At 33.3% G+C, this 72,089-nt stretch overlaps 5 protein-coding genes and 1 long non-coding RNA gene across 8 annotated transcripts in view; 5 read left to right on the top strand and 1 right to left on the bottom strand.

Annotated features, from left to right (window-relative positions):
- The first annotated feature begins 17,829 nt into the window (after positions 1-17,829).
- On the top strand, positions 17,830-21,789 carry LOC140184764 (uncharacterized). The gene is made up of 2 exons (XR_011882415.1): positions 17,830-21,061; positions 21,143-21,789. It is a non-coding gene; the product is annotated as an uncharacterized lncRNA (long non-coding RNA).
- Positions 21,790-27,461: 5,672 nt separating this feature from the next.
- On the top strand, positions 27,462-29,437 carry LOC112802683 (AP2/ERF and B3 domain-containing transcription factor RAV1). Its single transcript, XM_025846003.3, has one exon. The coding sequence runs from the start codon at positions 27,929-27,931 to the stop codon at positions 29,174-29,176; it is 1,248 nt and encodes a 415-aa protein (XP_025701788.1). The 5' UTR covers positions 27,462-27,928; the 3' UTR covers positions 29,177-29,437.
- A 2,282-nt stretch (positions 29,438-31,719) lies between these two features.
- Positions 31,720-33,309, top strand: LOC112803978 (protein FAR1-RELATED SEQUENCE 5-like). The gene is made up of 3 exons (XM_025847422.1): positions 31,720-32,318; positions 32,447-32,929; positions 33,135-33,309. The coding sequence occupies exons 1-3, from the start codon at positions 31,720-31,722 to the stop codon at positions 33,307-33,309; spliced, it is 1,257 nt and encodes a 418-aa protein (XP_025703207.1).
- Positions 33,310-36,880: 3,571 nt separating this feature from the next.
- On the top strand, positions 36,881-50,752 carry LOC112802682 (methionine aminopeptidase 1B, chloroplastic). 2 transcript variants are annotated; one of them, XM_025846001.3, is made up of 11 exons: positions 36,881-37,122; positions 37,227-37,308; positions 38,123-38,360; positions 39,000-39,161; positions 39,266-39,307; positions 39,950-40,021; positions 40,214-40,293; positions 41,812-41,909; positions 48,823-48,870; positions 49,624-49,772; positions 50,582-50,752. In XM_025846001.3, exons 1-10 carry the CDS (start codon positions 36,981-36,983, stop codon positions 49,767-49,769), a joined length of 1,110 nt encoding a protein of 369 aa, XP_025701786.1. In that variant the 5' UTR covers positions 36,881-36,980; the 3' UTR covers positions 49,770-49,772; positions 50,582-50,752. The 2 variants fall into 2 exon arrangements, 1 of the variants encoding a protein (XP_025701786.1); XR_011882414.1 differs by having other exon boundaries at positions 36,884-37,122; positions 41,812-43,487.
- A 2,827-nt stretch (positions 50,753-53,579) lies between these two features.
- LOC112802681 (allene oxide cyclase, chloroplastic) lies at positions 53,580-56,130 on the top strand. 2 transcript variants are annotated; one of them, XM_025845999.3, is made up of 2 exons: positions 53,580-54,118; positions 55,377-56,130. In XM_025845999.3, exons 1-2 carry the CDS (start codon positions 53,890-53,892, stop codon positions 55,901-55,903), a joined length of 756 nt encoding a protein of 251 aa, XP_025701784.1. In that variant the 5' UTR covers positions 53,580-53,889; the 3' UTR covers positions 55,904-56,130. The 2 variants fall into 2 exon arrangements, with proteins under 2 accessions (XP_025701784.1, XP_025701785.1); XM_025846000.2 differs by having other exon boundaries at positions 53,782-54,118; positions 55,380-56,130.
- Positions 56,131-71,135: 15,005 nt separating this feature from the next.
- The window catches only part of LOC112799849 (zinc finger protein WIP6), a 1,667-nt gene continuing 713 nt past the window's right edge, over positions 71,136-72,089 (bottom strand). Inside the window, exon 2 of the mRNA XM_025841852.3 lies at positions 71,136-71,747. Within this exon, the coding sequence (XP_025697637.1) occupies positions 71,244-71,747 (504 nt within the window). The 3' untranslated portion in view covers positions 71,136-71,243. The remainder of the gene's footprint in view (positions 71,748-72,089) is intronic.

The following is a 72,089-nucleotide window of genomic DNA, read 5'->3' as shown; positions in this document are numbered from 1 at the left end:
AGTGCTTTCTCTGTCTCTGAATCAGACTTCTACTCCACCTCCTCAATTTCAGTCATCAGAAATTACCTGAAATTATACAAAAACACAAAAACTCATAGTAGAATCCAAAAATGTGAATTTAACACTAAAACCTATAAAAACTTAATAAAAACTAAATAAAAACTACTAAAAACTATATCAAAATGATGTCAAAAAGCATATAAAATATCCGCTCATTATGATTCTGCTTCAAGTTTTGCATAATATTTTTGTATTGGATTTATGCATGTCACATCTCATTTTTTTGGATTTGAATCATGAAAGCTCCTTGTTTAGTTGAGTTTAACTCTTTTGAATTTATTGTGTGTTGACTGATGCTGTGGGTTGAGATTGGATGGATTTGTTGGAACCATAAAGGTGGTTATATGTCCAATTTTAGGGGAGGTTATGTCCAATTTTTTCAAGGAGTTTTGCGTAGTTAATATGTGCTGATTAGTGTTAATAATACATTCTTTTTGCACACATGACGACAAGTAGCAGAGGTAGACCGAGTAGCTCTCGTGGTCGTGGTGTAGAAAGCGTTTTCACCGAATCCCCTGCAACTGTTTAGTTCTCATGGTTGGGTTGGGGTCGTTCTTCGCCAGTGACCTCTGCTCTTCCGCGTTGGCAGCTTCCTCTATCTCTGCCTCTGCCACCAGCCCTACCGATCCCCAGAAAGTTGTTGACTTAAGGAAAGAAGTGTAGAAGCTGACACAGGAGTTTTACCAACAAGCGGAGCAGTCTGAGCAGATGTACAACAACCTTCTTGCACGCATGGGAGGAGTCGTTGCCATCAGCCCAGACCTAACGGAGAAGTTAGAGTAACTAGATCGATTGCGAGAGCAAATGGAGGCGTACAACTAGTAGATGCGCATTGGAGCCAGTAGCACTAGAGGCAGCGGCACTGTTGGTTCCAACGGCAATGCTACTGGTGGGGCACCAACGTCAGCACCTACTCTGCCGCCTCAGCAAGGAGACCACGATGACGATGACGACGAAACGATTACTGTGATTTATAAGGGTTAGGGTTTTATTTTTTTGTTTGTCAACTTCAATGCATTCTACTTCTATGATATTTAATTGTATTCAGATAATTTATTTTTAATAAAATAACTTGTTAATTTCTGCTAATTTTATGTTAATGCTAACAATTTTGTTAACAAGAGTTTTAATTTGACTACTAATTGTGGCTTAACTGTGCCAAAAAAAATATTAACGTAGGATTTACCATCGGATAAAAATTTGACGGTAACTTAGCACTTAAACACGTGAAATGGCACCAAAGTTACCATCAGATTAATCCGATGGTAATTATTAACTCAGTCTCAGCAAATCTATTGAAAATACCGATGAAAAATCTGAGAATAATTAGCGTTGAACAAAAAAATTTGTTGATAAACAATTTCTGGCAATGTTTATACTGTCAACTTCAAAACGATGATAAATTCGACAGTATTCAATATTTTTATTACAGTGAATAAAGTGCAAGTGCGTGAGTGTTTGAAAACCATTTCTTTTATTTCTATTCATTCCATTTCATTTTCAGCTTTTATTTCTTTCCAGTCCTTTAAGTTTTGTTCTTCATTTATTTATTTATTTTTCCAGCAGTTAAGCATTTTTCTTCTTTTTGGTTCTTAGTTTTATTTTAGGTTTATGTTTAACTCCCGATTTATTCAAACACGAATTGTGTTTGTAAGATGGTGTCATTTTTTTTTGTAAGATGGTGTCATTTAATAATATAGGTTTTCATTCATTTTCAATTTTTTGCAAGGTCTTTATTTTCAACACTTATAGTCAATAAATTTTTAAGACGATCTCTTCGAGATGAATTATATTTGTTTTTTGAATTGAAATTATGATAAAAATTTAGTCAACACCTCTAGCCGAATCAAAGAACTAAAATCCAAGCAAAACAATTATAAAATTAAAATTAAATAATATTACATGATATTAAGAGTGATATTATCTTCTGAGAATCAAAATCAACTCCTTATTTTTTGAAAAATGATTTTGGTTTAATTGTTGTTAGAGAATGATATATGATATATTTTTGTTATTTAATTAAAAATAAGTGATAGTTATTGGTACGAACAGGATAAAAAGTCGGTTACGAGTTATAGCTCGGTAACGCATATTCCTGTAGATCGGTAACGTATATTCATAATCACAGCTAACCGTTCTAATTAAGTCGGCATTTACTTCACCCTCATAATGTCGGATATACGAATTAATGATCAGACGTTATCTGAAGAACGGTCATTTGCGGCCGACCATATAAGAGGCGGAAAACAGAAACTTAAAGGGTAAGTCGTTTCAATCCGAGAATAAGGAGATACTTAAAAGACTCCCTTACTGACTTGAGCGTCGGAGTGCCTTTGCAGGTACCCACCTCCTCGGTTCCAACCACCGTGTTTTGTGCTCGACTACAAGAAGTTCATCCGACCTATTCCGGAGGACAAGGTTAAGCCCGGCATTAACAGGTCAGAACATTTGGCGCTAGAAGGAGGGCCGTCTAGTCTCCATATGGCTGATGTTCCTCCTCCTACCCCATCCGAACTTCTGAGGATGGTGACTGAGCTTCAACAAGCAAACCAGCGAATGGCCGAGGAAAACCAGCGTATGCAGAATCAAATCGCACAATTGGAACAAGCTCGTTTGGAGCATAATAATGATAACCGCGAACACGGGAATGACGAACGACGATCATTACCCACCCACGTTTCTGACACACCACAACATGGAGATGGCGAAGAGCAACATAATGAAGACCCCGAGGATGAGGGGGAAAAGCCCGACAACTCTGTTGGACCATTCACAGCCGAGATAATGAATTTTCAGTTACCGAGACAGTTCACCCTGCCGACCACACTAACCCCATACGACGGAATGGGAGACCCTAAACAGCATGTCAAAAAATTCCGATCAATCATGATCGTCAACGGTGCTTCTGATCCTATTTTATGCAGATGTTTTCCTTCCTTTTTAGATGGTCCTGCACTTGACTGGTTCTGTTCTTTGCCTGCAGATTCCATCTCACGATTTCAGGAGCTGGCCAAACAATTTGAGGACCATTTTGCAGCTTCGGCCATATACCTCCATGATTCAGATTATTTGACAACCATCAAGCAAGGCCCGCAGGAGAGCCTGAAAGATTACATAACTCGGTTCACCAAGGTCGCCATGAGTATCCCAGATCTCCATCCAGAAGTGCACCTTCACGCCATTAAAAGCGGCCTCAGACCAGGAAAATTCCAAGAAACTATTGCGGTGGCTAAACCCAAAACGTTAGCTGAGTTCCGCGAAAAGGCCAAGGGGCAGATAGATATCGAAGAACTTCGCCAGGCACGCAAGTCAGAGAAGCCTACCTTTAAAGACGACGAAAAAGCTCGGGATACCAAGAAGGGTTTCAAACCGGTCCCCCGTTACGAATCATACACTCAGTTTAACACCAAGAGGGACGACATCATTAAAGAAATTCTGAACTCTAAACTGATCAAACCGCCCCGCAAGGTAGGACATTACCCCGAGCCCAAAAACATTGACAAGTCGAAGTACTGCACATTTCACCAGAAGCATGGGCACACAACCGATGAGTGTGTCATTGCCAAAGATCTCCTCGAGAGATTAGCTCGCCAAGGTCATCTCGACAAGTTTATCACAGGTCATATGGAAAAAAGAGCAGCGACGCGTTCCGACCAACCCTTGGCGGGCCAATCATCAAAAGAAAAAGATAAAACCCCCGCTCAACCACGAGGGGTCATAAACTGTATTTCCGGAGGTTATGCCAGTGGTGGAAATTCAAGTTCGGCCAGAAAGCGAACATACCGAGCTATGCTAATGGTAGAAAGCGCTGATCAAAGCTCCGAGCTAGTTCCGGACGTTCCAGATCTGACATTTCGCCCTGCAGACTTCAACTCCAGACACGCCAACTACGACGACCCTGTAGTCGTCTCTATCCAATTAGGCGACCTCATTGTTCGGAAAACATTGCTCGACCCAGGGAGTAGTGCCGATGTACTTTTTTTTGCAACATTTCAAAAAATGAAACTGAGCACTAACATTTTGCAGCCATATTCAGGAGATCTCGTCGGATTCTCAGGAGAGCGGGTCCCCGTCCTGGGCTCAGTATGGTTACAAACTACATTGGGTGAAGAGCCATTATCCAAAACACAGGATATCCAATACCTAGTCGTAGACTGTTTCAGCCCTTATAACGTTATTTTAGGGAGACCATTTCTAAATAAGTTTGCTGCTATTGTTTCAACATATCACCTCTGTGTTAAATTTCCTGTGCAGGATAATAGAATCGCAACCATACACGGTGACCTCCAGGAAGCTCGGCAATGCTATAATATGAGCCTGAAGCCTATCAAAAGAAACACCGAAGCTCGGATCAACTCAATTCAGTCTGAGAAACCAATCCTGACAGAATTGGACCCAAGGGCCGATTTCCTCGAACGTCCTACGCCAAATGAAGAGCTCCAAAAGGTCACCTTGACCGATGATCCATCAAAATTCACATTCATCGGAACATCAATAAGCGAGGAAGCTACAATGAAAATAACAAATTTTCTACGTGCAAATGCCGATCTTTTCGCATGGACTTCAGGGGACATGCCCGGGATCAGCCCATCAGTCATAACGCATAAATTGGGGAAAATTCCTCGGTTTCATCCTAACAAGTCGGGGAATCGAAGCAAACCCAGAAAAATGTCAAGCAATACTTGACATGTGCAGTCCACGGACGGCGAAAGATGTCCAAAGGTTGACAGGAAGATTAGCAGCATTGTCAAGATTTCTACCATGCTTGGCTCAAAAATCCTTCAACTTCTTCCAATGTCTAAAGAAAACCACAAAGAGCTTTTCCTGGGACGAAAAATGCGAAGAAGCATTCCTGCAACTGAAAAACTTCCTATCCAAGCCACCAATCTTGCAGAAACCAAAGCTCGGCGAACCTTTATACCTCTACTTATCCGTCACTGAATTGACCATAAGTTCGGCTCTTATTAAAGAAGACAGAAAAGACCAGCAACCAGTATATTTTGTAAGCAAGACACTACAGAATGCAGAACTCAGATATCCAAAGCTTGAAAAGCTCCTTCTAGCACTTGTATTCTCGGCAAGACGCCTCCGACCATATTTTCAAAGTCATACCATCATCGTCCGCACCGAGTATCCGCTGAGGCAAATCCTCTCCAAGCCCGAGCTGGCGGGCCGACTAACCAAATGGTCAATCGAACTCTCTGAGTTCGACATACAATTCCAACCAAGGGGATCCATCAAGTCTCAATCCCTAGCCGATTTCGTGGCCGAGTTTACAAATACTCCACCAGAAGGAACAGGTCAGATATGGACGTTATACGTCGATGGAGCCTCAAATCCTAAAGGGGCAGGAGCAGGAATACTACTAGAAAGCTCGGATGGTGTAATCTTCGAACACTCTCTCAGGTTCACATTTAAAGCCAGCAACAATCAAGCCGAATACGAAGCCCTCATAGCTGGGCTCAGGTTAGCTGATGATTTAAACATTTCTGATCTAAAGGTTTACTGTGATTCTTTGTTAATTGTGCAGCAGACAAATCAAACTTTTCAAACAAAAGATCCAGTTCTCTCACAATATTTAAAGATCGTCCACAGTTTATTAAGCAAATTCTCTCACATAGAAATAGCTCACATACCCCGAGAACAGAACCATAGGGCAGACGTTCTATCTAAACTAGCAACAACACAAGCACACACGGCCACACTGTTACAGTCAACCTTAGATAAGCCGAGCATTGAGTCAGAACAGATTCTTAACACCCTCACTAAAGACGGTTGGCAACAACCTTATATTCAATACCTCCTTAACGGAGCTATTCCAGAGGGCATTGAGAATAAGGCTAAATTCAGAAGGCAAGCTTCTTTCTTCACATTAATTAATAACACTTTGTATAGGCGAGGATATTCTCGACCATTGTTGAAATGTTTAAACAGAGCAGAAGCCGACCTTCTCTTAGCAGAAGCACATGAAGGAATTTGCGGTATACATTCAGGGGCTCGAAGCCTGGCACAGAAAGCTCTACGAGCAGGCTTCTACTGGCCAACAATATGGGAAGACAGTAAACATAAGGTCAGATCCTGCGACAACTGTCAGAAGCATGCACCGATCATTAACATGCCTGCCGAACATCTTCACCATTCAGAGGTAAGTTGGCCATTCAACAGATGGGGAATAGATATACTCGGCCCCTTCCCCACTGCTCCAAGGCAGGTAAAATTTCTGGTAGTCGCAATAGATTATTTCTCTAAATGGATCGAGGCTCAGCCACTTGCAAAAATCACCTCATCACAAATGATAAGTTTCGTATGGAAATATATCATTTGTAGGTTTGGTATACCCGGCCATATCGTCACAGATAATGGTCGGCAATTTACTGACAGTACTTTCAAAGAATTTTTACAGAACTTAAAAATAAAGCACCACTTCTCTTCTGTGGAGCACCCGCAAACCAACGGTCTAGCAGAAGCAGCAAACAAAATCATCCTGCAGGCACTAAAGAAAAAACTAGACAACGCAAAAGGCTTATGGGCCGAATTTATTCCTGAAGTTCTATGGGCATACAACACAACAGTCCACTCAACGACCAAGGAAACTCCATTCAGGTTGGTCTATGGATCAGAAGCAATGATTCCCATTGAAATATCGCAAGGCTCTATACGGACATCAGCCGAAGACCATGACAAATCAAGACAAACAGAGCTAGACCTAATTGAAGAAATTAGGGAAACAGCAGCAGTTCGGCACAGAGCCCTGCAACAACAGGTGGGCCGACGATATGATCGGCGTGTGGTTCCAAGAACATTCAACAACGGAGACTTAGTACTTCGGAAAACTGAACAAGCTCGACGACCCCCTTCTCACGGAAAACTCGCCGCCAATTGGGATGGCCCGTACCGAATTTCCGAAGTTCTAGGCCAAGGAGCTTATAAGCTCGAGCAAATGGACGGCAAAGAGATTCCAAGCACATGGAACGTAAACTCTTTGAAACAATATTTCAGTTAAGTAAGAAAAGTATCTCGCCAGTACTCTTTTTCCCACCTTGAGAATTTTTTCCCCAGTAAGGGGTTTTTTGCTCATAGGGGGTTTTAACGAGGCTGGTTAAAACTGAAACAAACCTGTACAGGTATCATTCACTTTAAATGCAAATCTTTTTTCATACATGCTTTTATTTACCATTTATCAAATATAAGATTCCTATCTGACAAGCAGTAACTGACGGAAACAATAAGTCGCATCATCAAACGAATGCGCAAAAATAACAGTCGCTCGAGCCTTAAAATCGGCCGCATCAAAAAAGCTAATTAGGCAATAAAAGGCCTAACCGACCAATTTCAAACGAAATTCTTTCAAGTTCACAAATTCAAAAAACCAGTCCAAATCCAGAAAATACAAAAACCTGTAACAAAAGACAAAACACTAAAGTCAGTCCGCAAGGTCGTCATTCTCAGACACTTCCTCGTCATCCACGAGTTTACCATCTCGAATCACTTTAGCAGGGTCCATGGCACCAAAATCATTCTCCGGAAACAGAAACTTCGCTTGATTAACAGCTCGCATGAAGCCTTCAGCAAAGGCATCTAAAATATCGCCTTGCTTGTTCTCTTCAAACTTTTTTATCTTTGAAGATAAGTCGGTAAGCCGCTCTTTCGCAGTTGACAGATCGTTTTCCTTTTCTTTTAAAAGCTCGGAAATTCTTTCATGGCATTCTTTTTCAACTTTAAATTCAGATTCCATGTCACTCAACTTCTTCTTCAGGTCCTTAGCACTAGCCTCACTCGAGGCCAATTCCTCCTTCAGCTTGGCAATACTTGAAACCTCGGACGAACTTTTCCTATGTTTCTTCTCCTGGCTACGGCCAATACACGCCAATCGAAACCCTAAAACCTGAATACATCAAAATATCATCATTACACAAAAAAAAAAAAACACACACAACAAACAAAAACGAAAATCACCTGCAAATACTGATCAACACCCAGATCCCCCACCGCTTCAATACGATTCTTATCCACTTCAGACTGAACAACTTCATCGGCAACAGCAGTAAAAGGAAATTTCTTACACCAAACAGAGGAGCTTTCCTCATCCTCATCAAAAGAATGCAACTTCTCCTGCCTTAAAACTAAGTTCGGCAAGTCGTCAAGTTGCAATCTTTCCTCCTCCGGTCCCTCATTTTCTGTAACAGCATCCGACTTCCTCTTCTTAAAAACAATGCTTTTCTTCTTGGGGGGCTGATCCACCTCCCCCCACCATCCGCTTTTTCAACGTTTGAAGAGGATCCTTCAAAATTCTTACTTTTGAACCGAGACCTCAAACTAGAAGCAGTCACTCCAGGAAAACTACCACCTGAGCACATGCATGAAAAAACTAGTTAGCAAAATTAAAACAAGTTTTTTCCATAACAGATAACCACTAAAATCCTCACCAAAATACTCTACCACTACAGCTTTATTTTCTTCCCACGAGAGAAGGTCCGAAACAGAAATTAATCCCCCTTTGTCGACCATTTCAATCAAAAATGAGATTATGCACTCATTGCGACTGTTGATAAATTCAGGACCCAGAATATGCTGCGGGTGGCAACACCAATAGAGCGGGAATTTTTCTCCCAAATTTTCGTCTAGGTAAAAAGGAAACTGCTCATTTACAGATTTAACTTTCAAAAACATTTCTTTGAAATCCTTGAAGGATGATTTGTACAGTTTAAAAATAGAAAACCCAGGGGTACTGTTTAAATTTATCCATAAACCTTTCCAAACACCTTTAGCTTGGAACAGAGTAAAAAACAATTCTAAATCAGGCTTTATTTCCAGAAAGTCCATCAAACCCTCAAAGCAACGGATAAAGGCCCACCCATTTGGGTGGATTTGAGATGGAGCACAGTTCAGCTGTTTCATCACGCTACACTCAAAATCAGAAAACGGTAATTTCACTCTCAGCTCTTCAATCAGACAGCTATAAACATAGAAATATTCAAAATCATCCAATCTATGAAAAACGCGGTCTGAGCGACTGCATGGCAGCAACTCTATCCGAAACCCATTCCTCACAACCCTACCCAGATTAATCCTACCCACACTCTCAGAATCAGAAAATAGAGACGCACGTATTTGAACATCCTTATCAACCCAGTCATATTTCCCAGAACTCTCGTTCGACGGTAACACACTTTTCTTTTTCTCACTCATTCTCCTTTTTACAGATATGAAAAAGCAAATCACAAGAAATAAAGGAAGAAGAAAGAACAGCGCTAACCTCTTTTACTCATTTCCTGCTTAAAAACTGCTGCCTTCAAACTTAAAGCAAAATGTTTATGAATGCTTCAACTTCAACAAGTTTAATTTACTTTTCAGTTCCAACTTTTAATCCAAACCACACGTTCCTAAAATCCCCAACGGTCCAAGATGTGCGTTGGAAGTTGAACCAAATGAAACATTAAATCAACTCACTTACCCATAAAGCAAACCGTTACTCATTTATAAAAAATATATATCAGTAATAAAACTTTTCATGTGCCAAGCGGCAAATCTGATACGACACGTTGACCTGGGGGCTGACGTCACCGAGCTATTACTCGCCAAACAAAGCTCAACCTGTTCTTCTCAGATCAGGCCAAGCTTGGGGGCTGTGGTACGAACAGGATAAAAAGTCGGTTACGAGTTATAGCTCGGTAACGCATATTCCTGTAGATCGGTAACGTATATTCATAATCACAGCTAACCGTTCTAATTAAGTCGGCATTTACTTCACCCTCATAATGTCGGATATACGAATTAATGATCAGACGTTATCTGAAGAACGGTCATTTGCGGCCGACCATATAAGAGGCGGAAAACAGAAACTTAAAGGGTAAGTCGTTTCAATCCGAGAATAAGGAGATACTTAAAAGACTCCCTTACTGACTTGAGCGTCGGAGTGCCTTTGCAGGTACCCACCTCCTCAGTTCCAACCACCGTGTTTTGTGCTCGACTACAAGAAGTTCATCCGACCTATTCCGGAGGACAAGGTTAAGCCCGGCATTAACAGGTCAGAACAGTTATATTTTTAAAATTTTTGACTGGCTATATACTAAAATCTAAAAGTATTTAAATCTAAAATAAGGAAAGAGTTAACCAAACTTGATTAATTAATAAGAGCTACAACATATATACTGAAAGACAAACTATGTTGTCTGGCAAAAATGGTAATTTTGTGTACGTATACTTGAAGTTTTTCTTTTCAAATCCCAATAATGCTATGTAACAATTTAGATAAACTGCTACCCACCGAAGAAAAATATGATTTTAGGGTAAATTATTAAACTGCACTCGAATAATTTTTTGTTAGACAAAAATATATTCAAATTTTGTTATAATAAAAATATTTTTAAATAATTAAAAAATATAATAAAAATATCCAACATTAAATTATGTATTTTTAAAAAATATTTTAGAAATTAAATTTTGATATGATTTTTTGTAAATATGATTAAAAAAAGATATTTTTATTTTTAAAATTTAGTAATTTTTTGCTAAAGATATATTTTTGTGATTTTTTGTCAATAACCAACAATACTTTTAAAAAATAAAAAATATAGAGATCAAATTTTTATTTATTTTTTGTGTGTATTTTTAAATAGTTATCTAAATATTACTATAAAATTTTGGATTAAATACATAACTAGTTTGTTAAATACAAAAATCATTTGCCACTTACAAAAAATAATATTCTTTTGAATATTTTTGTCACATCTTTAAATTATTTGAAGGTATTTTCGTCAATAATAAAATTCAAATGTATTTTTGTCAACAACAAAATTATCTAAACGCATTTTTAATAGTTTATCTTGTGTTTTTAGGTCTTGTTACATTTTACAATGAGAAAACATAGAACACATAAGTAAATTTTTATAGTTTTCCCCAAGAAGTTTTTTTAAATTGTTAAACATTATTATATAAATAAATCATCCAACAAAATAATTCTTAAATAATTGAGAGTAAAAATTAAACATAAATCATATACAAGATCATTACTTACCCACCATGCCATATATACGAGAATATCCTAAAAATGAGAAAACATTTAAATTTAAAAATTTAACATTTAACTGTGAATATTTAAAAAAAATATTTAGCTAATTTTAATATTTTATATATGACAAATATTTAATTACAAAATTTGAAAAAGTATAAAAATTTAATTAAAAATTTTAAATTATAAAAATTTAATTATAAATTTAATAAAATTATAAAAATTAACAAAATAATCTAACCTAAATAATATCATAATCATTTCAATAGTTCAAACACAATGGCCCCAACCCCTGAGTAAGTATATGTAAAGCATTCTTTCTCCAGTACAATGGATGGAACGGTCATAAGTCATAAGTCATAAGTCACAAGTCATCATAGTTTAAGCTAAGGGAAGAGTCTATAATGCATCACAAGGGTTGTCCCAGTCTGTACCTTAAACCAATTCCAAGTCATTCTTAGAAGTTTCGTTTTGTACAATGAATGCACAGAGAGAAAACAAAGAGATATCCACTTGGCTACTTGCGATATGAGACGTCCGTGTATATTATGACTAACCGCTAACCATTACCCACAGGAATCATGAAATTGATTTTTTTTTTTTTCCTTTTTGGAATGAAGTCCATAGTCATCATGAGTTGAAATATTCTTTTCTTATTTTGGTTTTAATAAATGTTTTTTTTTTGGATTTTTTTACGATTAGTTGTTTCCTTAAATACTATATGTGTGGAGAAGAGTGATACAAGGTTAATTATTGGAAATTTTGTTATAACAGAACCACAGAAACAGATTGGTTGCAACACAAATAGTCACTTAGAAAGTTATTATTAAGGTTAGAATGTGATAGAGTGTAGAATAGACAGTCAAAAAAGAACAAAAAAAAAAAGAGAAATTAGTTAGAATTTTCGTTACAAATATGTTGAGCTATTAAGTTAGTTATACAGCTTCTTCTAGTTCTTTTTAGATAGTTTTTCTTTTTATTATGTTTATATATACTTTAACTGTATATTAGTATAACCAATTCTGCAAGTTTTGTTGATAATGAAAATTCCAGTCTCTCTATTCTTCTTCATTTCTCTCTTTTGATCTTATCTTCCTCTCATTCACTAGTCTTTGGTACCTTTCATGGTATCAGAGCTAGAATCTCACCACAACAATGGCTGCAATAAGCAATTTTGCTAATGCTGCTTCAAATAATCAAAGCTCAGCACAAACAGCGAGCGCTCCTGATTTCACAGCAAATTCAATCTATATGAAGCTTGATAACGATAATTTAGGATCTAGTAGAAGCAATGATTGAAGGCAATGATCTATTAGATCACATCACTGGACAAAAAATTCTTCAACAGTTTCTTGAAAATGGAGAACTGAACCAAGAATTTTAAAAATGGAAGAAGCAAGACGCATTGTTGAAGTCCTAATTGCTAGCTTCAATGACAAAACCATACACAACTCGAATGGTTCGATGTACATTCACTTATCAGATCTGAAACAGGTTAAAGAGTCATTTTGCTTCACAAATTCGAGCTAGAGTAATGCAGTTGAGAAGCAAGTTGAGCAATACACGAATTGGTGCTTTTGTGAGTGACTATATGCTAACAATTAAGAGCACGATTGATGCACTAGTGTTAGTTGGAGAGATAGTGAGTGAGAGTGATCATGTGAATGCATTGTTGAACGGTTTAACAGAAGAATATGCAGCACTGCTCACTTCACTCTTAATAAGAGCTCAAGGAATCATTGTAGCTGAGCTGGAGGCAGTTCTATTTGCACATGAAAGCATGATAGAAAAGTTTTAGAAGTTAGAGCCAGCCTAACTCTTGCAAGCTAATGCTACTGAGTCTAGTTACATAAGTCAGTTTGATCAAGAAAGGTCTCAAGATAGGTTTCAAGCAAATTTTGCTCAAAGAGGAGTGTTTAAAGGAGGCTTCAGAAGCAGAGGACGATCTATCAGAGGAGGAAGGCAACAACAAGATTTTGGTAGAAGTCATCCACAATATGTTGATAAAATACAAGCTCAGGGCTATGACAGGCCTCAGAATTATGAAACACAAGGATATGGAGTACAAAGCTATGGACGAACACCGAATTATGAGAGAAAAGGGTATGAAAGATTGCAAGATCAACCTCAATGCCAATTATGCAGTAAGTATGGACATACAACAAAGTCATCATGTTGGTACAGATATAAGGATGCTCCATCATCATCACAAGGTATTCAGAAAGAGCTCAATCAAGTGAGTAGCCAAGAGCAAACTTTATCAGTGTTCTAGCAAATCCTGCAACAATTCATGATTCAATATGGTATCTTGACTCAGGAGCAACACACCATATTACCTCAAATCCAGAAACTGTTGTTGAAAAAGAAAATTATATAGGCACTAATCAAGTGATGGTTGGTAATGGAACAGGTTTGGCCATAAACTACATTGGGAAAGCTTACTTCAAAACTAATTTGAGCTCTAAAAATTTAATCATGCACAAACTATTATTAGTGCCTGATATTACTAAGAATTTGCTTAGTGTCTATCAATTTTGTTGCGACAATAATGTCTTCTTTGAGTTTTAATTTCATGAATGCTATGTTAAATCCCATGATACTAAAGAAATAGTCTTAGAAGGGAATGTTGCAAAAGAAAGGTATAGATCGCTCAATTTCTACCTAGCTCACTCACCATATGCATTACTAAGTTCAGTGAAGTCAGATTCAAACAATTACATGCTTTGGCATGCTAGGCTTGGTCATGCCTCAGCTGTTGTTATCTCAAATATTCTAAAGCATTGTAATATTTCCTTTTTTTTCAATAAATGTGTTTGTAGTTCTTGTTGTATTGGCAAGTCTCATTGCTTAGCCTTTTCTGAGTCAAAATCAGTTGATTCTGCTCCTTTAGAGCTTGTTTATTCTGACATCTAGGGTCATGCTCTAATTTTTTATTATAATGGAAATAACTATTTTGTCAATTTTGTTGATACTTACTCCATATTTACATGGTTATATTTGATTAGAAATAGAGCTCAATTGAAATTAATTTTTCACAGTTTCAACAAATAGTTAAATTATAGTTTAATACTAAGCTAAAAATATTTCAAAGTGGTAATGCTACAAAATATGTTAGCCTTTCAAAAATGTTGCAAGCACAAAGAGTAATTCACATATTTTCTTGTCCTCATGTTCACCAGCTGCATGACATAGTTGAGAGAAAGCACAGGTAGTTGAAATGGGGTTAACCATGATGGCAGTAGCCTCCATGCCTATCAAATTTTTAGGAGAGTCATTCACAGCAACAGTCAAATTAATCAATATTCTTCTAACTCCATTACTAAGTGGCATGTCACCAGTTGAAAAATTGTTCAATAGCATCATCCATATGCAAATTTGTAAGTGTTTGCCTGCATGTGCTTCCCTCATCTCAGACCATATAACTAGCACAAGCTTGATTTCAGATCAACCCCTAGTGTGTTCATTGGTTATGGAACCAGTCACAAAGGGTATAAATGCTTGACGCCATCAGAAAGAGTGATAATCATAAGAAATGTCATATTTGATAAAACCAACTTCCCATTCAAATATCTAACCTCAGAATTCAACGCTGAAAATCAAGACAAGCAGTCACCACCTAATTACACACCCCTACCACAATTTCCACTTATTCCTAAATCTTCAACCATCAATCTAAACTCGCCATCCTTAACATCAACCCAGGTCCCCATTGCCGCACCTGCTTCAATTTCTTCAACCTCATCCATTCCACCTCTTTTGCCATATAATTTTTCTATTCCACCCCCTGTCACCATTCCAATTCCTTCACCTTCAGTTCCTTCGCTCTCATCTATGTCTCTTCCTCAACCACAAACCATAACTAATCACTCTACTCTATCACACACAGCACCATCTGATACCCTAGTCACAGTGCCTATCTCAGACATGGAAATTGTATTTCCGTGGGCATCCAATGATATTGTATATTAAGAGGCAACAAATGTTCACCCCATGATCACTCGCATCAAGTCAAGCTCCCTTAGACCAAGAGCCTTCCAAGCTTGTGTTGAACCAAGAAGTGTTCAACAAGCTTTGGCTGACCTCGATGGAAGACAACAATGGATACTAAATTTGATGCACTCTTAAATAATCACACCTGAAAACTTGTCCCATTACGCGTTGGCAAAAAGGCCATAGACAACAAATGGGTTTTTAGACTCATGTACAATGCTAATGGTAGTTTACAGAAACTTAAAGCATGGTTAGTAACCCAGGAATTCTCTCAACGGCCAAGGTTTGACTTCACAAAAATGTATAGTTCTGTTGTTAAACTAACTTTCATTCGCATCATCTTATCTATAGCTTTAGCAAGGTCTTGGTCTATAAAACAGTTGGACATGAAGAATGCTTTCTTGCATGGAGAGCTCACTAAAGATGTATACATGAGATAGTCGCAAGGATACACAAGGTAAAGTTCCAAATTTGTGTGCAAACTCACCAAGACCCTATATAGACTAAAGTAGGCACTAAGAATCTGGTACCATAACCTCTCTACAGCACTTCAAAATTTAGGGTTCTCGGCCACCAAATTAGATGTGTTTGTCTTTGTGAAGCATGATCACCCTTCAATCACCTCTGTCCTGATCTATGTAGATAACATCATATTTACTAGAAGCTCTATTGAAGTCATTTTTAAAGTCACTCGAAGGCTGAACTTAACCTTTGCATTAAAGGACATGGGTAATTTGTAACTTTTTTAGGAATTCAGGTAACAATAATGGATGATGGAGGCTTAATGATGACTCAAAAAAAATATGTTCAAGATCTGCTGGCAAAAGCCAACATGAGTGGTTGCAAATCGTGTCACACACCACTCCCCTTCACTGTAAAGTTGAAGCCACAAGTAGTGTACCCTTTGACAATCCTTACTTGTATCGATATATTATTGGCAGTCTTCAGTACTTGATTGTCACCAGACTGGATTTAGCATATAGTGTCAACAAAGTAGCTCAGCTTATGCAAGATCCTCTGAAGAATCATTAGAAGCTGGTTAAGTAGATTTTGCGATATGTGAGTGAAACAGCATCACATGGTCTAAAGCTTCACAATGACCCTTCATTAAAAATTACATCTTATTATGACTCTGATTGGACAGGTGATCCAAGTGACAAAAAATTTATTGGAGGCTTTTGTGTTTTTCTAGGAAGGAATTTGGTCTTCTGACATTCAAAGAAATAAGATGTTGTAGCAAGATCGAGTATAGAGACAGAATATAGGGCCATGGCAGATTTGGCAGCTGAACTTATTTGGATTAAAGGCGTCATCGGGGAATTGAAATGGAGTGTTACAAAGGTACCATGGCTTATTGTGACAATCAAAGTATAGTGCTTCTGGCTACAAATCCTATTCTCCATTCGAAATTGAAGCATTTCAAGATCGACTTGCATTTTGTGAGGGATTATGTGTCAAAGAAAGTGATACAGGTGAGTCATGTACCAAGCTCGGTTCAAATCGCAAACACATTCACAAAGGCACTCCCTTTAGCTGCTTTCATTTCACTTAAAGACAAAATCAAGGTGTAGAATTTATTAAATTCTGCTCCCTTAAGTTTGCGGGGACATGATAGAGAGTATGCAAAACAGTTAGCCAAAGAAGAGTAGAGAGAAGGGAGAGAAGTTAGTTAGAGTTTCTATTACAAGTATACTGAGCTGTCAAGTAAGTTACACAGCTTCTTCTAGTTCCTTCTAGATAGTTTCCCTTTCCATTATGTCTAGATATACCTCAACTGTATATTGGTGTAACCAATTCTGCAAGTTTTGTTGAAAATGAAAATCTCAATCTCCCTATTTTTCTTCATTTCTCTCTTCTGGTCTTATCTTCCTCTGACTCACTAGTATCTGATACCTTTCAGAATTAACTAACATGCAACTAGCAGGAACTTAGAATAAATACTCTTGTGCTTTCTTATATAAAGAAATAGATTTTGTTGAAAAAATTCAGATAAAATCAAACACTCCCTTGTTCATATGTAACATAAACTCTAGAGAATTTATTCCTATGTTTCAAACTTTTTCATATTCAAGCAAAATAAAACAATAATTAGGAAAAATAGAACATCAGCCAACAGTGACTCTTTGCATTATGAAAATTAAGTGACCATTGTTTCCACACAAAAAATAATAAAGTAGTTTTTAAATTATAGTTAATTTAGATTTTATCGATATCATCATTGTATTTATATTTGTCTTTGTTTATACTTGACTATGTGCAAACGAAGAAGTTAGAGCGCAACCTGACTCACGCTGAGATCTTGATACATCTCCATACCAAAAAGGAGAACAAGATTTTGTGAATGGATGAGTAATCTGAGCATTTACATGTGAATCTCGATTTTCTTATACTACTTATTTTAAATAATATTCATTTCAACTATGACAACTAAATCTCTCTTTTTATTACGTAGAATAAGTATACAAAAACCTTCAAGACTCGGACTTAGAATTCCCAATAGGGTACACATGAAGGCAACGGATTGAACAGTGCTACTGTGGTGAATCCTAATACAATTTGGTTGGGGACATTCAGACAACCATACAAGAACTATACTTATGGGTCCTCTAGTGTAGTGGTGTCAATTGAGCCCAAAACTCTAGGGCTAGTCCTATACCCTTCAAAATAATTTCATCCCACAGGCCCAAAAATTACAAAAACACATTTTGTAAGCCCTGACCCTAATTAAGCTCCCCCTAAAATTAAAACAGGGCTAGCCCTAAAAGTCCGAATATCAAATTGGTGACCTCCTCTTCCTTTAGACCCTAACGAGTGACGATGAAACTTGCGCTGAAATCTGCTAAAGACGAATTCGGTGTACTCCTCCTCCTTAACACGGTGCTTCTCTTCCTCACTGACGTCGTGACATGGTGTTCCTCTTCCTCCCTGACATCATGACACAGTGCTCCTTCTCCTCCCACGGTGCTCTCTTCCCCCTGACGCCGTGACACAGTGCTCCTCTTGCTCCTCCTCTTCCCTGAAGCAGTGCTCTTCCTCCTCCCTAACCCCATGATGTGGTGCTTGTCCTGCTATCACCGATTCAGCTTGTTTCTGCTTTAGAGAGTGTGTGTTTCTGCTTTAGAGCCTCAAAGATGACTTTCTTCTTCTTCTTCTAGAGTTTCTGCCTTTATAATTTGCTTATTTCTACTTGATTTCAAAATGGGACTTCTCAAAATGGGATTTTCAAAATAAATCAAACCGATTTAATTAATTCATTGATTTTTATCTATTTTATCAATTATTTATAGTTCAATTATTTTATGTGAAAATAATCTGCTTGATTAATCTTAATGGTGTCTAACTATTTAAATTCAGTTTAATTATGTTCTTTTTAACTTGATTCTTGTTGAGTGCTTGATTAATCTTAATGGTGCTTGATTAATCATATTTTTCTTTCTCTTACGTGATTTGGGTCATTAAGTTTTGCATCCCTTTGTGATCTCTTGAATCTGCAACTTCTATTCCATACAATCTAAAATAGTGGGAAAAAGTTATGTATTTGTGTTAGTTATCAACAACTACATATGTGTCTCTATTTCTTTGTTTTTCATTTTTAATTTTGAAATCCATTTTTGGCTGTTTTCGAAATCACTTTTTTACCAACCAAAATCAAGAAACAACACTCCTTGTCTCATTTTAATAACCTAAACGAGGCAACTTGAGATCATTTTAAATTTTGAAATCTTTATGTTTTCTGCCAATCAACCTTTTAGCATCTACAAAATAGTAAAATGTCTTGTGATATTTTCATATTTTCTATAATGAATCAAACTAATGTACTATATTAAATGAATGTAGTTCCTAGATCGATTCCTAAACTCTTATATTTTTTGCCATTCTTCAATTCTCCTTCTCAAAAGCAGTGTATAAATAAAATATGAATATGAATATGCTAAATAAACTCTTTATTATGTAGTACTATACTTGCAATGTGTTCTTATCAAACTTATCCATTGATGTAAAAGTTTATTATTTTTTAAAGCTTAACAATTAATATGCTTTGGAACAAGTGTCAACTTTTGTGCTATAAAGGAATTGAAGGACCTAAATTTTTCTTTAGCAATCTAAACAAGTCTTTTGTCTATCATATGCAATAATTAATAATATTAGTTAGAAATGTATTTGTGTTAGTTATTACTCGATTTGTTGAATTTTCATTGATCAAGCTAAAATTCGAGCTAGAATGCTAGTTGTATGTAGGTCTAGTTAATCTCCACCAAGTTTGAAGACAGTCTAATTAGTATATGTATAGCTAAAAGGGCTAGTGTAGTAGAACCGTAGCAGTTGCATATGCATATTTAGATAAGATGAATAATGTTGTTGTTGTTGTTGTAGAATTTCAATACACATTATTTGGATATGAGTAGAAAATTTATAAACATGGATAATGAGATTATTTCTGAAACTTTTATTTAAGTTTCTGATAGTGTTGATTCTTGCGAAAAATTTAATATTTGGAGGTTTTTTAAGAATATTGAAAAAGACAGAGATGGTGTTGAAATGGGTGCATACAACTTTTGTAATCATAAATAACAAATTGAGAAGAATTCGGAAACTAAGAATAGTTATGGAACTTCTCATCTGAGTCATCATATAGTTTCTTGTAAATCCATACCCCTCAGTATTAGATTCGATGATGATATAGAAGGTCTTCTAACTAAAATTGACTAGAATGTTCATCAGAGAAAAATTCGCTTAGGCTATAGTAAAACATGATCTTGTATTTAGCTTTGTTGAGTATGTGAGTATTAGAGATTGGATTAATTACATTAGTCCAATTATTGTAATGCTTTCTAAAAATACTTTAGTATCAGATCTTAAAATGATTTACTCAACAAAGAAAGAGAAATTGAAGAAGAAAATGTCTAGGATATCTAATAGAATTTATTTGACATATGATGTATGGACAACATTTATCACTGAAAGATATATTTGTCTGATAACTCATTTTGTTGATGAGAATTGGTGACTAGTGAGTAAGATTTTGAATTTTTTGTCGAATGATCCCTCCCCATACTAGGACTGATCTGAAAGCAATCTTATTTAACTCTTTGAAGCAATGAAGAATTGATAAAAAAGTATTCTCTATTATTTTAGATAATGCTTCTACAAATGACAACATATAAAATATCTTAAAAATTCATCTACGTAAGCAGAATATAGTTTGCTTTGTAATGGAGAACATTTTCATATACGTTACTCTGCTTACATTTTAAATTTGACTGTGCAAGTAGGATTAAAGGTGGCTGTTAAAACTTTATTTAAAATCAGAGAGAGTGTGAAATATGTGAAAGCTTCATATGGGAGAATGGTGAAATTTAAAGATTGTGTGCAGCAAGCAGAAATTGAAGAAGGTGTTGGTCTAAAATCAGATGTTCCAACTTAATGGAACTCTACATATATGATGTTGGAAAGTGCACTTAGATTTGAAAAAGCGTTTGACATCCTTAGTATTGTAGATGGAGCTTATAAACATTGTTCGACAAATGAAGAATAGAGCTTAGCAAAAAAAAATTATGTGAATTTTTATAGCCATTTTATGGAACTACAAACCTCATTTCGGGTTCATCATATCCAACATCAAATTTGTATTTTATGCAAGTTTAGAAAATTGAATGCCTTTTGAAAAACAATCAAATTTGTGATAATGATGTTATTATGAACATGACTTTGAGAATGAAGGTGAAGTTTGATAAATATTGGAAGGATTATCACACCATCTTGGCTTTTGAGACAATTCTTGATCGTCGATTAAAGTTAAAGTTCTTGAGGTTTTGTTGCAAAAAACTAGATCTTTCAACCTTTGAATTGAAGGCAAATGAAGTATTGGAGAACTTTAAAAGATTGTATGAAAAGTATATGAATACTTTTAGTGGTTCAACAATTTCTCAAAGTAGTAACTAATCTCCTAAGTCACCTGAAGAAGGAAGGCTTACAAAGAAGAGCAAAATGGTGATAAAGGTATTTAATGCTAGTATAGTATTATTTTTCTCCTATTGTGTTTATTCGTTACTTAAATGATCTTTATACTACATCTTTTAGGAGTTTCGAGAATTTGACTATGAAACCCAAACTTTCACGGATAAAGATGAATTAGAGATTTATCTAAAAGAAGGTTTGATTCACACCAATGAAGATGATTTGAAGTATGATGTGTTGAATTTTTAGAAGACTAATGAGGATAGATTTTTCACTCTGTCAGTTATGGTCAGAGATGTTTTAAGTATTCTCATCACTACAGTAACATCTGAGTCTGCATTTAGTATTAGTGGACGTCTTTTAACAAAATATAAAAGTTCCACTCTTTATGAGCATGTCCAAATGTTTATTTGCACAAAGAATTGGTTACGTGGATTTGTTCCAAATTATGATGGTAAAGATTTGTATTTTTTTTAAATAACATTTTAAATTGAGTTTCTAATTAATTTTTAATTGGTTGATTTTAGATGATGATATTGGTGAAATTTGTGAAGAAAAAGTGTCAACAGAGTCGATGCATCTCCCTTAATATTCATGATTTTAGATGATAAATTTTTGTGTAAATTTTATTTTGATTTTCTACTAGAGACATTATTGATGGTGGATACTAAAGAGAAGGGTGATGAGATAGTGAATGTCATGTTTGATTTCTTGATGTATATAATTAAAAGTTGGATTTAATATGAACAATACACATTATTTGATATTTATTTTTTAACTTCTTTATTTTCTACACATAAAAAATGACAAAGGGATAGAAGAAGTCAATGACTTTTAATAAGTTTTATATGTGTTGTTGAGATTTAAAAAAAAAAGAGGATTAGGTGGCCCGCGTGTTAGCTCGTAAGGGTTTTTGGTCCGTGAAGGCTTTTTGGCCCTATGAGCTTTTGAAAATTTGACCCTATTAGCTATAGGGCCTTTTGTCCTTTTGACCCTATAAAGTAGGGCCAAGCATATTGACACCACTACTCTAGTGGCGTCCTTCGAAGCTACAAGTCATCTCTGTTTTTTCTGAAAATCATTGCCGAGTTGTGTGAGTGGATTACAGCCTCACACATAGTTTGGCCGATTGAGATCAGCCATACCACGAATCTGAAGATCGTATCTGAGACTTGCTCACTCACCTTGATGAGTGTGAATTGATGTTTGTGGAGGATAGATAAGTCATTGCAACAGCTCGTATAGAGATTCTAAGGGATTGAGAGGAGATTCACAATATGAGAGAGGATATGGTCGTGTACGACAAGTAGATGCGAGCCGGACTGAACTTTACAGTTGGCCATCATCCATACCAATACCACCGATGCTGCAAGGGATCAAGATAGGTAGGAGGATGATGTTGATGACAGTGTGGACCTATAAGATATCTTAGCTTATTTGTTGGTGCATCGTTTTTTTCATCGATCCCACTAGAAAACTAACTAGGAATGTAGCAAACTAGAACCAATTAGTTGAAAAACAAGTCTCTTACGAAAAAAGAATAACTCCTCACTAGCCTAATTTTTTGAATTTCAAATTAAAAATTAAAGAAAATTGACTGAATTAGCTTATATTATAGTTGGTTCCTTAAAAATTTCTTTTTTCCTTTGACATTTTTTTTTATTTTGTACATTTAACTTGGAATTTTGAGTTTTTTGCTTGTACTATTGACTTTTTATTTATTTGTTTAATAAAAATAATAAATACTAGACTTTTTTTAGATTTATGTAATTGTGATTTAGAAATAAATTTAGAAATATGTTTTGTTCTTGTACAGATTGATTAGGTATAGCTTGTCCTCGACAGTTAACTCCGAGCTTCTTATTTGGGAAGAAGAATGTCTTGGTGCGAAGAAATCAAAGGGAGAGAGTACCTGCAAAAGGCACTCCGATATTTCAGTCAGTCAAAAATGTATATTCAAGTGTCTATATTCGATAAAAATGTCTTACCTTCCTTATATGTAAGGCAAGGTCTTTACAGTTACATTTTCGAAGTAATTTGCAATAAAGAAGAATAATATCGTATTTGGATTATAATATTCATTTTGATATAGTTAAGGTCAAGTTATAACGTACGAAGCTGCATTATAATGTTTGACCGACTTATAACAGCTATATCATAGCCCCCAAGTTTGGTCTGGCAGAATTTCGATAAAGCAAGTTAAGCTTTTTAAAGGATGAGTTATAACTCGGTGGTTTTATGGGTATGGAGCTCCCAGTTTAACATACTTTATTAAATTTGGAATTAAAGGAAGTCAATAATTTAAAAGTAAATGAATAAAGAATGAGAGAGAAAACTGATTACATCATTAAATAGATTATTTTACCTTTTCCATTTACCAGTGTTACCTGGACCGTTTGTGTCATGGTGTGCAACGGCTGAGATTTCATGGTGAAACCCAACCGGCGCCTTTAACTTGCATGATATTTTAATTTTGGAATCCAAATAGTTTTCATGATTTTCACTCCCCTCTGTCAAAACGTGTTGGAAAGAGTATTGAGAAAGATATGAATAAAAGGGGTAAGTACTTCCTGCCGTTTGGTTTATTATATTGTATTTTCTTCTTCTTCTCTTTCTTTCTGTTCGAAACAGAGATAGAAAATAAAAAGGGAAAAGAGGGACAACCGTTAGTAGAAGATGGTACATATGATGGGTGAACGAGGATGTGAAGGTACGATGGTCTTTGTTTGTGGATAAGAAAAGTGTGAGTGAGATAGATGTGTCGAAGATTGTGAGGGCAAGTTCTGAAGTTTGTATTTGAGTTATTTTTTCTACAAAAATTATGTGAATTTTTTATTGGTGAATTGGCGACCATTGTCAGTAATAATGTGTCTAGGAAAACTAAATTTACATATGATATACTTTTAAACAAAAGAGATCATTTGTTGAGATATTATCTTAACCAATGGTTGAGTTTCAATCCATTTTAAAAAATAATTGATAGCAACTATTAAAAATTTCACTTCACCAAGGATATTTTTTTAAAATTATTATTTATTATTGTTAGATTTTACATGAAATTTATCCCATAATAATAATTTTTATTTATTTTAAATATAAATAATTGTCGAAACATTTCCGTCAAATTTATTGTTAAAAAATATATCGATGGTAATAATTGTGCGAATTAGTCAAATAACTTTTTTTTGCCAGATAAATCTGATGATAATAAATTTTTGTTGTCAAAGATTTTTTTTAATGGATTAATAAGTTCGACTGTAAAATAATTTTTTGTTAAATTTTTATTTTAATTCTGATAATAAATTTGACGATTTCAAGTGTATTTTCTTTAGTATTAAATGTTTTTATAAAATGGTCACTATTACGGCATTATTTATCATAATTTAGTTTCTTATATAAATATTTATTATTGAAATAAACTAATAGTAGGGATCAAAATTAACATTTTAAAGTTTTTAAGACAAACAAAATATGTCATATTTTATGTTTAGAGAATGAAAATTTGCTGAAGTTTTTATTTTATTTTATTTTTAATTTTCAAATTCATGTTTTGTTTTATTTGATGTGGGAAGAAGATTCTTATGTGAACCTGGGCAATAGGACAAAGTGGAACTTGGCAACGGCGAATGAGATGAGGCCAAGTGGGGACAAATGAACAATGGTGAGAATTTCTTGTTGGATGCGAGGGTGTCTATTCTTCCTCCCTTCAATGCCTCTCCCATGCCCTCTCATAAAACCTCAGCCCCACAACCCATCCAAGTGGAAGATGATCCCCACCCCCCTCTTGCCCTTTTCACTTAATTTTATGTTTATCTATATTCTCCATATTTAAAGCGTCAAAAGATTATAGAGAAGATTTTGATCATGCACCAGTATTTGATAAGATATATCTTTTTGATTTAGTGAGGGAAAATAAAGAAGTCAGTTTTAATTGAATATATATAGAGAGAGACAAAGAGATAGAGACCCATATATGATATATGTATAATTATATGTACAATGATAATAAAGTCAAAGAAGTGTATAAAGCCTGAAAGACGACTATATATACGTTTAACAATTTATATTTAAATTTTATGAGGCTTGATAAAGTAAGAAGAAATATTATAATTTCCGATTTATATTAAGGTCCGCAAACATTTTGATATATATTATACAATATTTATGTTCTGTATGTCAAGTGTTAATATATAACGCATAAGATATTGTAGTATATAACATGCATATAAAGCGAAAATTCTAATAAAAATAACCTTAGAATAAATAATTAGCAAATAAAAATAAAATATATTTTAAATAGATTAAATGTTATATTTATTTTATTATTGAATTCGGTTGAATATATACTTAGTATTTTAATTTTCATTTTTATATCAATTTTTTTTTTACTAAATACACAATCATATTTAATAACTTTATAGATATAAAACTATATGTTTATTAATATTTTGATATTTATCTTAAATGATTAGATAAAATTTTTCTTTCATGAAATAATAGTGGTCTTTTGTTATATAAAGTTATTCATCATGCATTTTAACATATATAAAAGGTCACCATAGAACAACTTAGGCAATACTTTAACTAAACCAAATGGCGAAATAATGTATAATATTATATCATCTCTAATATATATATATATATGACATTCCTAGTGCACTTTTAACACAATTATATAAAAACAAAATATTAAACCCACCTAAACAGGTAAATGGATCTTGAATAAACTTTGTGATACTCACTTAAATCCGAGGGTGTATAAGTATTTGATAAATTTTTAGTAATAAAAGTAAAATATTAAAAAATATTTTTTTATATAAATTATAATTTACATTTAAAAAAAATTATTAAATATTTTTACATATAAATAAATAAATAATATTTTTATATTATTATATCTAAATATAAGTTATAAATAAAAAAATTATATAAAATATTTAAGTATAATTTTTTTAAAATAAAATATTTTTTTATAAGTTCATCCAATCAAATTTTAAATATGAGTTATTTGATATCCGCTTTGGCACTTAGGCAGAAAATCTTTTGAAGGTTTATTATATTTTAGACAAGCAGTTATGTTACACGATCGAGTTTATTTTCTAATCACGTCTAATTAAATTGATTTGATAATTTACTAATTCAACGCAGAATTCCTAACACAAACTCAGAATTTCACTCTTGCATCCTCTCACTCTCACTCTCACTCTCAATCTCGTGATTTTTTTTTTTTTTTGTATCTTTTTCCTCATTAGTCACTTTCTTAGTTTATACTTTGCTATACACAGAAATCCTAGTTGAATAACATCATAGAAGGTAACTCGAAATTTCTTGAATTTCACTTTAATAAATATAGGATTTTACTTTCATTTCTGTGTTTCTTTGATTTTGAATGCATATATGTTTCAAAATATTCTAGGTTTTGTTCTATTTTAATTTTTGTTTGATGTAGAATTTGTTTAAAATAAAAGATTTATTATGTTTGATTTCGGTTCAGAATGTAATAATAATATTTGGGAGTGAAACTAATTAACTCCTCTTTGCATGTATCAATTTCAAAGTACATCAAAATCTCTCTCTTTGGCAACGAGAAGAAGAAGATAAAAGAAAACTAGAAGCTTGCAGAATCATAAACATGCATGCAACATCAATATATTCTGAAATGTAACTTGTAAATGGTATGAATATAAGTATACAACACTTCTCAAAAATCAAAGTGTTAAATACAAACTTCAAGCCTTCTCAGTAATCCAACGATTTTACAATTAATAAGAAAAGAACTAGGCAAAATGAGATAAAAGAAACTAGATCTTGCAGAAAGATAAATCGCAAAAATGTAAAGAAAATAAAAGATGAGCGGAAGAAAATCTACAGAAAACTAATTTAGGACGAACTCAGGAAATTTTTGATATATGAGTTTATATAAATGTGTTTCTAATTAGAATTTTCAATCTTTTACTCTTTTGTTGAAGCTCTTATTTATAGACATACTTAACTAAATAAGCGCAATAATAATATTTTATAGGTATAAAAATTATTCATTACTATTCACATTTTTTTATTTATTAAATAGGTTGTATCCAAATATTATTTAATAATGATGAAAATCGATAGGGCTACGTGTGTTAAGATGATTAATAATTTTTCCTTAAATAAATCAAAGTCAGTGAAATAATGTCCTTATTATGGATGTGTGCTTGAATATCAGATCTTATAGTTAAATTGATGCAAAAATGTCTCATTAAATTTAATTTATGATATACAAAAGTGAGATGGAATAGACCATGCCGAGGGGCTTTGCATGATAGAAGGGTGCAGCAAAGTTCAGGGGGGATGAACTTCACTAAATCAAGGTCCACCCTCTCATGTGAATCTCATCAACTTGGTATTACGTGGGTCCTACCTAACATACAAAGCCCACAACTCACACATACAATACAACATCAATAACAATAACAACAGAGGATATAGACCCACCCCTTCTCCTTCTCCTTCTGCTTCTCCCTTCTTCTTTTTTTTTAATTTTTACCCCTTTCATTACTTTCTTCCCATCCCTTCAAGTCCCCACCCTTTTTCTCACACCATGAATCTTCCTAGTTCCTTACCTTCTATCCCCATCTGAGTTGACCCACCACACCATACCCAAATCCACATTATTATTATTAATTTAACAAAAATCAAGCCATTAGTTATCACCTCATCATTTATAATCCCTCCCAACTAAGTATATTTCCTTTTCAATTTATATAATAAAATAACACATTCATTAGTACACCTTCCTTCTATATATATTCCTTCCCTATTCCAACACAAACACAACTCTTTCTGCTACTTCTTAGTCAACAAACCAAACCAAACACAAAAAAAAAAAAAAACTTCTTTCCCTTCTCTCCTCTCTAATTAAAGAGAAAAATGGATGCAACAAGTTCCGTAGATGAAAGCACCACGTGCACAAATGACTCGCTTTCCATAACCCTAACCCCGGCGACACCCGCGTCGCCATTCACCGCCACATCGAAGAAGCTGTCACCGCCGCCACCAAACAGCTTATGTCGTGTCGGCAGCGGTGCCAGCACAATCGTGGATCCGGACGTCGGTGGCGGCGTCACCGAAGTGGAGTCACGAAAACTCCCTTCCTCCAAGTATAAAGGTGTGGTTCCCCAACCAAACGGACGTTGGGGCGCTCAGATTTACGAGAAGCATCAACGCGTTTGGTTGGGGACCTTTAACGAGGAGGACGAGGCCGCTAGAGCCTATGACATCGCAGCACAACGGTTTCGTGGCAAGGATGCCGTCACCAACTTCAAGCCCCTCGGCAGTGTTGTGTCCAACAACACCGCGGTCGAGGACGAGGATTTCGAGAGCGAGTTTCTCAACTCGCATTCAAAATCCGAGATCGTGGACATGCTGAGAAAACACACGTACAATGACGAGCTGGAGCAGAGCAAGCGGAGCCGCGGCCTCATAGGGCGGCGGCTCAACCGAGCTGCGGGTAACGGAGGTTCCGCGGGGATGATGTCTTCATCCGGCGCGTGTGGAGGGAAGGCGCGTGAGCAGTTGTTCGAGAAGGCCGTTACGCCAAGTGACGTGGGAAAACTGAATCGGTTAGTTATACCAAAACAACACGCGGAGAAACACTTTCCCTTACAAAACGGTTGCGGCGGAGCTGGCGGCGGAGTAGTTACGGCGGCGAAGGGCGTTTTGCTGAACTTCGAGGACGTCGGAGGAAAAGTGTGGCGGTTTCGTTACTCGTACTGGAACAGTAGCCAGAGCTACGTGCTAACGAAAGGGTGGAGCCGGTTCGTTAAGGAGAAGAACCTGAAAGCCGGTGACACGGTTTGTTTCCACCGGTCCACTGGACCGGACAGGCAACTGTTTATAGACTGGAAGGCGAGGAGTGTTGGTAATGATGGGGTTGGATTTTTTGGACCGATTGGACCGGTTTTGGAGCCGGTTCAGATGGTTCGGCTCTTTGGTGTTAACATTTTAAAGCTTCCTGGATCTGATGCCGGTGATAGCAATAACAATAATATTCTGAATATCAATAATGATAATAATGTTGCTGGTTCAATTGGTGGGTGCTTCAATGGGAAGAGAAAAGAGATGGAACTGTTTACGTTGGAGGGTAGCAAGAAGCCTAAGATCATTGGAGCTTTGTAACATTCAGCTTCCACTTTAATTTTTTCTTTTTAATTTAGTGCTTCTTTTTTCTTCATTTTATTTGTTTTTAGTTTTTAGTTTTAGTTGAGTTTTGTGACTGATGATGAAAGGAATGGAGGGGGGGGGGGGGAGGAAGATGGTGCAGTTGCAAGTTGCAAATTGTAAATTAATTAGAAGAAGAAGATGAAATTAGGTGTAACAGATCGAAGTGTACAAGGGAAACAAAAGGAAATAATAATGAAGGATAAATGTTCAATTGTATATGTTTCTTTTCATGAATGTTTTATGATGCAATATATGCGTTGTACACTTGTACTCCATGATCCGTTCAGCAAAAAACGTCTGCATAAACATAAGCTTCTTAATTTCTTCTTTCTAATTGTATGGAGGAGCTGAGCATCAGCAACATGTGTTCCAAAAAAAAATTTTTAATAAAAAGAACTGTTTATTATTATTTTGGTGGAGAATCAAAGGGTATAATGCTAACCATGGTTGCGATTGAGGGAAATAATAATTTTAAAGTAAATAGTTTACATAATTATCCACATGATAGTAATGAGACATATTTGTCTGATTGTGAATATTATTCAAGATTATTATTATGAATATAAAAAGGGGAAGAAATAAAGAGGGGCATTCCTGCAACAAGGAGGAGAGGGGGACCCCAGTGGAGGCATGGCCTAAGAAAGTGTGAACAAGTTGATAATGAGACATTTGTCCAATAAAGAAAGAGCCTGCTTGGCAAGTGGGCAATGTGATGGTGTTTCTATACAGTGTACATTGCCCCATCCATCTCAATTTTAATTTAATTTGATATCTTAGAAATTATTATTATTATTATTATGAGAATAGAAAAATTAGACAATTTCTCAAAGTATGTATGTACGTCGCTTTTGGAACGGTCAACTTTACACGAAGGAATAAGCTTTCTTCGTTTGTGGAATCGTTTATGGCACTACGACTATGGAATCTCGAACACAGATTTTGCTCTAGACATGTTTTTGGGAACATCGATATCATTTTGATTGAATAATACTGCTTATTGGGGAGAAAAAAATAGGACGCGTTTGGTTTTTGATTTAGCAAAATGATTTTATAATCTGCTTGTTTTTAGTATAGCTAAAAAGTTAAATTTTATTTTAATTACAAATTATTCTGCTTAAACTTTTTTATAGAAAAAAATTGAAAATTAGTATTTTAACTTCAGTTTTTTATTAGTTTATATAACTTATATGATTTTTTTTTACTTTTTTTCTTTTTCTTTTTTTTTTTAGTAAAAACAATTGACACAAGTACATATACTCTTAAGTTCTAGGCGTTATTAGTATAAATTATATATAGAGTTATATTAATAAAAGTAATTATTTTTATAGTTTATACTTATTATTTAAAAAGAATATACAAAAGAAAAACTTTTATTGGGTGACAATGTTAGGATTTTATATTATCACTGTATGAAACTAAAATAAAAATCTATTTGTAATTATTATTTCAATTTTTTGGATGAAATTCGTAAAGAGAAGGATTATTATTTATAGGTTTTGTCAATTATAAAAACAAACTGAATGTTCAAAGTTCAAACTATTGCTGCTTCTGCTACTAGCGGTTTTTTTCAAAAGAAAAATCCTTATCTTTATCTCTGCTAGTTTTGGAAAGAATAATGTTGATGGAGATTAGGTAAGCTATCCTTATTCTCTCGGTATACAACATATTCTTATTTTTAATTCTTATATTCTCCGGGTCATTTCAGACAACAATGTATTGTAATATTCGTGTATACATCTAGATATATTAAGGCTGTGAAAATTAATCATAGTTAGCCAGAAAGAATAATAATAATAATAACCCATTTCTTATTTCTACTATAAAATTAATTAGGAGTATATCTAGTATAAATTTTTATTTGGATCTGCTTAATTAATTTATGGTTTTCAGCATATGAGTTTGGTTTCCGAAGCTAAATAATTAGAAAAGACATTGAACTCTAGGTATGATAATAATTATCTTCATCCATTTCTTATTTCTGAAAATAATAAAGTCAACACTACTCTCTGAATATGCATAATAATTCTGCTGTTTAGATTACCTAGTTATGTTAATAAAATAAACATTAACAATAACTAATTATGTGTGCATTGTGTCTTTTCAAACATTTTCAAAGCATCTCCAACCCTCAGTCAAAGTTAAACACCTCATCACAGAATCAGGGAGAGTATTATATGAATTAGCCGAATTGAGCCATTACACAGCATTAATTTTAGTGTATTAATTAACATTAATGTATGTATCAATCAACCTTTAATACTCATAAAAATAAGAGCAATTCACCTTTATAAACCAAAGAAAAATCAATATTATTTGAATTTTTTAAATGTAAAAATATTATTTGGATGTCTTATTTCGTAATTTTATAAAAATCGAATTCAATGAATTCAAATTAGACTTATTAGTAATAAATCAAGTCTATACATTTAGAAAATGTTAATTGTGTGATAATGTGTTAGTATTTTTATAAATTGTAGGTGTATGTTGATTTTTGGGAGATGGAGGTATCGGATAGCAATTTTTTTAAAACACACTCCGATGAGGAGTTTTCAAGAAGAGACGATCTAGAGTTTTTAGAGGGAGATTCGGAGATTGATAAAGATAGACCTCAAGATAAGAGAATAACAAAACTGTCACGAGAAGACATCATGCAACTTGAGTTTACAAATAAAGATGTTTATCAATTCTATAAGACTAATGCAATGATGCACGGTTTTGCTGCGAGGTTGGATGAAGTCAGACGTAATAGCGATGATTGCGTAATTATGTGCCAAATTGTTTGCAATCGGACGGGCTCAAGAAAAGAAGAGGTTGAAAAGGACGAAAGAATCAGGGACCACCGACTCCTAACTCGAAGTTGTTGCCGTGCGAGAATTTGTGCAAGACTAGGTAGAAAAATTCATAAATGGAAGGTTGTTTCGTTCAACGAAGAGCACTCTCATGAATTAGTTGATCCACTCGACGTTAACATGATGCCTGAGTATTGCACATTCAGTGTCTCAAATAAAGCTCAGGCAAAGATTTTGCACGACATAGGCATCAGGACCTGTCATATCTTGGGATACTTGGCTGCTCAAAAAGGTGGATATGCAAACTTGTCATTCAACTAAAAAGATATGTACAACCTCATTACTCAACATAGGAGTAAAAAGGTGAAGGGTGGTGATACAAATGCTATAATAAGTTACCTGAGAGGTAAAGCTGGAAATGATCGTATTTCTTTAGCAAGTACACATTAAGTAATGAGAATCGATTGGAAAACTCGTTTTGGCCTGATGGAATTAGCCGTATTGATTATGAGTGCTTTGGGGATGTCTTGACATTTGATTCAACTTACAATAAAAACGTCTACAATAATCCACTTGTGATATTTTCTAGTAGCAATCATCATGGGCATACCGTCATATTTGGATATGGTCTTCTTGTTAACGAGGATATTAGTTTATACAAATGGATCTTGAAAACTTTTTTGGAAGCAATGGGTAATAAACACCCTATGGCAGTTGTCACTGACAGAGATCTTTCAATGAGAGAAGCCATTAAACAAGTCTTTCCTTATGCAACACATCGACTATGTGCATGGCACTTACATAGAAATGCATGCGAGAAGGTTAAGAATAGTGAATTTCTAAATGACTTCAAGAAATTAATTTATGCTAATGTGAGTGTTGAACAGTTTGAGGTCGTATGGGGAGACATGGTGGCGAGGTATAACTTATCAAGCAGCTCTTGGGTCGACCAAACCTATGAGTTGAGGAATTTATGAGTTTTTGCATATTTGAGGAACCAATTTTTTGGGCGAATCATGACAACATCCCAGTGTGAAGGGATTAACTCTCTAATAAAAACATATGTAATAAAGAAAGATACCCTTCTTAAATTTATCAATCAAGACCGTTGTTAGCCATTACAGGAATAATGAAAGAGTTGCAGAGTTCAATAGTAAATATACCGATTCAGTGCTTGTGACTTCTTTGCTGACACTTGAAGGTTTTGGTGCAAAGACTTTTACTCGTAACATGTTCTGGGAGGTCAAGAAGGAAATTGAGGGTGCTTGTGCTTTGAATAGAGTTGGTAATTCAGAATGATGGAAAACTATACCTCAAGTGTAACAGTTTTAGAATGCCAGAGATTGATCATGTGGTTGAGTTTGACAGAATTGGAGGGATGCTTTGTTGTGAGTGTTTGCGGTTTGAAAATCGAGGGATTCCCTACATGCACATATTCGCATGCCTAAAGCACCAACACGTTGAAGTTACTCCAGAACGCTTAGTGTGCAAGCGATGGACGAAGAATGGCAAGAGTGATTTTATGAAGTCAAACGTCGATGATCCAAGTGATTCTGATAAGGTACTAAAGTGTCGTTTGGGTATGTTATGTGTTGAGTGTTCTAGATTGATGGATGTTGCATGTAAGAACTCAAGTGATTTTGTCGAAGCAATGAATGATATTGTCAACACAATTACAAAACTCCAAAAGCGAGGTGAAAATCCACGCAATGGTAATTTAGACAACAACTACGTTATTGACCCATTGTGGAAGAAACTATATCTTTGGACCTCCGGAACGAATTTTTTCCTATTGAGTCATTGTGCATGCAACCATGGTGCACTTGCTAGTGCGAGTTCTAATTTCACGCACCAAATTTTTGGCGCCATTATCAAAAATTGTTCGTAATTAACAACTACAGGTTCTCTTGTTGTTTAGATTAGATAATTTTTAGTTTTTGTTTAATTATCTTTCTTTTGAGTTTCAAATTTTTTTATTTATTTTTCATAATTTTCGATTGTTATATTATTTATCTTTCCCTTAAATTCGAATTTTTTTCTTTTGTTTTGGCTATCTTGTTTTTATTTGATTTCAAATTTTAAATTTGGTGTTTCTTTTTATCTTGTTAGTTTTCTTAAATTTTTTATTTCTATCTTATCTATCTTTTCCTTTTATTTTCGAATCTTTGTTATCTTTTTTATTTAATTTCAATTTTTAATTTTAGTGTTTCTTTAGTGATTTTCTTTTTGGTTTAATTAATTCTTCTTTTAATTTTAAATGCTATCTTGTTTATCTTTCTTAATTTTCGATATTTATCTTATTTATCTTTTTCTTGATTTTCGAATTTTATTTTAGATATTTTTCATCTAATTTCAAATAAATTTGACATTTCTTTAGTTGTCTTTCTCCTTGATCTCAGATTGGACCATGCTAAAAATCTATTATGATTTTCATCATTTCAGAATTTCATTTGTCATGGTTTGTACAAAGTAAAAATAAAATTCTCACCAAAGTTAAAATGAAGAAAATGTATGTAACAATGAAAATATGTGGTAGTAATACTTGCACCACCTAACCAGAACAAAGTCACGCACATTATGTTTATAGAAACAAGATAAATGATAAATATTAGAAATTAATTCAAATGAGTCATATAAAAAAGAGACAACACTGAGTTGAATGCATTTTAATCTAATGTTCAAAAATCATAAGGGCATGCACAAGAAAAAGCATTCAACTTCTTTTTATTTTTAGCTGGCTACTACCCATTTTTATTTGTTTCATAATCATTCAATAGATATACATAATTAATATCATACAAATTGTTAAGGCCTTTTCTACTTCATAACTTCTATTTCACTTCTTTTGAAGGAAACGAGTAAAGTTAAAATTACTTTAAAAAGTTAGTAGCACACTTAATTAAAATAGAAATAATTCAGATTAAGTAAATACTTTTAGGAGATTATACACCAAAGTTAAAGCAGTAACCATCCTCTTCCATATCAAAGTGAAAGTGAAAGGGGAATTACAATTAACAGAAGAACACCAGCAAATAGGAACATTGCAAAAAGATAAATTAAAAAAACAAAACAACACCAATAACAACACAACATCAGCAACTATAATAAGATGAAAGGTTCAGAAAAATAACACAACAACATCCAAGGTGTTTTTGATCAAAATTAGAGCTACTCTTGTTCCAATTACCTATTTCAATTCTAATTAACTCAGTTTAGAACAAAATTAAAGGACATAAAACAAAGGAAAGGATAGAACAAAAACCTAATTGCAAAAGTAAGGAGGTTGTAGGGAGAACCGCGATAGAAATATGTTAAGGGATGATCAAATGAAGAAGTATATTCCGAGCGAAAGGACAGCAGACGCTTCTTCTCTCTCTCTCTCTCTCTCGACGACGACGAAGTTTAGCAGGAACGAATTTGAGTATGAAAGAACAATAGAAGGGAGAAAATGTTCTTCACTCAACAGGAGAGGTGTTCTTCAATAGAAGGGTAGAACGAATCAAATTAAAACTGATTTGATAAAAAAACATAAATTTACTTTTTAATATTTACAAAAATTACATAATTATTCACCTTATAAAAATATTTAATTATAAAATGGCTCTACTTTAATTAAGATATTAATTCTTATTGGGTTGAATTAACTCAAACTAAAACAAAACATCTAATTAAAATGTACTATATCATAGAAAATAATTTACATGTTTTAGAGGAGATTTAATAGAACTCACCTATATATATTAAAGCACATTTTTTGAGATCTAGATAAACTTTAGAAAGCTTTTAAAAACGTTTACGAGGCATCATAAGTAAAACTAAAACTCACTTCCAAACTTCATATATGAGTTGAAAAGATATACATAAGCGATATATACTAGCTTGATCTAAAATACTTACATCTAGTTTTCAAAAGTAACTTGAAAGTTCCATAATAAGATGAGTGTATAATTAATATTCTTTTTTGAAACCCTCACAAGTTAAGTTTTGGCTTAGATTGGATCACAACCAACCTAATGAGAGCGTTCGATATTATTTCATCAAGCCTTTTTGGATCTATTAAGCTAGTCAGATCTTTTTCACTACTCTAAAAACTTTAAATATTATTTTCTCAAATTTTATTTGGACGACTAAACAATTCCTCAGATTGAATGTTCACCAATATAAGTAAAACTATATATATGTATGTATTTATTTAACTAACTTTTTCAGGTAAGACTCAACATTCCACCAATTTGAGAATTTTAAATTTTCTTTCCCCAACCCTTTTTAAAACTAGATATTACTATTACTATTAATTAGTTTACAGAAAGATCTATAAAATATAAAGACCTACAGTGTTTAAAAAAAGTGTTGAGTACTTTGAATTGAAAAATTTAACAACTTAGTTCGAAGACCTATCTTGATTTTGAGTAAATTCAAAGGTGTCATCAAAATATGAATACTTATGATAAAAGTGGTCGTTAATGTAAGGTATGTTTAAACAGTTAGACATCAAAAAAGAAAAAATAGTTCTAAGAATCAGCCACCAGAATAGTCATTATTTAGGATAAAAATTAATTGTAGACGAACCGTAAAAAAAATCTATTAAATTATTTTAATTTTTAACAATCAACTAATTTAAAATAATATAACATGCAAAAAATTATTTTTTAATATATATGTATATTTTTTATTATATTCGATACAATCGTTTGAGATATTTGAATCTCTAACTGCATGGTTGGATAATCGATTCGATTGTCTTTGTTTTTGGTCAGTCAGTTCGATTGTCTTAATTCAGCCTATTGTGGCTTAATTTGGGCCAAGGCAGGGCCCAGCCCATACACTCCTAGCTCATATATAAATTCTATTCTGCTCCACAACCAAAAAAAAAAAAATTGTTCTCTGCTCGGATTTTTTTCATTCAAAAATATCAAACCCCCTCTTGTTCCGTTATCTTCACTCTCTGCAGAGACAGAGCAAGAGGTAGAATGGTGCTCACTGCCTCGCTCACTCACACTTCATTTCTCAAACTCTCATCTTCCTTCCATGGCGAAGCATCACCTTCCTCTTCAACTTCCTCCCTTTTTACTGGCTCCCCACTCACTCTCCCACGCTCTACTACCCTTCACGGTTCGCCCAATTTTCTGTTATTTTGCGTATTTAATATATCATTAGTTTTTGAACTGTTGACAAATAATATGAATTAATCTACACTTCCTGTGTTGTTACGACAGGAAATCAATCACTTTCAAGAAAGCACTTTGTGGTTTTTGCTCGGAAGTTGGCTGGGTTGGAGGAGGCCATGAAAATCAGAAGGTACACTTATTGTGCTATTGTTTGTGTTACAGTGGATTGAACTTGTACTTTTCAGTGTGTAATAATGTATGAAAGATTTCAATTTAGATAAAAAATATTAAAAAGAACTTTGTTTAATGGAAGCTATCAATTTAGCTCCGAAAGATTATTGATTTGACAATTTAGCCCTTGAAAGAAATAAATGCATGCATGATCCTCTAAATATTATTCTAGGAAAAAATTTGACAATGTCCCTTCTACTGCTTATTTTGATTGATCGAACATTATGGAAACATTTGACTGGTTTAGATTGGAAGTTAATTGTTGATATTGATTCTTATAACAATTTTCTCTTGTACACTGGGAATTCTTAATATATGTAAGACAGTTTGTTAGCAACCTTAGCATAGAAAACTGCTCAGTATACATGTATCTTATGTTCTGAGGCTTTAGTGATGTACTTGTATGCATGTTTTCACTGTTAAATGCTTGACCTGTTGCTTGTGTAATAGAATATTTCAATGATATTAATTTCATTCATCTTTTCTCTATTTTCCCCTGTTCTGTATAACATTTTTTAGGTTTCCTATTGTTTAGATCTTGGAATATTAAGGTGCCTTCTTTAAATTTTGTAGGCATCCAATTTTCCTTTCTTCCTCTAATATCTTCTTTGCCAAGAAATACTGAAGTTCTGTATTTAGAAAATAATTCATTGCCTAACTTTTCTACACTTGCATTTATTTTCTATTATCCAAGTAATGGTGAATGTGTATGTGCGCATGAAAGCTGATGCAGCTTTTGTGAAGATTCTTACCTTTTCTCTGGTCATATGAAGAGAACGTGAACGTCAAGTTCTAACAAAGTCTAAAAGGAGTCCACCGTTGAGGCGTGGGAGAGTATCACCACGTCTCCCTGTTCCTGATCACATACCAAGGCCTCCTTATGCAGCTTCAGAAATACTACCAGAAATTTCAAGTGAATATCAAATTCATGATTCTGAAGGTATAGCTAACATGAGGGCTTCATGTGAGCTTGCAGCAAGGGTCTTAAACTATGCAGGAACATTGGTTAGGGTAAGATTTATTGCGTACTTTACAAGCCATTTATTTATTCTATGTTAGCCTTCTCTTGCAAGATAGAGATTATTACAATTAGATGCCTAGCATCTAGTTTGTGTAAAGCTCATAATCTTTATAAGGGACCTTCCCTCTTGGACATGTTGAGAGATTGGAAAGCTATGTTTTATAGGTAAATCTTGTTTTTTGCTTTTACTTTTGTATAGGGCATCCCTTATCCCCCAATTTGTATTATCCTTCCCATCTTCTTAATGAAATTCTTCTTTTATTAAAATAATAAAAAAACATAATTTTTTTAACTATTAGTTCATTGATTCTTAATTTAGCACTCTCGGGAATACACAGACACACACACACACACAATATCTACATGTATTCTTATGTATTTATTGAATTAGATAAGTTTAAGATTTCTATTGTAATGTTTAGGTTGTAGGGTTTAGAACTAAGTAGTAAGCACCAATAACATTTGAAGTTTGCTCATGACCTCGTTTGGATTTTAATTTAATTATTCAAGTGGCAAGTTATGTTATTTTTGTTTGATATGTTTTTTCCATTCTGTCTGATGCCTCTATGTAATGTAGTGTACACAGCTTTCCTTTCTGTATCTGATGTTATTTTTGTTTATATTGTCAGCCGTCTGTTACAACTAATGAAATTGATAAAGCAGTGCATCAGATGATAATTGATGCTGGTGCTTATCCCTCGCCCCTTGGCTATGGTGGATTTCCAAAAAGTGTGTGCACATCAGTTAATGAGTGCATGTGCCATGGAATACCTGATTCTAGGCAGTTACAGGTTTCACAAGCCTCTCTATATACATAATTATTAATTTACTTTTTCACTTTATCCTTGGTATGCATATCACTCATAAGCTGATGACATTTATCTCTTTTCTGCAGAATGGTGACATTATTAATATTGATGTGACAGTATACCTGAATGTATGCTTCTAATTTCCTGGTGAAAATTTATTTAGTGAACAGATCACTTTTTTAGTTGCCTTTCTGTGTATGCCCCTATATCCAGAAAATGGAAATCATCTTGAACTACATTCTTAATTGTCATTCTCGCTGTTTTAAGAATTATAATTATATGTATGTTCAAGAAAGTGCTTAGGGTTGGGATTAAGTAATTAGTAATTCCAAAGTAAAGTGTATACATAATCTGGTAGGACCTCACATGTTGCACCACCTATTAGTAGAGTACATAAAAGAACAAATAAAGAGGGGAATGAAGGGGGTCCAAGTAAGGAATAGAAAGGGCCAGGGTAGTATAGGACAGTGTGTCAGAATATACTGCATCAATATTGAGGGGGAATAAGCAGCATGATACGGTAGTTCGACTTGTAGTGGAATGTGATAGGGAGAGACTTAAAGCCCTGAAAAGGTCATGGGATCATTTTGTTCCTTTTTTATATTACGATCCTACTTACACACTAATTCCATAACTCACCATAATAATATATACAAATTTTCCTCATTAGCCCTTCTGCTTGCATAGTTGATCTTCTGCTTTCCCTCCAATTCCCCTTTTTTATTGTTAATTATCAAGTAATTGTATTCTTTGCTAATTGTATGTTTCAGGGATATCATGGGGACACGTCAAAGACATTTTTCTGCGGGGAAGTCAGTGATGAAATGAAAAATCTTGTTGTGGTAAATAGTTCTCTACCAGTGGGGAATTTTTTTTTTTTTTTGGTGTCATTATGATCTATACTGTTATATTGTTAATCTTTTATATATTTCCATTCTTTGTAACATGGACAAATTTAATACCTCATTATCAATGCTAGTTAAGAAATAATTTAGATTAGTTATTGAGCAAATCATTTTACATAATGTTTGCAGGTAACTCAAGAGTGCTTGGAGAAGGGAATAGCTGTTTGCAAGGATGGTGCTCCTTTTAGAAAAATTGGCAAGAGAATCAGGTACAGTTTTCTAGAGCTTGCTTCGTAAAGGAGAAAAATAAATATACAAGTAAATATTTCACTAGAAGCATTAAATCATGAATTTCACTTGAAACAATGTTTGCTATGATTTAAGATTAATCATGGCTTTTCAACTTCTTGATATTAACATAATATTAATGATGAGTTGTTGGTCTTCAAACCGTGAAGGCCAAGTGATTGCTTCAAAGCCCATTTTGTAACTAAAGAATAAAGCCAGATATTTGGTCCTAATTTTAGTTCCGGTGCCTTCTATTGTGGCTTTGTAGCCTTTCCTTAACTTTTCCTGTTCATGGTTGTCAAGAAAAAAGCTTACTTTTATTGAAAAGGCATTCTTATTAAGTGGTTTTTTCCCCCTTCCAATATGCCACTGTTCCTAAAACATATTATCAGAATGTCATTATTTTCAAACTATTTATCCAAGTGCCATCTTTTGCCAAAGTGGCACCATGTATTTTTTTTGGGGTGCTCACTGAGAGGTGCCTAAGTGCGTCTTTCACGTGGAAAATGCCAATCAGGGAAGCGCGTGGAAATGCTGAATGAGAAGGCGAGTTCAAGCTGAAAATGCCAAATAAAGGACTTCCGCTGCATGTATAAAGTAATAGTTTGTTAATTTATGTAACATAATTAATAATTAACATTAGTTAACATTTATATTAACATTAGTTAATCATTGATTATTAATTATTAATTATGTTATATAAATCAACAACCTATTCATGTTTACACATCACTGGAGGCGCTTTCACGCTTGGCATTTTCAGCCTGAAATCGCCTTTCGATTCAGTGTTTTCCTAGCAAAAGGTGCTACACGCTTTGGCGTTTTTGGAACTGAAGGCGCTTCTTGATTGGTGTTTTCCACGTGGAAGACACTTTTTTTCCTTAGATGCCTCCTAGTCAGTATGCAAAAAAAAAAAAAAAAAAGAGGTGCCAATATGGCAAAACAGTGACACCTGAGTAAATAGTTTAAAAAGGGTGGTATTTTGTTTAGAAACAGTGGCATATTGTGAAAGAGGCCTATTAAGTGGTTTTGAGAGGTTTGCATGGTTCTATCTCTTGGGTTAGTTGCTAGGGAAATGGAACCTAGTTATCCAAGTGACCAAGTCTCTATATTGTCAAGCAACCTGCTTGAGCATGATTTGGGAAGCTCAATAAGGTCTTTAACACTTTAATTTGGTCTTTGTGAAGCAAATAGTTTGATGTCATACAAACATTCTTCGTCAGGTGTAAGCATATGTATATTTAGATGGCATGTCATTGCAGATGTGTTTTCATTTTTAACCTTTTTTTGTTTTTTAAATTAAAGCAATTCACTCAAACCCTCTCAAGAATTGGATTTCAAAATTTTTACATTTATTTTGTGTGTTATACTGAGTAGTTCTGCATCTAGTTCTGCTTTGGCACGATTATCATTTGTATCAATTGATGATGTTAACTACACTTGATGGCCTCTTGTATAAATTCTCTAGCCTTATCTCTTCGCTTGAAATGTTACCTCAGTGAGCATGCTGCTAAGTATGGCTATGGTGTAGTGGAGCGGTTTGTTGGGCATGGTGTGGGAAAAGTGTTCCATTCTGAGCCAATTATTTTACATCACCGTAAGTGACGTATTAAATGTTATGATTTCATTGCATTGCCTTTGTTTCCCTAAGACCAATTTAGCTGAGGTTAAAAGTATTTCAACAATTGGCTACACGTATATCTAATTTCTTTAATGATTGATCATGTGAAATCCAATTATGTTTTGAATGCATTTAACTTTGAAGTGATGTGTTTTATTTGGATTGTTGAAGAAAATTGGTATTGTATATGGTATGTAACAGAAAGTATGAAATGGTTTGTTAATGTGAAAATGTGATATAGAATGTTGATTTGATACAAATATCAGGATTCTTAGAATGATCATCTGTTAATTACATTCATAATTGATATTCTCCAAAAAACACTAAACAAATAAAATAAAAGCACATCTATTAGGAGTATAAATTATTTCATGTTACCGTAATCGTGTGTATGCTCGATTACACCTTGTCACTTCGGTAGTTTTGATGAACTATTTCTCTAAAAATGTTTAATTTGTTTGATAGACATATGAATAGTTGTATCTTAATCTGCCTACTCGAGATGAACTTGTGTGGTCTGTCAATCATTTGAGGAGGAATGAGAAAAAAAGGATTACCAGTTGCAGAAAAAGGAAAATGGACTGAGCATTAGCAAGGCTAAGTCTCTCCAATACGTATGCCACCAAGCACATGCATTCACTGCTATTCTACCCTCAACTGTACAGCTCAGTATTTAGGTTGTGTGTATCCCGAATTTTTAGGAGATCAAAATTTGTGTTAAAGTCTAGAATTTTATTTCTTAAAAATATGGATTAACCCGTTTTCCCTCTAAAAGAGGAAACGATTAAGGAATAGAATAGAACTTATCCGATTAAAATTAAATATAATGGCTAGTACGAAAATAATTGCATTTTGACCCCAAAGTTTCAGTAAATTGCAATTTGGCTCCTTAGGAGTAAAACTGTAATTTCGGAATTTTATGATGTGTGTGTGGAGTGTAGTTATATGATTCTTGGAGGGTTCACTTGGAATGTCTTGAAAGTTAGAGTTTGAATTAAAAAACTCTAACCTGACGAACTTGAGTACTCAAAAATGTGAGACACGGGAAAGTGGCTTGTTTGCCGAGCTCAAAGAGGCTTATCAGTCAAGCCTTTCCCAGTGAGGGGCTTACTTGTGAACCCTCTCCCCTCTATATATATAGCCGAGGAGGTGCAGAAATTTCAGCCCACTCCCACACCACATAACCGGCCATAAACACATTACACAGCACCAATCTTCTTCAAGAAATCATCAAATTCTTGGAGAAGTAGAGAGAAATGGGGCCGCGACTTTGAGAGAGAAAATTAAGGAGCCAAACTTGATCATCCAATCTCACCATCATCATCATCAGACGGCTGGAACCTCAAAGCAACAAAGGAGCAGAATTTTGGAATAAGGTTCCTAAAGGACTCAAGAAAGAGAGAAGAGGAGCTGGGATTTTAGTGATCACCCACCACAACCATCATTCCCTCATTGAAAACTAGAAGATGAGCTCAAGAGGAAGGGAGGAGCTTGAGCTGCTGCACTGCATCACAACCAAATCACACAATCACACAATCGATTTTCACCAATGAGGTAGGCAAACATGTTTTCTTGATTTTTAGAAGGATGCATGCGGCTAGTTATTGTTGTGAACTTTGAACAGAGCTTTGCATGTGAGTTTTGATGAATTAAACTGATTGCATGTGGCTGATTTTGATGATGGTGGTTGATTGTGTTGTTTGATAATTGTTTGTGGTGGTGAATTTGCTGAATTTTTAGCTACTAGTACAAAGTTTGAGGGTAGAAAGCCAAAACTGTGTTAGAGTTGATATTTGAACCCTAATTACTGTTCACCACCTTATATTAGTGATTTTGAATCTGTTTGAAGGTTTAAAATGGTTATTGATGGAGTGTTAGTGGTTAGGCTTGTGCAGCAAGCAATTGGCCTAATTAGAATCTGAAAAATGGTGAAAAAGTGAATTCTGGCCAATTAAGGGGAACTAACCCTTGGAACAAGTTTCAATTGGTAGAATAGGTGTGACGAATTCGGATTGAGCTTTTGAAAATGCCTAAATTAAAATTTAGGTTGTGAGGTTGTTGATTTTGTGAAATCTGGTTTATGCAAAATTTTCTGCATAAACGAGTAACTTGTTTTAATTACTGCTCTCACGTCAGAAATCATTTTTGTATGGGATTAATTTTATATCAAAATTTGGTATACCTAGTTTGTTTTCACCAAATTTCAGGTGGATTGGGGTTTTAGAGAATGAGTTATGATTTTTGGAAAATGGCCCCTGCAATATTTTAAAAAGCTAATTTTCAAAACAGGGCAGCTACTTCCAAGATGCATAACTTCTTTAGAGCTTCTATTCACTTGAAACCAATTGGAAATGAAAGATATGTGACTAGTTGCTGCACATCAAATTGGAGCCAAATCAGATAAGTGTAGCATTTTTATGTAATTTTGTTAAGTTGGTTATGGCGCTGGTTTCTTGAAATAGATTTTCTGCATTATGTAGTATATTGTAAAGTTTATAACTAATTGCTCCGTGGTCTGATTTATGTGCTACCAATTAGAATGGAAAGGTGTGAGTCTAGTTGATAACCACAAAATTTAAGGGCAATCAGATCAGTGATGAAATTTGTACAATTTCTGAAAGAAACCTATCTTGCTGTTTTACTGAACCAGAAAATCTGCATAACTCAGTGTTTTGTAAAATCTACAACAAATTGCTCAGTTATCTGAATTTTGGGTAACCAATTGGAAGTGAGAAATTAGTGACCCTAGTTGATGTACACCAAGTTTGTGCTGAATCCAATCGATGTAGCAATTTATCCAATTTTTTGGAAGTTGCCTATGAGGTTGGTTTTCCGAATTCAGGTTTTCTGCATAATGCAGTATTTTGTAAAATTTGTATCAATGTGCTCAGTGATCTGATTTCTATGGGGACAAAATCATTAGAAAGATTGTGAACTCTAGTTTGAAATGGGAATTTGTGGGATTCCCTAAGGTATATAGTGAATTTTTGGAGAAATAGGTCTATGTTGTAACTTCTGCCTTACTGCAGTTTTGAGTATTTGGAGAGGTTAACTATTGATCTAGAGCCTTGCACTCCTTCAGTCCTTTACAGTGGTAAAGTTTATGGAAAATGTTATGGGTTGATGTGTGAATTGCCTCAGTTGGAGTGTTTGATCTAGATATCCTAGTTGATGGGAATTGTACCTAATTGGCAGAATGCCTTGTGGAATTGGTTTGAGGCAAATAATTATGGGGTGAACCTTGATATAGTTTAGGATTAGTCATATGATTTAATTATAGGGCTTAATTGTGGATATTGAAAAACGCTGAGAATTTATATGAATGATTGGCCAAGATGTGCTGAACCCTAGAGAGGAATTTGATGACCATTGAATAATACTACATACGATTTGAGATAAAAAGGCCATGATGCGAGTCCTCCAAGCCCTAGTGATCGAGTAATTACCCAAATTAGTCTTCAAGGATTTTAAAAGCGGACATTTTAGTCCCTAAGAAAAATTAATACACAAAAACATCCCCAATGTATACTATGGCAGACAAATCAATCCCCAGTTCATTTTCCGGTAGAGTAATTACCCAGATCAGTCTCCAAAAATTTTAAAAGCAGACATTTTAGTCCACAAGAAAAAATTAATACACAGATTAATTCCCAACGTTTTTCTCCATTAGACATAATAGTCTTTTGTAAAAAAAAAAAAGTGAAATAAAATTATTATTATTATTTTTAATTGCACAATAATACTATACCATAATTTTTTGTATTTTTTGGGCAAAAGTAATGATAAATTTATTCATTAGATATATATATATATATATATATATATATATATATATATATATATATATATATATACTCGATAATAATAATATTCAATAAAATGGCGAAATGTTTCTGGTTTTATACGTGACAAAAAAGTACCTTTAAAACTTAAAGGTAAATTCTATCGCACTGCTATAAGATCGGTTATGCTTTATGGCAAAAGAGTGTTCGGCGGCCAAAGGGGAGCACGAACATAAGCTAAGTGTGTCTAAGATGAAAATGTTGAGATGGATGAGCGGTTGTACGCGATTGGATAAAATAAGGAACGAAGATATAAGGGAGAGAGTAAGAAATAAGAATCGCGTCTCAAGTGGTTTGGACATGTGAGAAGAAGACTGACAAAGCACCCAGTCAGGAGGGTGGATGAGATGGAGGATGAACAAGGGGTGAAAGAGCACCCAGTTAGGAGGGTGGATGAGATGGAGGATAGACAAGGGGTGAAAGGCAGATGAAGACCTAAGAAGACTATTCATGAGGTGGTCAAACGAGATCTACATGTAAACGGTCTCACGGTAAACATGATACATGACAGAGCTCAACGGCGTCGTTTGATTCATGTAGCCGACCACACCTAGTGGGACAAGGTTTTGTTGTTGTATTCAATAAAATTATTAGAGATTATTCTACAATAAATTAAGGTTGAAACCATTTAATATTTTTGTATTTAATATAATCAAAAGATGTTCTATTTTAAAAAACATGTTTGTATTAAAAGAAAATGTTTTAATTTGGATTTCAGAGTATCATTATTCACCCTACTTGTTTCTAACGAAAAGAGTGTATTTATATGCTAGTGTCATCGTCCACATGTACAAAGCTAAGTTAATAATAATAAAGGTTGACATATAGTAAAAGTAAAATAGACGGGGAGACTGTTATGTCTGACAGAAAAAAACGTTAAGGATTAATCTGTGTATTAATTTTTCTTGGGGACTAAAATGTCTGCTTTTAAAATTTTGGAAACTGATTTGGGTAATTACTATGGCGAAAAATAAATCGGAGATTGATTTGTCTGTTGGAGTAAACCCTTGGGAATTAATCAGTGTATTAATTTTTCTCGAGGACTAAAATGTCTGTTTTTAAAATCTTTGGGAACTGATTTGGGTAATTACTCCCTAATGACCTTATTGAGAATTTGAGATTGATGTCCCAGCCTAGGGATTTGTTTGAACACGTGTCTAAGGATATTGACCCAATTGATTTTGATATTAAATGAAAATATTCATTTTTGGCATAACAGACAATAACACTCTGCATTAGTTCCACGAAAGTTTTGTTTTTGATTTTGATGTAATCCGTCGTCATGAAAGAGGGGCAGCGATGCCGACACCAAGTGAGGGTAACTGATGAAATGAGATAAGATCAGATAAGCGTGCTCTGTACTAGTTCCGCAAATGAAATATGAAATCGGACAAGGGTGCTCTGCACTAGTTTTGCAAATTGTGATGAGTCTGCGTGGTAGTCATGATGAAAAAGGGCTACATCCAAAGATATGCCTGTGTGCGCTATTTGAGTTTGGAAAGTGGGAAAGCGGTGCCATCATGAGTATGGGTTCATGCAATCTGTCATCGTGAAAGAGGGGAGGCGGTGATTGATGCATGTGAGGGTGATCAATGAAATGAGATTATAAGACCGGCTATGCTTTATGGTACAGTGTGACAGAGATAAAGATGTTGAGATGGATGAGTGGTTATACGCGATTCAACGATTGGATAAAATAAGGAACGAAGATATAAGGGAGAGAGTTGGAATAGCACCCATTGTGGAAAAGATGGTAGAATCGCGTCTTATGTGGTTTGGACATGTGAGAAAAAGACCGACAGAACACCCAGTCAGAAGGATGGATGAGATGGAAGATGGACAAGGGGATGAAAGGCAGAGGAAGACCTAAGAAGACCATTCATGAGGTGGTCAAACGAGATCTACATGTAAACGGTTTCTCTGTAGACATGATACATGATAGAGCTCAATGACGTTGTTTGATTCATGTAGTCGACCTCACCTAGTGGGACAAAGTTTTGTTATTGTTGTTGTATATGATGGATGACAATGGATATGGATGACATGAACATGGATGATGAATATTGTATATTTACATAGACTCTGTTATGATCGCTACTTGCTATTTATTATCTCAAACTTTTACATTTATACTGTTGTAGCAGCATAGTCATCATTTGCATATGCATCATTTTATCGTGATCTACATGTGGATGTTAGATTAAATTTGTATGCTTAGGTATACCATGACATATGTGTGCCTTATGGTTCACTTTTCCGTACCAACGTCTCGTGTATTAAAATAGAAGAGGACCTAACTTCGAAAAAGACTGCTACAACTATAGGTTGACTATTAGAGATTGAGTCTAGGAGAGTTAAGTCTTGAGTCAATGTGATAGCCTAATTTGTGTGGAGTTAAGACCATGGCTTAAGCCCACATTAAAAAAGGTGCTACATTGTCTTTGGATTTTGTCTCATGCGACAGAAATATAGAGATGGATGTTTTTTACCCCTGCCATCAGAAAGTACAAAAAATACAAAACAAAGAAGTTGGGACCATGTGTTTCCTTGCAACCCGTAATGGGCACCTCCACTTTAGCTGGTCTCTATCACATTTATTTGAAACCAGTCAGTGAAAAAGAGAGGAGAACAGAGACATAGACAAAGACTTATGAGAAACCATATGTCTCAACTACACAATGAAAATTAAAGTTATAAGGCCAGTGTACCATAGATAGAGTATTGATATTTGGATATATAAGAATTCGTAGTTTCCGTAGATAAATTATTGATATCCTATTGAAAGATACTAACAGAAAATCTTACTGTTGGTTCATTATGGTGAAATGCTGGTAAATTGGCCATTTGGTTGTCTTCAATAAACCTTTTTATTTTATTTTTTTGATGTAGATGCTATAAATCAACATAAGAACCTGAGCGGCCTTCCCCTGCCCCTTCTTGTTTTCCTTTACTTTTTGTTGTGTAGCTACTAGAAAGCTCCAGAAGTTTCAGAATAGTAATTCAGTATATTTTCTTTCCAGATAACTTTTACTTTTATATCATGACAGGCAATAACAAAGCAGGTTGCATGGTTGAAGGTCAAACATTTACAATTGGTAAGTGAATTGTTAAATTCTACCTAGATTTAGAGTTGTTCACTGCTAATTTTCTATGCTATGCTGCCTCCCGTGTTACATTGTGGTTCAACCTGACAACAATGGATGGTTCATGGTTAAACTTTTCCTCCATGTCCATCCAATTAAGTTGTGAAACTTACAATCTGTTGTGCATTCTAAGTTTTTCAGTCCTGTTTTTGTTGTACACCCTCATCCCATCCCAAAAGAAAATTTATATTTTGATTTTCCATTATGAAAGCAGACCTACATGGATGTGATGACCTTTTTCTTATTATTTCTCAATTCTAATCTGCTCATTGTATCTGCAAACAATCAGTTACTATTTGTCATATTCATTATTGATTCGGTTTAATTACTCTATTAGTCTCTATTATTGTACCAAATTTTAACCAAGTCTTTACAATTTAAAATTTTATAGTTAGGTCCTGTACTTAATAAAATGTTTTACTAGGTCCTTACTAGTGGATATCTTTAAGAAAAATGCACCGATTGTAGATTATTTATTCTATATTTCATATAATTCATCCTAAATCAAATACAAAAATAAATGTTTTAATAATATTTTCATATCTTTATGCCTAATAGTTCTTGATGTTTATTGGAAGTGAATATCTTCTATTCACGAATACATGATAAGGTGGTTACTTGTTACATAAGTCAAGTGCTTTCCATTAATCATGCTTGTTATTTATTTAGTATTGAAATGAAATCCTACAAATTCTTCTACTGCAGAGCCTATCCTCACATTGGGAAGCACTGACGCCGTTACATGGCCAGACAACTGGACAACAGTAACAGCCGATGGGTGTCCAGCTGCACAGTTTGAGCATACCATTTTGATAACAAGGACTGGTGCTGAGATTTTGACTACATGTTGATACGTATTTTTCTTTCGCTTTTTTTTTTATTCCATTTTTTATTTTAATATTCCTTGTTTCATGCTGCAAGCCTGCAACATCTAGATACTTTTTCTATTTGTAAATAATAAATAATATCCATCTTAAATTTGCTTCCGGAGCATTATGCACAGGTAGGTAAAGATTGTTTGAGGAACCATATAAAACGTTCTGAAACCTAGTAGCTAGTATATTGTTGGCTTGTTACTACAATTTGGTATTTTGGTGGTTGTTTTCTGTCGTGTCCTTTTTTTTTATTTTCCGGTTCAAAGTGAGAGATTAGGGATTTTGTAACATCATAGACAAATAGCACTTTTAGTAACAGTGTAGTTCAAGAACACTAACTCTGTGTGTCCAATTTAATGCTTTTAAATGATCGTAAAGGGACCGCTGAGGCTTGGCAAGAATGGAGGATTTGTTGGGCATCCCAATATGCTACACCAGGGTTCAAAACCTGGGTTTAAACAAGGAATGGAAGCAGCTGAGGCTTTAGCTTAGTGGTCCATCATCATGCCTCAAATGTGCTGCATCTGGGTTCAAGTCTCACTAGAGACTGTGGATGAACCCTTAATAGTGTGTTGACTGTTGAGTGTGAATGTGTGCGAGTTGTATGACCATAAAAAAAAGGGTGGAATATAAGCCATAATAGTGTCTAAGGTGTGTGTGAGTCTGTGTGTAAGAAAAAAAATTGTCGTAAAGGGTTATGTTGGGTTTTTTATAAAAAATTGGCGGTGGCATGCAATAGGGTTACTTGATAATCCAGATTACATGAGCTTTATTATGTTCAATTTCAGGTTCGAAGTATCAAATTAAGAGGCTTGTCCATCCATACTCCCTCTTTTATCCAATATCAATGTAAGTTATTTGAGTTTCCAAATGTTCTATTCTACCTTTTTTCACTTATGCCCGTACTAATTGTAGTATATTTTATTGTTCACTAAGCATATAATAACTTTTAATCTCAATTTAAATGCTCTGTTTTTATCTTTTAAGTGCTCTTTTAAAAATTGAGTAAACCATAAATAGATTCTGACTTTTTATATCGAAGATAAATAAGTTCGTGATTAATTAAAAATACAAAAATATTTTTTACTTTCTAAAACGTGATATCTAGGTCTTTTAAGAGAATCGACTTGTTTTTATATATTTTGGACGGAAGGATTTAAATGTTTCGTATTTTAAAAGGTTAGGGACGTTTATATATTTTTAATTAGTTAAGGATTTATTTGTCTTCGAGATAAAAAGTCAATGACCCATTTGTTTTTTTAAAAAGACAAATGAGTTTTCATCTTTTTAGCTCGAAGACAATTAAGTTTTTGATTACTTGAAAATATAAAAACATTTTTCACTTTCTAAAAAGCGAGACATTTAAGTCTCTTTAGAAGATCTATTTGTTCTTATATATATTTTAAATAGAGAGATTTAAATTTTTTATATTTTAAAAGGTAAAAAATATTTTTATATTTTTAATTAGTTAAAAATGTATTTGTGTTCAAATTTAAAAAATTAAGAATTTTTTTTAATTTTCTTTTATCGTGTACTTGTCAAAAAGTGACGATTATTTGTGATTGAATGATGTAATAATTCCTATCAAAAGCCTAGCAGAAAAATAAATGATTGTACATATAGTACTCTATTAATTAATGATGTTTGGTTCAGTTGATCTTGTTTTTAATGTTTTTTTATGAGGGAGTGCCGTATTGAAATTGCTTTGCACTTCAATTCAACAGCTTTCGGGGATAACCAATATTCTAAAATATTATTCTTTTCCAAAGAAGATGCTTTTTCATCAAATAACATTTAGATCCTTTCTGTAATGAGACAAAAAGTACTGTAACATCCCCTAATAAACTCATATACAACAATTTGGAATAGCAGCCCCCAAGAACAAAGAAACTTTGACATGCATGTGAAATCTCCTTACAATTAAATGTAAAATTGATTAGCAAATGTATCCTTCTGCATAATAAAAACTAACAAATCAATACCCAAATTAATCTCTAGTAATTTTTTACTTTGAATAATTCTACAAACTAATTCAGTGAGATACAATGATTTTTCCATCATTCTAATAAAATTTTTAATATATATATATACTTACAAATAACTATAAAAATATAAGTATAAAACAATTAATTCTCTTTATGAAAGGATCAATTCATTTTGAAAAATTTTAGAATAATAAAATTTATTAAAAATTAAACTGCAAGTTTTTAAAGACCCATTTAAGTGTTTGTTTAAAAAAAAAAAAACTAATTTTACTTGAGAATTGTAATATTCAAATGAGTTCAGGATTCTTTAAGAAAAATAGTCGGTTCAATGAGAAGATCAAAATATTTAAAGATGCAAGGAGCACGAGCAAATTTAATCCATTTAAGTTGGAACAAAAAAGAAAGTAAATTAGATTTGTACAAGACCCTTTGAGAAGTTTTAAAAGTTATTTTTTTGAGTTTTTAATTTATAAAAATAGTAGTATTAATGTGTGATATAATTTTTAAAATTAAATTGTAGTTTTTTAAGAAACTATTTAAATGTTTATGGAAAAATTAAAAAATATGATTTAAAATTTAATAATAAATATTTATATTAAAAATAATTTATTATAAATTATTTTTAATATAAATATTTATTATTAAATTTTTTTAAAGAGTTTAATTAAATTGTTTATTCAATTTTGTGTATATGTTGGAGCCTTCAATGGATGTGCTATCCAAGATGAAGTCCAAATCAAAGTAATCAAGAATGTGCTTAAATGATTAGTTTAATTAAGTATATTTTGTGATGTTACACTATTCTAAAGATATTTTAGTTTTTCTAGGTGAGTTTTAAATGTTTAATGATTGTTTTTAATATAGAGGAGTAATAAATGCTTAGGGAGCAATAAATATTTAGTAAATTGTTGATCCGAGATAATATCTGAAATTATAGTAATATGAATCTAGATTCTTTTAAATGAAGGTTTTAATTTGTCCATTAGAATGGTGTATTTGTTCGACGTCCTCGCCTGAATAGTGGTGGATACCTGTAAAAAAATGTTGATATTTAAGTTATCAAAGATTTTAATTAAGTTTAAATAAATTGGAATAAAAATAAATATTTAAATTTAATAAAGTATTTATAGAGTGAAATGATAACTTGATCATCACTTATATATTTTATTACTACACTAGTACTAGTGTAGTAGATAATTTTTTCCTTAATATTTGAACAAATATCCTACGTTAAACTAGTAGTTGTTCTGTTGATGGTATTTGAAGTAGTGGATGGCAAAGTCTATCATCCATTTTGTTTTTAATACTCAAATTGACAAAACTAAACTTTACTATAACTCTTTTCTAGAAATAAAGGAAGAGAGCATAAGACAAGGAAAGAAGAAGAGAGTTATACACAATTGGTAAACGCGTGACCTATTTATATGCCATACAAATTCGATCGTCTAATTTTTGATATTCTAAAACATTTTTTTTATTACAAATTGAACCTGCTGATTTAGATATTTTTAAAATTAAAAAATATTGAAAGACCTAAATTAGATCTATCGATTTTAACAGAAATTTATTTTTTTTTTGTACCAAATAAATCAGACAGTCTGACTTCAATGTTGTTCACTTGCAAAGCAAATCAAACCCTTCAATTTCACTACTTGTAAATTTATAAAAAATAATAACTTCACATTAGAGTACAACACACCCCTCTTCCTTATCAATACATAACACACAAACTTAATTCATAACTAAAAAAATCAGCTTTCTGTCACATTGGCTTAAAGCCATCATTTAACTTGGTATCTAGGTGGAAAGAAGTCCCGCAGTAGATAGCAACATTTTAATATTCAACCGTTGATAGTAGAGCCTACAAAGAAAATTCACAATAAAGATGGAAAAATTGAAATAGAAAAATTGCCAATCCACGTGGGGAACGCACAAGCGGTGTTCATGTGCACCTTTTACCATCCATGATTGATTCCCACCAAAATATTATTATAAGGTATGATCACGTGTTAAAGTCTTAAAGAAACACAAATATTCTACAATTTCTTTTGCACTTAGAAGTCTCCCTACACAAACCATATACTTTACCAATTCCGACATTGTCATTAACTATGGCATCCATAGGTTCTCTGAAAATAATCGCTGCTCATGGATCTCAGCATGCTAGTTATCAAACCCAAAAGCAGGTAGGTTCCAGTTTCTTTCAGCACTTTCCAGCCAATAAAAGTTTAAAATTCTCAAGTCCCACTCAAGTACCTATACCGAGAAATTTCAAGAACACTACTATCAAAGCATTTTTCTTCAACAAGCCCAAGCAGCCACAAGAATCTCCAAAACCAGGCAAGTGTTTCTACTTTCTATAGATCTATTTCCCTTTTTTTTTTTGGGGGGTCATATGTTGACCTCTTTTACTAGCAGATATAGACTTGCATATTGTAAAATGAATTGCAACATTTGAACCATCAACTAGAAAAATCAATGATTATGGATTTAATACGATAAAATTACAATGGCTCATATGTTTCCCTTTATTACTTGGATCACTGACTAGCATTTTTTAACCAAACTCTATCTACAAATTCGTAGTATTTACTAATTAGTTTGAGATAGAAACACAAAAAACTGACTTTGCATATCTTGTTTAAAATGAGAGGCAGTCAGAGATAGTGTAGTTAGATATAGAAGTATAGAACATTGTGAATTTGTGAAACAAAAATTGTCACAGTATTAGCTTTTCTTTTTCTTATTTTCGTATTTATTTTATCTTTAATTTCCTTGTATTTTTACTTTTACACTATCCAAACACTACATAAAGAGTTAGCATTCTTAATTGGAACTCTAATAATAATAATAATAATAACGAACAATGTTAAAAAGACTATTAAAATTGATTTTTTTTGTCATCACTTATTTACCAATGTTTAAAACAATAGGCTAAAGTATGTTATTAAATACTAAACTAAAAAATTGAATTAATAGCCAAAAGTGATAACCAAAAATAATAAATTCTAATCAACTTCTAATATTTCAATAAAAATAATAATAATAAATTCATTCTAAATCAACAACTTAGAATGGAGACCAAATCGAGATATTAGCGTGGTTTGATGAAGCTTTTCGAAGAGGTGTTTGTATTTTTTAAAAGCTCAAGTTCTTTATTTTATTTTTGGTAAATAAAAAAGATTATGTACTTGTGCTTGTAGTTTTTAAAAAGCACCTAAGATAGAATTTTTTAAAATAGAAATGTTTGGTAAACAGAGAAAATCAACCAAAAACAACCATAGCAACAATTAATAAATACTAAATAAGATAAGTTATGATTGTTTTTTTTATCTTCCTAGCATTACTCTTTTTAAAATTGACTTATATTTTTTAAAATTTAAAAGTCTAATATAACTTCATATATTAATTAATGTTTAAATTTAATATTTATATATTATAATATTTTTAAATTTTAAAAATTATTTTATCAAACACAATTAATATTACTTATATTTATTAAAAGTTATTTTTGATTTGATTTATCAAACAACTTCTAAAAAAACTCTCTTTTAAAAGTCAAGTTTTATAAGGTGCTTGTAATTTTTCATTGCTGTAGCAGCCAAAGTTCAAGAACTGTTTGTGTACGAGATCAACGAGCGTGACCGTGGCAGCCCGGCATACCTAAGGCTAAGCCAAAAGTCGGTAAACCACCTTGGTGACTTAGTGCCATTCAGCAACAAACTCTACTCCGGGAACTTACAAAAACGGTTAGGAATAACCGCCGGACTATGCATCCTCATCCAACACGTGCCTCAAGAGAAGGGTGATCGCTACGAGGCCATTTACAGCTTCTACTTTGGCGACTACGGCCACATATCAGTTCAAGGTGCGTACCTCACCTACCAGGACACGTGGCTCGCTGTGACTGGTGGATCTGGACTATTCGAAGGGGTTTCTGGACAGGTGAAGCTTCAGCAACTTGTGTTCCCTTTCAAGCTCTTCTACACTTTCTACTTGAAGGGTATCCCCGATTTGCCGGTTGAGCTTCTTGGAAAGGTGGTTGAGCCTTCGCCTAATGTTGAACCGTCTCCTGCTGCTAAGGCTGCTGAGCCTCATGCCTCTTTACGTAATTTCACCAACTGATGAATGAGGATGCAAAAAAATTGAACTTGATAGGCTCATGGTCATACAATCAAAATTTTCTGAACCCTCCCCGAAATAATCCCTTTGTTTATGGTATTATTATCGTTCAATCTTCTTGTGTAAGAAGTGACTTTTGGATGTGGCGAATGTGTTAGGTAAAAAAGTAATTGGAATTTGGAAAAATATTGTGTGTTATTCGGGAATCAATTGTTTGAGTTTGGGTCGCATTACTGGAGTTGATTGGCATTACGGGCTTACGCCAAACAAATAGTATTTGTATTTGAAGATGTTCTATATAATTTTTTTTAAGAAGAAAAGAGAGATAGGATCCAGCTTAGAATATCAGCACAAGTGCAAAAGCCCAATAGACTAAAAGGAACAACATTGAAGGGAAAAAAAAAGTAGTTCATTGTCTTAGAGCTGTAAGAGGGAATTCATCGTTCAAGGTTGTAGCTCCGTTCCGTCCAAAAAAAAAAAAAAGGTTGTAGCTCCGTCATGTTGCCCCATAAATTCATAATAATAATAGCTAGGGAATGCAATGGCTGCATGGAGCAGGAATCTTTTCGCTGCTCTCTGTCTTCCTTTAGTAAAAATATTTATTGTCTCCGTTTATTTTTGTTGGGTCTCTGTTTATTTACTCTTACATAGGAGGTGTCGAGAGGGTTATTCTCGGATATTCATAGATATTAAGTTTTAAAAAATAAAAAAAAATTAATACAATCATAATAAAATTTAAAATATAATTTAATTAAATATATTAAATTAAATATAATACAAATACAAATCTAACATATTACCATACACATAAAAAATTTCAACATATAAACTAAAATAAAATAAAAAATTGTAACAAAACAAAATAATAATTCTTGGTTTAGGATTACTTTCATATATATATATTTCTCTTCGCAGGGATTTTACGGATCCTCTTGGAGAGGATACCTCAATCTTCGCATTCTTCCTCATTTATTTGTGGGGCAGGTTTCTGTTCTCGTGGAATTTTGTGGATCCTATTAACTTCCCCGTAGCGGATAATCTTTGCAAATATATGCGGATGCAATTTTTTTTACCATTCCTAATAATAGCCACATCCATAGTTTTAGTTCCAAGCTATAGCTGAGTTGTGGTACAACCTTTAGTGTGTGTAAGTGGACAAGTGTATGAGTATGTCCAAAAAAAACGAGGTTGTGGTTCCATGGTTGAGGCATGTGTACTAGTGGCAAATATGTTTGCCTCCTAGGTTTGGACCCTAATAGTTGAAAAAGAACTTCTAATGTAGTGTGTAAATGAGTGTGGGTGTGTGTATTTGTGTATGACAAAAAACAAAAAGGTTGTGGTTCCTATTTGAATTTTTTGCGGTGATATTAGGTTAAGAAAATATTAAGTGTCAATATTTTTTTATAACATTAGTCAACACTTTGACATAATACTTTAGTTTTATACTATTAGAATTTATGGTTTAGGATTTAGGGATTCGAATTTAGTATAAAAATATTGTTATTGATTAATAATAATAAATTTTATTAGTCATATAAGATTGTTCATTTTGTTATTGCCAAAATTTTTATTTCAAGTAATTCAGATCTTTTAAAGGGTAATATATTTGTCAAATAAAATTTTAATGTCAATCCAACAATTTTTTTTTACAATTAAATTTAATCAAATTGGTCTAATAACTTATTAGTACAGCAAAATCTTTCATACTTTGTTTTTTTCTTTTTCATTCTCTTTCTCTTCTTCCTCTTAAAAAGTTTTTTTTTTTTTGTGGTTCATTATTTATTCCGAGGTGCTTCACATAAACCAACGAGGGTGATTGGGCCTTGAAAGTATATGGTCTAAGAGCTCCCAAGACATGCTTGAATGGTGGTTGGGCGTAAAGAGACTCAGATGCCAAAGTCAGCAAGTCGAGTAACGGGTCGAGAACCCGAGTTTGTACTCGATTTGAGTAGTGTGGACCAAATACTATTTTAGGCCTTAGTCATTTGAGATTCTTCCAGAGGATGCGGTAGACATCAAGTAAATAAACTTGTAGGATTCCGAGATGTTAATTTGTGGACCCAAGTAAGAATAGTGTCCCTAATCAGACACTGGGTAGTAGGTTACGTTGGTGTCCAAGTAATCAAGCTTGGAGTAGGAGATTGAGACTAGCACCTAGGAATAATGCCTTGTTTGTAGGAGATCCTGCCTTTTTTACTATTTTTGCATTGTTTTAGTTTCTTTGGGAGCTTCACGCATTATTTAAATCATGCAAAATTACTCAAATGCTCTCCTTCTAAATCATATATAACTTCCAAATATTTTCTCTTTTTTTCATTAGTTGGTCAATATTCTACAAATCGAAGACATTGCAATCGATGTACAAATTAATAAGAATCGAAGAAATTCTTGTCAAAGCTTTGAAGATCAAGTGCTCTAAGGTTGATCGAAGACAGCATACCGACATAGAGATGTGTGATTCAATGAGGCTTCTTACGAAAAAAAAAAAGGACAGAGATCCTATAAGCGGTTATGTGATCTTGTGTACTTGGCGAAAACAGTTACTTTCCATGCTCTTTATAGGGGTAGGTGGCAGTTCAGGATTGGTCAAAAAGGTATGTAAATGAATGAAATTTAGAAGAAACAAAGGTTAGAATTTGGTTTTAGAAAATATTCTCGCACAGTCACATCCCCAGTGACTTTCTGAGTCTGCCAAGAGCTTTCTTTTCTGTAAGATTCCTTCCATGTCTTTACAATTCTTTTCAAATTCATCTGTAATGTCCTTTTATACAAGTTATTTTCCTTTTGTAGTATACTCTTTTTCTTTCTTTTAAATTTCGAATTAGTAATTTTAATTTCAGAATCCTTTAATTTTGTCGAAGTCTTTTGTTTATTTACTTCCATTTCTTAGTTTTATCTTCCTGCATTTACTTTCCATTTAATTCAACCTTTTAACATCTAGTTCTTTTTCCTTTTCTATTTGTTTCATTCAAAGAAGGATCTTTGGTGCACATTTGAAAACTGGTACTTGTTCAAAAAAGGAGTAGACTTCGCTCCCAAATCATTAGATATCAAACCAACCAAAATTTGCTAAAAATCTGCATAACAAATTGGCACACCCAGTGTGACAGTTTTATAAAGTGTGTCAAAAGATTCGTTGGTATTTTAGTAATAATTTAGTTTATGTAACTTTGAAGTGGCAGAGTCATAAATATGGTTGATGAAGTTTCAAATAGCAATGTTGGGTCATCTGCAAATAATAATGTCCCCATAATAGTTGCGCAAATGTCTGCAGAATTAACATCACATGCAAAAGAAAGCATTCAAAATCCAAGCAATGGTTCTAGAGATAATGTTATAGTTAATATTAATAATCCATATGCAGGAAATACTAGGCGTAATCCATGTCCATGAATTTTTTAAACGCAGATGCAACCGCCAATAACTGCAGGTTGGCCCCCTTTTGGCCTTCCTCCAGGTTATAACCCACCTATGAGTGGTTACGTGTCTCTGATTAGATTTCGTAGTACACTAGGAGCAGTTAATAATCAACCACATAATCTTGAGTTTGCTCAAGATTATCAGGTGGGATCAACATCGAATAATTTTGGCTCGATGGTTGCATTTCGACAACATGTCGATGAGAGTCATCATGACTTTATCAATCTATTGACACAACAGATTACTACTATCTTAAATCCCATGATGGCTGATCATGCGACAAAATTTGAGCATTTGGCTAGACAAGTTGAATGAATTGCTCGGATTGTTAATTATAATGAAGGTGATCGTCAAAATCGAGGAGTGAATCCCGAGAGCTTAAGGAATAATCCTAGAGATATGAATGACGATATGAATTTAGATGGGAATGTTCCTCGTGTAATTCGACGTGATCAAAATGCTGATGATGTATTGGATAGGATTTGTTTTAATCAGTGAGGGGAGCATTATCAAGTAACTAGGATTGTCGATGATGTTCTCAATAGGGTTGGTATTAATGTAGGTTTTATGAATCGATCATATTTTATTTCCACATTCTTTGCTATCTGCAAATGGCAAAAGTGCCAAATGGTGTGAAAAACCCTAAAACAGTAACAAAATTTGCAAGAGAAGTTGGAGAGTCCACCACTGAGAATTTGAAAATGAAGTTTTTTTTTCTTTATTAACGAAGAATGCTGTTACTTGATTTTCGACCTTAAGACCTAACTCGATTGTTACTTGGGCACAATTACAAAGTGCTTTTCATGCTCAATTTTATAGGGGAGAGTGACAATCACCGATTTAGTCGCTTTGAAGTGCGATGATGGTGAATCAATAGATGACTTTATAATTCGATTTGAGAATGCTCGAAGTTGATGCTATGTTTCTCTTCCTGAATGTGAGGTAGCGAAGACTGCAACTATAGGTTTAGATTTTTACATGCTTCGAAAGTTGCTTAATGTACATATACCTGATTTGGATCACTTAGCTAAAAGAGTTAGATAGGTAGAAATTCTTCAAAAAGAGAAATAAGTTTTTAAAAGTGAGAAAAAGTTCAGGAATAAGTCTTTTACTAGAAAGGAAAAAGTTTTGTATATCAAAATTGAATCTTTGAGTGAAGAATCTAATTTTGAATTTCCTGAAGTCGATTTGCCTGAATTAAAGAAAGGGCCACCTTATGTTTTCTCTTTACTTAAGAAAATTGCAAATGTTCAATGATGTGAAGTATAAGAGTGATAAAAAAGTATAGTTTTGATATTTCAAAATCGGAGCAAATATTTGATGTGTTGCTTAAAGATAAATAATTGGTTTTATTAGAGGGCAAAACATTGCTTTCGATTAAAGATTTGAAAGGAAAACTATATTGTAAGTTTCATCAAGCAACTAGTCATTCGACTAATAATTGTATCCGTTTCAGGGACTTGATTCAAGAAGCAATTATGAAAGGACGATTGAAGTTTGATGATAGGAAAAAAGAGATGAAGGTCGATATTAATCCTTTTGATGCTGAAGCAAATTTTGCTGAACCCTATTTCATAGGGATAAACATGGCTAGTTTTACATCCTTTGAGTTTGATTCAGTCTTGGGAGATTTTGAAGGAAATGTTTGAAAAGTCTATCCTGGAGTAGATGAGACTGTTAGAATCTTTTATGCATCAGAAATTAAAGGATCGAGATGTTTTCTGACACCCTCGATGCAATGTTGTATTTGATGCTAAAGTTGCAGTCATTTTCAAGAAGGAAATGATGAAAAAAGAATTAGCTCATAAGGACAAGCAATTCCATCAGAGACATCCTTCTCGGTGTCAGGAAGGGCAAAGTTCTCGAAATTCTCAAGAGAATCACTCTCCTTCAATTAATCGTTCTCAAGTACTTGGAGTTTATCGGATTAAGAATTATCATGAGTTCCGTGATCGAGAAGCGCAAGAGTATCGACAACGCCAAGCTCAAAGGGGCTATCAAGAATTGGGGTCATTACCCATATCCTCGAGGAAGAGCAAGAGAGAATCGAGGTGGAATATATTTTTGACGAGTTGCATTTGAGAAGCCATCAATTTCTGTGGATAAGGGAGCAACACCTTCTGTTCATACAAGGGTTGTTTTTCCATCAGATGGAAAAACTTATTTAAAGGGAATACCTTCTCCAGCAAAAGGTGGTAAAGGTAAAGTTGTCGAAGCTGAGCCTATTTTAAAATTAATGAGAAAGATACTGATCTCGATGAGGAATATTTTGAAGAAGGTGATGAAGAGATGGTTAACACAATCTCAAGTATTCCTACAAACTACTTAGGAGAATAGAATCAGACATATTGAAATAGAACAATAATATTATTATTCCATGAAACTCAGCAGAGCTCCTAACCTTAACCTTAGGAGGTTAGTGACTCATACTGTACAGAAAATAGTAATGAAAAACATGTAGAGTGTCCAAGAGCTCCTAAGCAAAGTATGGACTATTATATATTTTTGGAAAGTCCTAGATGTTATCTTTTCATAGCATTTGAGAGAGCACCATTTGAACTTTTGTTGCTCCAGAAAAGCTCCTTCGAGTGCACGGAGGTCAAATCCTGACAGCATCTGCAGTGCTTTCTCTGTCTCTGAATCAGACTTTTGCTCATGCTCCTCAATTTCAGCCAGAAAATACCTGAAATCACCATAAAACACACAAACACAAAGTAGAATCTAAAAATATGAATTTAGAACTAAAACCTATGAAAACATAATAAAACTTAAACAAAGGATAATGAAAACTATATGAAACTGATGCCAAAAAGCATATAAAATATTCACTCATCACTGCAAATCCAGGTCAATCACAATCTAGTCATCATCCTGATGTGATATCAGATAGGTATTCCCTGGGTGCAAGGCATCCATGCCACACTTCCTCGGGTAATTCTAGAGGGAGAGTATCTGGAGACTCTAGTAGGAGTGACTAGGGTCGAGGGATTTTACACAGTGAGAATCCACGACGTGTTTCAATAGGTCTAATAGAAGAAAACATTAAAGGTATTGATCACGAGACAAATGACTATCTAGTAGATCCCTCAGATGGTAAGGATGAAGATAAGGACGAAGATGAGGATGCCGATTAGGAATCCCACAATGACAATTACAATCATGGTGATGATCTAAGGCCTAGTGCAGGTTTAGTAGTTTGTTGTTTGAATACCTAGTATTCGTATTTGATTTTTTTGGTTGGTAGATGCAAAGTTACTTCTTATATTCAAGTAATCTGGTTGATGTATATGATGTATTATGTAGGTGGTACAGGTGCAGGGACTAGTGAAGAATCAATTCCAGCTGATATAGGCAAAGGTTACAATCTTAGAGCTGATCCGCCACGTTGTAGCACTAATCGATACACCCTGTCCACATTTAAAAGGGTAGCCAAAAAGTGCAAAAATTTGGTAAAAGATGTAAAGTGGGCGATGAAAAAGTAGTATGTTTTTAGAGTTATGTTTCATGACTATGTGAATGCATTTGGTGCGGTTGTTGTTAACTTAACATTTCTATGTAGAATTAATGTGCAATTCATAGAGTACTCGGATAAAATATAAAATTGCAAATATCATAGAGTGCTTGGATAAAATATAAAGTTACAAATATCATAGAGGACTTGGATACAATATAAAAATTGCAACCCTAATGGAATACTTGGATAAAATATATAACTCTATTGAGCATTAGGACCTGCAATTGCACCATCGAGCTGACGGCATCTACTATGGCTGTGACCCTTGCCCCATATTTCCTATGTTGCCTAGGACCACATAACATTTGCGTGTCCATTTCGTTCAAGAAGGCGTCATCCTTGGTCGACCTGTGGTAATCGTCTGAGAAACAAATTTGGTAAACCTAGCTCGGTAAACCCTTCGAACTTGCTCCATCTTATAAACAAAATGAACCTGCACTTGCCAATCTAGTCGTTGATTCGCACAACATGCAAATACATGTCGACATGGAATCTGGTCCACCTGAAATTCACCACAGTCACAACATTGTCGATGAAGGTCAATGGCATACTCCAATCCACTTAGCATCTCGCGCACTTCAAATACCTCATTCTGCCTGTCAAAGCAATTAACTTGGATGTTTCCAATACACATTGATTTGCGTGCAATTTTGAGATCATAAGCTTAGAAAAAATATGTCTAGTATTAATGTGAGCCTCAGCCTCGGCTCTTTTCTAGGTGAACAACTCATTAAGCCTGTAAAATGTTGTTTTGACAAGTGCAGTAACAGGAATATTGCGTGCATCCTTCAAGACTGAATTGATGCATTCCACTAGATTCGTCATCATATGACCCCATCAGTAACCACCATTGAATGCCAACGCATACTATTCGCGTGGAATTCGATTTAACTAGTTAGTGTAAGCCTCACCCCATTCTCGTGAAAGCTGATAACACATATCGTATTCGTGAACCATCCTCGAATATCCTATGAAAAAAAAAACCAAAGTCCAACTATAAATGAGAACGATTTAATTGTAACTGGTAATAACAAACTTTGACATATTTAAAGTTACCTATATTGACGATAAGCTTTTGCAGGTATGGTGCCTTGAACTTTCTCAAGAAATTTGACTCTGTATGGCTGATGCAAAACATATGAAAAGCTCTAAGAGGCGATCAAGCTCTATTACTATGGGCAATAGCTGAACTGATGGATTTGTGTCGGTCAGAGATAAGTCCCATACTATCCTGAGTCACCACATGCTGTCGCAAGTTACTAAGAAAAAGTGCAATGCATCAAAAGTCTCTCCTTCCACATTGGCAAATGCAATAGGGACGATATTGTTGTTACCATCCTGTGAAACTGCAACGAACAAACGACCTTTATATTTTTTATACAAGTGAGTTCTATCCACCTGGACAACTAGCTTATAATATCTGAATACTCTAATACAAAGATAATAACTCCAGAAGACTCGGTGTAATACCTGGATATTAGTTACTAAGTCATCGCCCTGATATGCAGGCATAGTTTCAAAATGGACGACTGTTGATGACTCCTTATAACACATGACCGCAAACCATATGGGCAAAGCTTCGTACGATACTTCCCAACCTCCGAATATTTTTTCACTGATTTTCTCTTTGCCAACCATGCTTGCAATAACTGATGGTGTAATTAAACTTCGACTGTATTTTCGCAATAACTGATTTCACCTTTATAGGCGGGTTTGCCTCTACCAACGACTTTATTATTTCTGCAATTGTGTTGGACTTTAGCTTCGAATAGTCCTGAGGAATTGTGGCTTTAGTATACATGTGGCTACTATTATACCTCCTTATAACCCAACAGTACTTCCTGCGGATCATGCTAACACTGATCAACCAATTACATCCTGAGGCATATTGTGTACATTTGGCATAAAATGTCATTAGTTCTGACTCATATACTTGATAGTCTACACCTATATGAATGGTATAATCTTTCATCGTTGTAACGATAGCTTTTTTGGAATTAAATTCCATTCCCACGTCAAATTCACCATCTGCAATAACAGGAAGTTCTGCTACAACGACACCATCAAGTAAATGTTTAATAAATAAATATTAAATAAGTAAAATTTAAATTCACCTATCTGCTATAAATCATAAATAAATATTTATAAATTTATATTAAAATTATACATTATAAATAAATATTTATAATATTAATATAAATATATACATTGTATTTATTTCTACTCAAGTAATTACTTTAAATTAAACTAAAATATTATTCAAACTTAGTAAGATTATTATCTCAAATTTAAACAAATAAATATGTAAACAAATGCTACCTAATTATGTATTCACATGTCACATAAATACTTAATCGATCAAATAATACTAAAAATAACAAAATTGTAATCTCTCATACAAATGTCTAACACAGTATTCATATATTCAGATAATTTTGGTGCATGCATGGCCTCCAAATTCAGCACGCGTATGAAAGATTACTCTTCAAACAGATACTAATTTGCTAATGCATTTGCCACCTTTGCGACATCTGCCTCCTTATGTAGTGCCATTAGCTTGATCTTTGCTCCATTTGGATCAACAACCTCATAGTTACTTTTAAACTCTTTCTTACTATCACTATTGTAATATTCCCGTTCGATTTGTCGATCGACTTCAGATTGTTCGAACTCAATATAAAACTAAATAAACGATATCTGAGATCAAGTTTCAATATACATTGAAAACATCTTTTGCATGCTCGTTTCATCAGTGACATATTTAGTTTGAAACTGAAAGAATCCACCAAATACTGAATAGCATACCTGTACAAAATACATGAAACTCTCCTTAATATTTGAAGATCTATCTTCTCATGTATCATACCTTTCAGTTTCTCAAATTAAAGTGTGAATGAAATAACAATCTCCAACATATTTTCACATACAAATTTCACTCCTTCAAAAGTTTGTAGCAAAATTTGATGATGATAATATACTTTCAACAAAACTCTATCGTCGATCTTATATATTTTACCTCACATTGAAATATTCAAACTCAGTATATTTTTTGAAACAGAAGAAGAAGTTTGAATTTTTTAAGCAGAAGAAGACGAGTGTGAGACTTCTGAAAATGTGAACGATGGTGAAATGGAAAAAAAGAGAAAGTTCTGCCAACTAGGATAGAAATGTGTGTGTGTGGGGTCCAAGTTACATTTAACCATATAAAATATTTTTTAACACCTACAAATCAAACAATCTGATTTGATTCGGTCGATAATAAAAGGAATAAAACATCCAAATCGGATCTAGATGGTCCAATTTACATTTAACCATATAAAATATTTTTTAACACCTACAAATCGGACAATCTGATTTAATTCGGTTGAAAATAAAAGGAATAAAACATCCAAATTGGATCTACCAATTTTGGTACCTTCAAAATTTTGAATTTTTATTTTTCATACAAATGGAACCGTATGATTTGTATCAATACATCAACAATAAAAAAAAATCAGACGGTCTAATTTCTACTCTGTCAATTAAAAAAAACAGCCATCATCTCAATGTATAACACATCCCATATCTATAACAAAGTACAACACACGCATAACATTCATATAAAAAAAAATGAGCCTTAATTTGTAATTAATTAGCTCATAGAAATTATTAAAGTTATTGATAATGGATGATATTACATGCTTGAGTTGTTGTAAAGTTGTTAGAGTTATGTGCATATCAATAAAAGTTCTCAGTGTATAACAAGATATTGATAATTAGGTGATGCTGTTATTGTTTAAGTTCTGAATTATTAAGCGGGGTTACTTATTGCTGGGGTTTGGTTTATTCAAGTTTTGGATTAGTTGTAGGTGAGGCTAGTTTAAATATTTTTAGGTTATTTTGGATTTTTTGTGGCAGCATATTTCCATATTGTTTAAATATTTTTTCCTGTGCTTTGAACTGCTTGGGTTTGTAATTATTGGGAGAAAAAAAAAACCAAGGGAGTGCTTTCATGCATGGTTTGAAAGACAGTTGAGAAGAAGAGATAAAGAGGTGTGGACTGTGGATGACTCTGTTGAGGTGGTGCATGCACTTCACAGCATTATGAATCAAAGATTGTGAACAAAGGAGAATAGGTGCAAAGCTATAGGAGTTATGAGTCTTTTTATTGTGCTTGATATATATTGTTAGTAGAAGGATCACGTTGCTTTAAGTTTAATTTATAGAGCAGAAGAATGTGTAGGAAAGCTATGATCTGTCCTATTTTCTTTTTGTTAGTTGGTTTGGTTGTTGTTGCTTATATTCTTCCTCACATCTTAGTTTGGGAGCTTGTGAGTGGAAAACTCTCAAGGGAAAAAAAAACGTGTGCTTGTTGGCCCTTTAGAATTGAATTTGCAGCTATATTAGCCTCCAGCTAACTCCAGCCAAGTGATGTTGTCTTCTATTTAACATTTTGCATATAATTTTTATTTTAATTAACCTATTTCACTATGTTCAGTGTTAATTTGTGATTGATTAGTTGGTAAAAATTATTATATTGACACTTTATATTTTTATTTTTAATAAAGATATTGACATATGTTGTTTTTAACTTTGGTTTTCATTGTTCACAATTTGGAGGAGTGCAAAATTGATGACAATATATTATATTTTGTATTGACTCTAGAAGAGTCAAGGATTTATAATCCTATATGACACTAGTTTATATTAGGAAAAAGTTATATTTAGTTGACTTTGTAGAATTTTAATTCTATTTTATTATAAAAATAATCTTAATTATATGTAAGATGTTTATTATATTTATATTACTATATTTTATATAGATGTTGATATATTAATTGTTTAAAAAGAAAATATTATAAAATGAGATTTTATTTTTGTAACTAAAAGAATAAAAAATATTATCATGCAAAAATAAATAATATTTTGTCATAAAGTATTATGACACAAAATTTCAAATGGTTACAAAGATATTTTACTTGATTCTGTAATAAACTATAGTTTTCGTATTAAAAGTTTTTGTTACAAAATATTATTTTTTTATTACAAAAATTTTTTGAAAGAAAATTTACCGTAATATTTTTTTACAATTTTGTTTTTGTTACAAAATCATTTAGTAACAAAATCAGTAATTTTTGCAACAATTTTTTATGATATAAATACTATATTTTTTGTAGTGTATGTGTAGGGTGTAAATTATATTAATTAATATATGTCTTAATCTGTATATCTAACAACTAATAAAATATTAAAAATGAATACATCAATTGATTATTAAAAAATTATTTACTCTTCAATAACTTGAATTTTAGCATCGACTAACGACAACCTTTGTGATGTATTTGACTAATTTCTATTTTTTGAAGTATATTTTATTCTATATATATACTTTAATCCATTGTTTCACTTTTTTTACTATCACATATAAGTCCATACATAACGGGGGGAGTTAAAAGGATAAGAATGCAAGAAAGAACAAAATAACAATAATAATATGAACAAAATAAAAGAGGTTCTGAAAATGTTGCGTAGTATCTGTTTGTAGTTGGTCTGAAAAGGCAAAAGGTAGCCCTTTGGGTGAAACCCCAAAAACAGCAACACATAATCAGTGGTCCATCGTAGCGAACACTGACAGTAGCAATCCTTCAAAGTGTTAACCAGTGCTAGTCCAACCTCAGTTTCTCACTGATCACTCATCACTGAACTCAACCCCCCCATAATATAATCACCACTCGTATAACGTCTCATTCTTTCAAACATTAAAATGCACAATAAACTACTAAATATGGTATTTTTGAGTTTGTATTTTTCATAAAAATTATCTCAAAATATATGAATAAATAAAATTTTAAAAGATTTTAAAATATTATAAAAATAACGAACAAATTAATTTTTAAGTAAATGTTTATTGTATTTGGCAGATAGTTTGTATATTTGATTCAAATTTTTATAAAAATATTTGAATAACTATTTAAAAGATATAAAAAATTTGAAATAAAATTTGATCTTTAGATTTTTTTCTAAAAATATTTGCATCAACCCTTTACATAAAAGATTTGCATGAGAAATTTATTAGCCGTAAAATTATCAAATTTTAAAGATAAAAAAAATAATTTTTATGCTTTTAATTTTTTTGAAGATTTGTTTCATATTTAAATCTTTGGAGATTATTTTTGTTATTAATATAAATTTTTGAATACAATTTTAATAATTTTGTCTAAACTGGATAAGATGAACTTTGATTAAAAGTTATATTTTATTATATAGTAATAAAATTTTTACGTATTCATTCTATATTTATAAATAAAAAGACTGTGTTAATAACTGATATCTTTATTTCACAAAAGTTTTCTAAACTTGCATTGTAAAGTTACTACCATTATACTTAAAAGAAACCAACATTACTATCTTATAATAAATAATAGGTTGATACTCATCATCTCAGTCACTTTTTAGTCTAAGTAAATTAAATGAGTGAACATCATTTTTCATAAGTAACAATTATAAATCAAATTATTTCCTTAAAAATGAAATAAGTTAAAAATATTTTTCGTAAGTAATATTAGAAAGGCTCTATAAGTGTGCTTCATATGTACATTCTAACAGAGTAATTAATTGACTATATCAACATATATAATTAATTTTTTTATTGTAAAGTAATCAAATATTTTATGAGCACAATAATTAAAATTTTCATTAAACACCAAAAATTAAATTATATTGCTTTTATACGTAATTTGATTTGATTATGAGTGCAAATCTAGTTTAATTATATTGTTTATAAGATTTGATTATAAATATGAATTTAGAATTATTACGTATAAATTATTCTACGTATAATATAATTATAAATTAAATTAATCCTTTAAAATTTGAATAACATTTTTAATAAAAAATAGTTTAACTCATTATCTAAAAATTAAAATAACTCAACTATATATAATAAAGTGAGCACTAACCTAATTATAAATAGATTTAATTATTCTATTGGTCTCTATAGTTTTACAAAAATTTTAACTAGGTTTTTATACTCTATTAGTAGTAATTGCCTTAATTTTATAGGATCCAACTAAAAAAAAATTAGTGTAAGGATCCAAATAAAAAAAAGAAAAGTGTAAGGACCCAATTAAAAAAAATTGGTATAAGAACTTAATTAAAAAAAATACAAGAACCTAATTAAAAATTTCGCAAAACTATAAGAACCAATAGAATAATTAAACCTTATAAATAGTATCAAAAACAAAGAAAAACGTGTCTTAGATATTATTAAATGATGCAAATAATAGGTTAAAATTATGTTTTTTTTCTAACATATGGATTATTAAGTACTTATTTTAATTTGTCTTTAATATTTAAAAAGTGAAAGAAAAAGAAAAAAATAAAAAGTATCTTTTTAAACATATAAAAGGAAAACAAAATATTTCACATATTAAAAAAAATAACCTAAATATTTTTAAATTATAATAAAAAATTTACCTTTGTAATGTTAGAAATCCCCTCTTGTCTCGGAACAGGAAAGGAAAAGGAGAAAGAAGAGAAAAAAAAAGGAAAACAAATGTTAACCTTCTCTCACTCTGTTTCCCTCTTTCTCTGCGCAATATCTATGGCAAGCAAATGCGAAGATGTGAACAGTAGAATCTGTGACTGCCCTTGTCTGCATGTCTGTCTCTCATCTGCAGTCACTGAATACTCTCTTGACTACCTTCATGACTCTCTCTCTCTCTCTCTCACGGATAAAAGAAAGAAAATAGAAGAAAGTAGCATAAAAAAAGAAAACGTCCTTTGATTAGATAAGACTGCCACTTCCAGCATTTAATGCAAGAACCTTATTACCTTTCATTTCACTGTTTGTCTCCATCTTCTCGCACTCCTTTTCTCTCTCTCTATCTCTTTCTCTCTTGCTGTGAACAATTGTGATAAGTGATAACAACATTAACACACACCATGACAACAACAGCAGCAAACACACCCTCTTTAATATTGATTACTCCATTTCTTAGCCATGTACATACAAACCAATAATCTAACAACAAACCTTATATCATAATAATATAATTACTTTTCTTCCCCATATCAAATATAATTTAGACCAAGTGATATACCTAAATAAAAGTTGTTTCTAAATAGTCACATTGATTCATCTTTTTAGTATATCATTTTGTTCAAATAAGATAGTTATTTTATACTAGAAGGGAAAGTAGCAAGTACAAGAAGAAATAAATAGTAGGTGATAATTTAATTAAATATATTAAATTATTTAATTATTCACAACTAGAAATTTTAAGTGAAAATTTTTGCAGTTGAGTTTTTATCTAAATAGAATTATTTTCAAACGAAAAATAAGATTGAATTCAAACTTTGAGACATTTAATTAATTTTAGTTTAAACTTTAAAGGATAAACTCACACGCTACACCCACATGTATTTTAATTAATTGAAACTAAAAACACCTTGATTGCCGTTACTATTATTGTTGTTATTATCTTCTAAGTCTAGGTCGTCATCATCATCAAGTTCATAATCATCTTCTTCTTCATCGACGAACTGGTCACAGCTCTCCACAGTATGAGGAGCATGGCCGTCGCCGAAGGCGCGGACATGGTCCTTGAGGGACCTCTTGTGCTTGAAATCGGAGCCACATATGCAAAACCAAAGTTTGCCGCAATTCTTCTCGTGCGTCCTCCAATCTCCTCGGACGGCGAAGGGCTTACCGCACTTGCGGCAGCCGAAGGGCTTGGCGCCATGCTTTCTCTTGTAGTGAGTCTGCAGTGTCCTGAAATCCTTGAGAGGCCTTGATCTTGGGTGCTCTATGTTGTTCTTGCAACCTTCCGCGCAACAATAGCATGGTAGCCTCAGCATTGAAGATGCTGGCTTTGCTCCTCTTAATGATTCTGGTCCTTTCCTATATTGTGACCCATGTCCCCACATATGCATCTGTTTTATTTCTCTTACAAATTAGACAAATTTCACTTCTGCCTCATATACTGCTTTAGCCAACTTTAATTTATCAAAAAGAAAATTAAAACTTTTATATATTTTGTCAGTGATTTTGTGTTAGCAATTCATTTTGGTAATTAAGTTTAATAATTTATTGACATGATAAAAATCAATTGAAGAAAACGTATTTGAATTTAGTTAAAAAAATAATTTATTCACCTAAATACTTCTCGTATTTTATTCATTAACAACATAGAAAAAGATTTTTAAAGAAAACCCTTGAGACATTTGAAAGTAAAATCCATAGAAGAAGGGGGAAAAAAGGTAAAAAAGTGCACC

Source organism: Arachis hypogaea, chromosome 5 (genome assembly GCF_003086295.3).
Source record: "Arachis hypogaea cultivar Tifrunner chromosome 5, arahy.Tifrunner.gnm2.J5K5, whole genome shotgun sequence".
In the NCBI taxonomy this organism is placed as follows: domain Eukaryota; kingdom Viridiplantae; phylum Streptophyta; class Magnoliopsida; order Fabales; family Fabaceae; genus Arachis; species Arachis hypogaea.
This window is presented reverse-complemented; position numbering and strand designations above follow the sequence as displayed.

What these genes read in the sequence shown, in the direction of transcription:
- LOC112802683 (XM_025846003.3), top strand. Translation starts at nt 27,929, where the DNA reads ATGGATGCAACAAGTTCCGTAGATGAAAGCACCACGTGCACAAATGAC.
- LOC112803978 (XM_025847422.1), top strand. Translation starts at nt 31,720, where the DNA reads ATGGAGGTATCGGATAGCAATTTTTTTAAAACACACTCCGATGAGGAG. An exon ending in AAAGGTGGATATGCAAACTT is followed by an intron (nt 32,319 to 32,446) that starts GTCATTCAACTA and finishes GTATTTCTTTAG; the next exon opens with CAAGTACACATTAAGTAATG. An exon ending in TGGGGAGACATGGTGGCGAG is followed by an intron (nt 32,930 to 33,134) that starts GTATAACTTATC and finishes TAGCCATTACAG; the next exon opens with GAATAATGAAAGAGTTGCAG.
- LOC112802682 (XM_025846001.3), top strand. Translation starts at nt 36,981, where the DNA reads ATGGTGCTCACTGCCTCGCTCACTCACACTTCATTTCTCAAACTCTCA. An exon ending in ATGCAGGAACATTGGTTAGG is followed by an intron (nt 38,361 to 38,999) that starts GTAAGATTTATT and finishes TTATATTGTCAG; the next exon opens with CCGTCTGTTACAACTAATGA. An exon ending in GCCAATTATTTTACATCACC is followed by an intron (nt 41,910 to 48,822) that starts GTAAGTGACGTA and finishes ATATCATGACAG; the next exon opens with GCAATAACAAAGCAGGTTGC.
- LOC112802681 (XM_025845999.3), top strand. Translation starts at nt 53,890, where the DNA reads ATGGCATCCATAGGTTCTCTGAAAATAATCGCTGCTCATGGATCTCAG. An exon ending in ACAAGAATCTCCAAAACCAG is followed by an intron (nt 54,119 to 55,376) that starts GCAAGTGTTTCT and finishes TCATTGCTGTAG; the next exon opens with CAGCCAAAGTTCAAGAACTG.